Below are 60,948 nucleotides of genomic sequence, written 5' to 3'. Positions count from 1 at the left end.
TTTGTTCCCAGAGCTGTTGCCACCTCTTATGGTGATGAAGTCACTGTGCCATCAGACAACCCCAATTGCCATCAGACATCCCCAAACTCCGCGTGTGTAAATGGAACCTTGGCAATTCCCCATTCCACAAGTGTCTTCTCTTGTCCCATCAGTCTCCGAGTGGAATCACCATTGCCCTGGGTAGTAAGGACTTAGACCCTTAGGAGTTAGGTTGGAACTCTTTGTTCTACTTATTCTATCACCAGACTTGAAAAAACAGTGAAGAGGTAGGTATGGTGGCACATGCCTGTGATCCCAGAACTTGGAAGACAGATGCAGGAAGACTGGGAGTTCAAGGTAAGTCCAGATTATCTCAAAACTAAAATGATTTTCATCTCCAAAGCATTCCCCCCCCACTCCTTGCCTTCTGTTTCCATAACTGTCAGTTGAGTTCACGTCTTCATTACTATCATATAGCCTTTCACAAGTATGCCACAGCTAATCTCCTGACTGTTAATCTATTTTCCACATAATCTTCCCCCATAAGCTGTTGCCAAATTAATCTTCTTAATGCATGCCTCTGATTACATCACATCTCTTTACAAAGGCTTTTTCTCGCTCCCCTGTGGCCCATCAAATACAGCCCAATGTTCTTTGCTTGGCATTCAGACAGGATCAGGACCTTGTTTGTTGCTATGGTTCTTCAAACTCCAACGGAAGGACTGGTGAGGTGGCTCAGCGGGCACTTGCCACCAAGCTTGATAAGGTTACGTTTGATCCTTGAGATCCACACGACAGAAGGAGAGTACAGACTCCCATAGTTGCCCTGACCTCCACACACGCACTGCAGCTGATGCATACACACGGGCAGTATGAAATGTGATAACAATAGAACCCCACAGAACTCCAGCAGACACTCTGACTGGCTATCCCAGGACATACCTTTCTGATTTATTTTTTTCATCCACACTGAAATTTCCAGGAAAACAAAACAAAATAAAACACCGCTGAAGTGTTGAGAAGCAGTGATCCCTGAGAGAAAATGCCAGAGAAGAGACAGGGGTAAAGACAGACCAAGTGAAGTAGGGCTTGGAGCCATGTCTCGGCAGTTAGGAGCATGGAAGGGTCTCACCCAGGACCCAAGTCTGATCCTCAACACCCACCTCAGGGGTTCACACATACCTGTAGCTCTGGTTCCAGGGAATTCTGAGACCTTCTTCTGGTCTCTGTGAGCACAAACATTCATGTGCAAGCACCTCCACTCACATATACAAAATAAAAAATGTAAGTAATTTTTAAAAAATGACTCTAGTGACATCAGGACCAAAAAAGTGAGAGGGAAGAGGAAAGATGATGTTTTATTTAGTTTGGGGGAGGGGTGGTCAGAGAGTAAAGCCATTAGCTTACTGTTAAAAATACATTATAGATGAATCTAGATTTGGAAATGCCGATGTTACACATTTGTGTCTAGACAGCAGCTGGAGACAGGGCCTGGCAGAAACCAGGCTTCAGATTCACATTCAGTGTCCTGGATGTGGCCTGGATGCTAGCATTTGGAGGTCACCTGCGCGTGCATGCTCACAGTAACAGGACGTTCAGCAATCCAACCTTCAGTGATACAATCAAGAGATGTCTGAAGGAATGTTTTCCCGGGCAGAGGTTAGCTGCCTGTGAGTGTGCAGCATCTCTCCTAAGCAGTTGTGCTGTTTGTGAGATTTGTTCTTACACCTTATCTTGGGCATGTTCAGCTTTGCATCTCCATGTTCCCTGGCACAGGACCTAACCCCAGAATATGCACTGCACAAGCTCACTGAGCAATACCATGGATGAGTGAGGGGTGATGCCTCCAGGCCTAGGACTGGACATGTCTGCCCATCACAGGCAGCCTGATGAGGTAGGTGCCATTTTCCAGTGTTGTCTGGCCAAAGCCACACTGCTTCTGAGTCCCAATATTCCTCATTTGCCTTGTGGTAGTCCCCTCATATTCCTGCCTGCTCACCTGCACTCATCCCCCATTGAGTGCAAGGATCCATTTCTTTATCTTTGGTTACACACGTTCTTTTAACAGGGTTCAACAGCATGGGTCTTCCCAAAGACAGACAGACAGACAGACAGACAGACAGACACACACACACACACACACACACACACACACGTGCGTGCACACACACATTTAATTACATTTGAAGACAAATTTGTCTAACTTACGAAGCTCAGAACACATTTGTAATCTGGAAGAGAACATGCCCCCCCCCATATTCTAAGTAACTTGTGTCTTTGAAGTCAGATGAGTTATTTCCATCTATTTTATGACCACATATCCTTATATCAGTTCTCCAAGTGGGAGCCCAAGACCAACAATATTCCTGTTCTCTGGGAACTTGTTTGAAATTAAAATTCTAAGACCCAATTTTGATACCCTGAATCTGGAACTTCTAATGGAGCTCTATGATCCTTGTTTTATAAACTCTCCAGGGAATGTTCATATCTAGGTTTGTCAACCATGGTTGAACCCGTGCTCCAGAGTAAATCTGGACCATGAAATTGGAAGTCTGGATTCTTTGCAAACGATGCCATCTGCTCATTGGGTACTTTGACCTAATCTCTTAACCTCTTTGTAGCAGAGATTTCCCCCCCCCCCAGAAGATAACATTTTGAACCCATTAGGTAGTGGCTCATGCTTGTAATTCTGACATTTAGAAGGTGGAGGCAGGATGATAAGGAGCTCAAGGTTTCAGGTCACATAGAGGCCCGTCTACATTGTGTGAGACCATATCAGAAGAAAGCCAAACTGTTGTTAAATTATTCTCCATGTCTGTGAATAGTGCTAAGGATAATAGTGCTGGCTTTCCATAGTGTTAGCAGGCCGATGTTTCAGGGTCGACGAGAGACTTTGTAAAGGCTGGACTGACTGGTAGCCATTCACAGTTACTTTTAGTTTCTTCCAATCTTTCTCATTTTAAAACTTATTATTTATTTATTTAGCGTGAGCATATCATGGAGTACTTGTGGATGTTGGAAGACAAGGTTTAGAAGTCTGTTCTCTCTTTCCACTGTGTGGGCTCCAGGGATTCCAACTCAAGTCTTTAGGCTTGGGCCACAAGAGTCTTTATCTGCTGAGCCATCTCTCTAGCCTCCCCCACCTCTCAAAAACAAATGCTTCTGGTTAGGTATTGAAGAAGCAAATACAGAACCTCCTTGCCTAAGTGAGTCAGGTGCCAGCCTGCTGAGTTGAGACAGACAAAGCAAATGATTCACGGCCACGTGATGCTGTCCGACCTGCACTCAAGAACTGCCTGCAGATAATAGCAGCTTATGGAAGCTGGTGAGCAAGTGTGTCAACCCAGATATCACCAGGAGAGAGACTTGCCCAAGAAGAGGCACTAATGTCTTGTTACTGTTGAATCCCGTAGAGTGGCTGCTTGCTGAGGTCACAGACGGAAGAGTTTGAACTACACGATACCTGTCATAATCAGTGCTGATTCCCCTGAGAAGGTAGCCACGCCACTAACTGCTGTGTCATCAGTACAGTTCCTTCGGAACACGATTTACCTTCTGTTCTTTCAATGCACGTTCGTGCCAGTACAGGCGAATGCTTGCATAAAAGCAAAATTAATTTACCTCCTTATTTGATTCACAAATAGCCACACTTGGCTTCCTCCCCAACTTAATTTAGTTCAGAGAACTGCTTTGGAGTCATCATGGTGAGTACTATTTCTGTCTTTCCTATTGGCACAGGCTCAGTCAGACCACAGCTTTGCCAACTCTTGACCTCCATAGGCTGCGGGCTGCGGGCTGAGGGCCGAGGCCAGCTCCTGGAATTGGTAAGCTGCTTTTCTTGCATCATGCCACTGCCTGAAGTCCTTAGCTGACTTCTTCCCATCTGGAGACCTCAAGAGCAGGAGATGCAATGACTGCATCTGCCCTTGGAGAAGCACAGAGAGGCTTTTGCACCTGCCGCTGAAGCTCCATATGTAGACTCTTGGCCTAGTTTTTTTCTTTTTTCTTTTTGGTGTTTCTGATATGCACATTCGTACGTGCATTTGCATGTATATACCCCCCCTCTGTGTGTGTGTGTTTACTTCTGCTTATCTGTGTGCGGAGGACCAAATTTGATGTCAAGTGATTTTATTGCCCACTTTATTTACCGAGGCAGAGTCTCTTGCTGAATCTGGGAGCTTCCCAATCTTGGCCATTTCTGCTAACAGGCTTGCCCTTGGAATCCTATGCCTCTGCCTCCCCAAGTCCTGGGATCACAGGCTGCTGCCGTGCCTGCCTGACTCTTGTGTGGGTTCAGGATCTGAACTCTGGTTACACATTTGCACAGTGAGTGTTTTAGTCATTAAAGTCATCTCCTCAGCCCAGTGGCACAACTTCTTTTTGCCTGAGACAGGATCTCGTGTAGCCCAGACTGGCTACATGTAATCACCATTTACTCAAGGGTGACTTTGAACTCCGGATCCTCTGCCTCCAGAGTACTGTGATTGTAGACATATGTTACCATAGCCAGTTTCCATGGCATACTAGAAGTTTAATTAATTAATTAATTTGTATTATTCGTGTGTGTTCACATGTGTATGGAGATCAGAGGACAACATACGAGACTTGGTTCTCTCCCCATACCATGTATGTCCTGGGGCTCTAACTTGGGTGATTGGGCTTGGCAGCTGAGCTGTCTTGCCTGCTCATAATGACACATTTTAATAAGGTCATCGAATGAGCTGCGGAACATTTATGGATGGACTTGATTTGTTTTGTAGAGGGGGTTGAGCAATCGTGGTGTACAAGCTTAGCTGGGAATCTTGTGTAATGGCAGTTTGACTATTTGGTGGCACCTTCTGAAGAACTCTCCACTTTCTTACCTGAGGGCCAGAGCTGAATCTGTCCCATATTCCCCCCCCCCCGACTGAAGGAAGGGCTGCTAGGCAATGGAACAATGCCTTGCCTGAAAAGGCCATGTTGACTAGAGGAAAACACACGGACTTTTGACCTTTGGAAAATCTTGGTTTAACTCCAAGTTTGTCTTGTAGTAGCTCTTTACCTGGGGTGTCTTACACAACCTACAAGACAGAGTCCTCGGTTAAACAGCAGAGGGCGAGAACATCTGATGAGATAGAAGAAAGCTGTGTGAATGCAGTAACGGAGACACACAGCCCAGATGATGGTCCTCCATGGCTTATAAACGTCAGTCCAGGCCTGGAGAGGCAACCTGGGAGCCTGGACCAGCCACCCCCATTTCCACTTAAGCACTTTACCCTTTAGTTGTTTCTTGGTGAATCTTTTACAGAGAAAGTTGAAGCTCCTTGACGGTCTAGTGCCAGGTCTCAGGCTCTCCGTGCAGCAATTATCAGGACTTGATGTGAGGCCTATTTAATTGCTGCCCTGAATACAGGTCTTTTCAAAATAGTTATGTAAGTTCATTAGAGTCTGCATATTTCTTTTTTTTACTTGACTACTGCTTACTTCCTGAAGCATATAGGAATATAAGAAATGATTTTGACACTCAAATGATATACCCATTTACTTTGGTATACAGCAGATGATTTGTGGAACTAAGGTAACAAATTAGATCAGGGAGAGAAAGGAGTTTTGGGGTGTCTATTAATGCTATGCCATACAATGATTTTTTCCCCTAACTACCAGCCATGTAAAAGAATTTTGAATAATTTGTACCTGTGAAGGATGGTTGGAGCTGGGTCTTTCTGTTTGCTAGCAGTCAAAAAAGAACTCATTAAATCATGTTTCCAGTGGGCATAAGTGTAGCTTCTGGCGAATTGGCCGAGGGTGGTAGTTGCATCAACATGTAAACTTTGACCCAAGCCCTGAGCTTTGATGAGTTCAGAAACATTTGGGCAGGCTAGGCAAATGTCTGTAAATAGGGAGCTGGACTGTGGTGTGGGGATCAGCAAGCCATTTGATTAAATGAACAGAGAGGAGACCAGCATTTGGATTATGGTTCAATGGTTCCAACCGTTTTTTTTTTTTTTTTTTTTTTTTGTTTTGTTTTGTTTTTGTTTTTGATAGGATAAAATGATTTTCCAGTGTCAACAGCTTTCTGCAGGCCTGGGGGAAGTGGTTCACTTAGCAAAATGCTCACCCCACGTAAGTGTTAAGAGCTAAGTCAGATCTCTAGCACCCACTAAAAAGCTGGGAGGGGGGCAGAGACAGGAGGCTCTGTAGGGCTTATAGGCCAGCTGGCCTTGTAGGATCAGTGAGCCCTAGGTTAAGCAGAAGGCTTTGTCTAAAAAAGTAAGATGCAGGACTGTCTTAGTCAGGGTTTCTATTGCAATGATAAAACGCCAGGACCAAGGCAACTGGGGAGGAGGGGATTTATGTCACTTACACTTTCACATCACAAGCTATCACTGAAGAAAACCAGGGCAGGGACTGAAGCCATGGAGGGCTTACTGCTTACTGGCTTGCCCCTCAGGGCTTGCTCAGTCTGCTTTCTTACATGCCCCAGGACCACCTGCCCCTCTACAACAGGCTGGGTCTGACCAAGTCAATCACTAATTAAGGAAATGCACTATAGCTGCCTGCAGGCCAATCTTAAGAAGGCATTTCCTCACCTGAGAGTCCTTCTTTCCAAACAATTCTAGCTCGCATCAAACTGACATAAAACTAGCCAGGACAAGAGTGAGGAAGACACCTGCTGTTATACCCTCTGACCTCCACATATATGCGTGCATGTGTGTGTGTGTGTGTGTGTGTGTGTGTGTGTGTGTGTGTAAGGGTACTTGTTCCACAAATCTGATGACCTCAATTTTATCCCTGAAACATGATGGAAGCAGAAAATGGATTCTTGAAAGTTGTCCTCTGACCTGTGCTATAGCATTTGCTTGCCCACACAATACACACAGATAATAAATAGAAATAAACGTATGGCAAGAACTTAAAGTCATCAGTGACTTGAAATGAATTTGTATTTTATAAATCGCACACGCTTGTGTGCAAGTGTGTATATGTGTGCATGGACACCTGTGTGTTGGAAAAGCAGCGACCCATTTCTAGGTTAGTAGCATCTTCAGATCCCTTTATCTCTTGGGACTGGAGTTACAGACAGTTATGAGCCTCCTTGTGGGTGTTGGAAATGAAGCCAAGACCTAGAAAGAGCAGCCAGTGAGTGAGTGCTCTTAACTGTTGAACCATCTCTCCAGCCCTCTTCTTGTCCCTTTCAATGCTTGGGCCAAGCACCAAAAGGCCCATTGCCACACCTATGTGTCTACCCCATTGATGCTCAGCAAGATCTAGATGCTATCTTGGTCCTGATGGGAGATTTTTTGGTAGGTTCTCCTTCTGAAGCCTCTATTTAGAAGAGCATGTTGTGGGTAAGGAGTTCAAGCAATGAATCAAAGCTTGTCCTGAGGGCGGAAACACAGTACCAGATCCTAACTGCAAGAGGAGCTTTATTGCAACCTGTCCTTAAGCAACTGAAACCTATTGAGTGTGTGTCAGGAACTGGGCTCACAGGCTTGTAACCTGAGGCATGCCATTAAATACATGGCTGGTGACTCAGACTGAAGTTGTCCAGTGCTCTTGGGAAACAGAGATGTCAATGTAGGGTCGAAACATTGCTGAAGATCTTATGAAGGAGTTGTTAATGGGGCTTCTTCAAGCAGACGTAGTCAAAGACCCAGAAAGGAATAAATAAAGAAGAAAGGAGTGGCAACATGGAAAATTTCCGGGTTCTTTTCCTTTTGATAGCCTGGTTGCACCACAAGCATGCACACATACCAATTCCTTCCTCCTTCCCTCTCACAACTCTTAGGGGTCAAGCCTGAAACTTCACCTCTCTTTTTTGACTTGCCTACTACCCTTGGTTAGAGAGTGGGAAGGTACTCTTCTACAAGCAAGCATATCAAGTTAGATATGGCATGTCCCTGCTTGCTAGGATAGGTCAACATGGGCTCCTGAGCCCTTCAGACCATCCATGCTAATATTCTTAGATTCAAAGCTCACCTTTAGCTCGCTGGGAACACATAGCTTTTCTGGTAACCTGCTCTGGCTCCCTCTGGAAGGTTTTGTCCAGTGCTATGTTACCCTGTGAGCAGACTCGGAGATTAAGGTACATTAGCATGGAGGCATCCAAGCTGTGCTTCATCAGGAGGACCTTTATCTGTCTGTTAATGTTCCTACAAATCACTTTTCACCCGTTAGTCTTTGTTGACTTGACACAAACTAAAGTCACTTGGGAAGAGGGATCCTCAACCGGAGATTTGTCTTCACCAGAGTGGCCTGTGTGGGCATTTTCTTGTTGGTGTGGGATGAGCCTGGCTCATTGTGGGCAGTGTCATTCCTGGGCAGATAATCTTAGATTGTAATAGAAAACTAACTGAGCCACAGAGAGCAAGCCAGTAAGCAGCATTCCTCCATGTCTCTGCTTCAGCTCCTGCTTCAGGGTTCCCACCTTGAGCTCCTGCCTCGAGAATGGACTGGAACTCATAAGCTGAAATAAACATTTTCCTCCCAAGTTGCTTTTTGATGGTGTTCTAGCCCAGCAACAGAAGAACAGAGACAGCACACAGTCTTTCCATCGTGACTTCCTCTGAGCTCTAGGGCTTCTGGGTCATGAAGAAAGCCTAGTGAGAAGCTCTCGGAAGCCCCTCCTGTCGATCAGAGCACAGCTCTCACAGGGGACCATCTCACTGGGAGCCACTGTCACTGTGCATACTTGTGTCTCTTTCTCTGCCATTTCTCTCATCCACTGGCAGAATCGTCGTGCTGTTTTCCTATCTCTTTCCTAATCTCTTTAACTAGCCACCTGCCAAGAGATGTTTTAGTTTCATTTCTGTTGCTAGGATAACATGCCCAATAAAACACAACTTGTAGAGTAAGGGTTCATTTCCACTCACAATTACTGGTAACAGTCTGTCATTGTGGGGAAGCCACAGATGTAGGAACTTGAGAGAGCTGGTCATATTGTATCTCCAGTCAAGAGCAGGGGGAAACAATTGCATGCATGCTAATTACTCCACTAACTCCACTCTTCATGGTGAGAGGGCTGGTCACATTGTATGCACAGTCAAGAGCAAGGGGAAGTGACTGAGCGCATGCTAATTACTAGGCTTACTCTCTACTCTTTCATAGTTCTAGCCTGAGTAGGAATGAGCTTCTTGGCAGGTCCTGCCATTTTCAACCTTCCTCAGTGAGAAAGGAAGAAAGTCCAAGTCACTGGCCTCAGTGAGAGCAGATTATAGCACAGCCATAGCGCTTTTACCCTCCGGACACTCACTCAGGTCTTCCTTGGGAAATCTCAAGTCCATCAACAGTAAAGCTTTACATAGTAGCACATGTGATCTCCCGTTGCTGTCCATCTTGGCGGAGAGAACAAATGTCATCGTTGCACCACAACTATTGTTGAAAATCCTAAATGGGACACAAACAGGAAGTTATTTTATTTCAATTTCCCATTATTTCCTGTTTCCATTTGTGAAGTAGTTATAGCTGCTGGGACCTGGTAGAGCACTCTCTGCTAAGGAGCAAGAATTATGCTGGAGAAGTTTTTGGGGAAACGTTGATATCAGTCATAGATCATGTAGACAGTGTGGGCTATATCTGCTCAGTGGAGGATCTGTCACATGCCATGAGATGAGTCACAGCCACCATGTGGTGAATGTTCTAGCTATGCAATGAATCTTTAGATAGAAAATGTACTGAGTCCATTCTCGAAGTCTACCTTTTGATGGCTTTCTCTCAATCCTATATGCATGCATACATACATACATACATACATACATACATACATACATACATACATATTGGTTTTGTGATGAGTGCTTTGCTTCATGACTGTTCTGCAGCTGGATTGAAGTGTATGAACACTGCACAGGGATGTCCCACACTCCAGGTGTGGTCACACTAGAAACTATGCCTTCCAGAATTCACTTCTTATTAGAGTTGCAAGAAATTAGAGGCACTGAATGGAGGTGACAGTTATTTTCCCCCAGAGCGCTGTGCAGGTACATGTGGCTGTGAATAGATGAGGGGTGCCCCGGGGTGTCCCGGGCTGTCCTTGCTCCCTTTTCACTTCACAGCTCTTCTTTCTGATTGCTGGTCCAGAATGTGGGCCAGCGCCTGGCCGTGAACACAAAGTGCCTGACATTTCCCATCCACAAACACAAGCTTTTCTATCGCTGTCTCTTTCTGTCTGAAATGTCTCATGCACATGAACACGGCTCGTGACATTAGCTCAGGGGATATCAGTGGAACCTTTGTGATGTCGACCTAGGATGCTGTAGGCCATCCTCTTGAAGGTTAAGTTCAACCCCATTTCCAGACCCAGTTCTCTGCTGCTTCCTTGCCCAACTGGGTTCGGACACTCCTGCCTCACGCTCCCGTGGCTGTACTCAAAACTGCCCAAAGCCATTCCTTCTCCACTGCGGCGCGGGTGCACTGTAGCTTCTGGACTGTGAGGCAAAACAAATCCTTTCTTCCTTAAGTGGCTCTGTCAGGTATTTTCTCACAGTGGTGGGAAAAGTCACGAACACCTTGCTTTTCTTCCACGGTTAATGACTTATGATTCTCCTATATCCCAGCAAGCTCTGCTCAGACCCTGGCTGGTGCTTCAGGAGGGTCCAAGGTTTCCTCAGGCTTCCCTTCCAGATTTCTGTTTCCTCAGCATCTCCCTCTAAGGGGCCAGCTCTAATCTCTTACCACATTTCTTGGAGTAGAACTCCACTTTCCCAATGTTGAGGAAACATTTCTCACCTAAAGGGGAGTAAGGTTGTTTGGAGACAAATATGAGTGTCTGTGACATAAAACCAGGTTGCCTCAATAGATATATTCTACCATGGAAGTCATTACATGAGATTTTAGTACTTGTAGAACAAAGAAAGTCATCCACTCACTTGCCAAACATATTGCTGGAGAACACAGGTATGGGGGTTACAACTAAGGGTAAATTCTACTATAGGTGTCAGTGGCTATCTGTCCCATAATATTCTTAGCTTGTGGGTTGATGGAAGCAAGTGGTTTGCTAAGAATACATTTTAAATGTCTCTTAAAGATTTACTTTATATGTGTAGGTGTTTTGCTTTCATATATGTAAATACCGCATGCATGTCTGGCACCTGAAGAGCCCAGAAGAGGGCATTGGATCCTCTGGAACTGGAGTTATGGACAGCTGGGAGCTGTTGTAGGATTCTGGGAAGCAAACCATATTCTGGAAGAGCAGTTAGTGCTCTTTCCAAGGAGCCATCTCTCCAGCCCCCTAGGAATACAAGTTAATGGAGAGAATACATTTAGTGGCTCAGTAGCTAAGAGAGCTCGCTGCTCTTCCAGAATCCACATCAGATGGCTCACAATGACCTGTAACCCCAGCTGCAGAAGATCCAGTACCATCTGGCCTCTGTCATTATCCACACTCATTTTCACATATACCCACACACAAATACACACACATGCACATAATTCTGAAAAGGAAATAAATCTCTACAAAGGAATATTTTCTTAAACTTTTACCTGGTAGTCACAAGGATGTCAGACACAGCATTAGGCAATGAATGAATCTTAAGGTACTAAAAACAGGGTAAGATACTGTGGTTATAATGTGCAGCATTTCTAATTGTCCACATTCAGGAATTCCTAACCAATTACTCAGCATTTTAGAGCCTTCAACATAGGAGTGGTCTTATGTTTTTCTGGGAATTTATGTTCACCCTGAATGAAAGAAACCCAAACAATCCATACTGATGCTCCCATGTAGGTAAAATAGGCGTTTACTTGTCTTCTTTCAACCGAGAACAGAGATGAAATGAGAGACTATTAAATTTACCCAGAAAACATGCAAAGATGTCGTCTTCTTGCAAAGATGTCGTCTTATGCTCTAAGTAATCATTTCCAGCTCACTATCTATTGAGCACCTCTCTCTAATTTTCCTAAAATGTCTGTGAATGCAGGGGGAACATATCCATCCCAATTCCTGATAGGGCAGCCCTCTCCTACTCCACCTGTCTTTGTGTCCTTCACCCCCTGCTAGAGAGGTTTCTAACTCTGGGTCAGCGAGCTGGGACCTAATGCCGACTCCCAAGACTCCTGAGATTTGCCTGTTTGGGGGAGGTGGTCATGCCCTCTCCACCTCGGTTCTTGACCCCATCTCTGATGGCTGCCACATCCTGTCTGAATCTCCATACTATACTCTGGGGACACTTGTAGCATTCTGAATTGGATGCTAAGTCATGGTGGGAAGGGTTTTTAGATCAAACAGAACATTGCTGTCCAGAGTGGTAGGAATGGCCCATGCCATGGGAAAATGAGGATTTGGAATCGATACGCCTATGGGAGAAGGATTCCAGGAGTGGGGAGGCCCCCAGTGTTCCCCAGAGAGGAGAAGGAAAGCAGGGTGCATGGACATGCTGGATAGAGGCACCAGTGCATCTTGTCAGCGTGACTAGGGGTGACACAGCCTATAATCCCAGTAACTAGGGAGGCAGAGATTCTGCAATTTGAAGGCCAGCTTTGATAGCATAATGAAATCTTGTCACTTCGCCTACCCTCCTGCCAAAAAGGAAAGGAAGGTAGAAAGGCAGGGGGAGAAGGAAGGAGAGAATCTTGGATAGTTGCATAGGCCTTCAACAGCGCAAGGGTCTTACACCATGCTAGACAAGGTGGCATGGGCCACCAGACCTAAGTATTCGACACACTGATAGATTGTCAGGCTAAGTAAGCATGGTGGCAATGGGCCAATACTTGAGAGGCTGAGGCTTGGCGCTCCCTTGAGCTCAGGAGTCCGTGACTACCCTTGGACAACACAGCAAGCTTGAAAACTGCCCCTCCCAAACTAAAATGTCAATTGTGGAATTTTTGAGAATATAAATACTCACCAAAAATTCTCTCACACCTGCTGTGCACATGAAAATTTTCTCAAGATTGTTGTGGGAACTTGTCTACTGATACAGGTAAGCTCTCAGCTAATTTTGGTCTTATTCTGTGTAGTTTAAGGATGTATAAGAACAATTGTTGTGTGTTAAGTGTTGTGTGGAGGTAGAGACTAGAGAGGAAGTTCTTGACTCAAAGCGCACACAATTCCATAAAACAGACACTGCATTGTCCCAAGCACAAACACATGGACAGACTTCTGCAGCCGTCGGCTTTGTCTGTGAGAGGCCCCTTAATGCAAGACTATTTCATTTTGTTTTACATACAAATATATTAATAAATAAAGAGGAATTCTTTGGTCATAGGCATCTTCCAATTTGAGTTATGGAAATATGTGTTTACAAGAACTGTATTTTGCCTCGGATGGTTTTATGACTTTGTTGACACAACATTTAATATTTACTTTAGTGCAAGGAAAGGGGGCGGCAGGAATACGCAGAAAAATCAATAAGATTCAGAGGAGAAAAGGATGTTAATGTTTAACACTCCCAGTGGTTAGTGTTGCCTTCAATCCCCTGACTGCCTTTGGAGCCTGTAGCTTCCGGCCCACCAGGGAAGGTTCTTTCTAAGGACTGCCTGCCTGGAGACCTGGGCTTGGGATTGCAATGTAGTCTCACAGCCTCTGGCTGGTCTTCCCCAGAGTGTGCGGGTCTGCTTCTTCTTGTCTCACAGCCCTGTCCACTGCCTCCCCACCAACACCCAACCTGTGTGAGGTGAGCCGTGACCTGGCTGGTCCCTCTCCTGGCTTCTGCAGCCTTCCAATCGTCACTAACACGTCACCTCTCTAAAAAGCCCTCCTACAGCTTCTGAGGGGCAGGCAATGAGAGAGAAATAAATCTCTCTGATAACCTCTATCTCCTTTCCCTCCCCTCCCTCCTCCTTCCCTACTCTTCTTCCTTCCTGTTCTTCCTCCTGCTCCCCGGGGGCCTTAGACTGCTAGAAATCACTCCAGTGCTTGATGACACCCTCCCCCGCCCAACCTCCATCTTGTCTTTGATGGTTCCTTTATCAGAGCTGACCTCCATTTTCAGAGTAAGTTCTTTATGACCCCGGTTTTCACACCACTATGAGCAGGGAGGACAAGAACCGGACTTCACTTTTTAAATTACAAATAAGTGATGCTACAGAGTGAGACTTCAGCCAATGTTTGCTTGGTTGGATGCAGTTTTGCTGAAAAAGTCAACATCTGTTCTCAAAATTGCTGCCACCACAATCCCCCTACCCCACCATCTCACCCCCCCCCCCCCCCCCCCCCCCGGCCAACTAGGCTGTGTGTCACTTGTCTGTCAGTGTCATTTTCTTCAATAGCAACATTTAAAAGATAACCGAATGACCGTGATTGACCTTCAGGAAGCATTTTGTATTTCAGCACCAAGAAGGGTGCAGCAGGTCTTAAGACTCCCATAATTGGAACTTCATTTCACAGGCAATTATTTGTTTTTGAAATATTTTTCCTTTGTATAGCGCATGCATGTGTGCATGGGTGTGTGTGTGTGTTCGTGGGTGTGTATCAAGTGTGGGAGTGCAGGAGCGGACAAGGCACTGCCTGGGTGGATGTCAAAGGACAACTCTCCGAACTCAGGTTTGTCTTTCCACTGAGGAAGGAAGTTTGAATTCAGATTGTCAGTCTGGTGTGACAAGAGTCTTTCTTCTATGGCTCTGGCCTATCGCTGGCACCGTAAAAGTGCCTCACATTGTCTGAGAGGCCCATACTGAAGAGAAACACTCCCCTATGCCAGTTTGCATTGCTCACAAACCTAGCAAATTTCTTGGGTTTTTTGGCTTCTAGATTACAGTGTGACTTTGCCTTTTTCCTGCATGCACAGTGCCATCCTGTGGCCACAGTGTACATAGCACCTATATTTGCTATTGATACTGAAGCACAGATAACTGTTTTTGATAAATCTTTCATTTCTCCCATGCTGGTGAGTGAACACAGCCCTTCCACTGAGGGCTGCCCTTCATGGGAGTTATTTCTATATAATGTAAAAATCCGCATAGCTTATTGCTAAGCCAGCTGCAGGTTTATCTAGCAAGACATATTTGGAAGCATTTATAATTTTTGCATTTTGCGCATTTTCCAACCTCTCTCAACTTAGTGTTGTCTCTTTAATCCAAGGTAAACTCGGACAATAAAAGAAGTGGTCATTGGAGGGATGAGGTATGGCAGAACTCAGAAAGGTCCAACTCCAGGGCAGGGGCGGGGGGTTGTAAAAGCTAAGACACTTACGTTATAGTAGGTATCAGCGTCTTTTCTTATAGCTGAAAGTAAATCTTTGAGCAGAAGAAACTTAGGAAGGCTCATGGTTTGAAACCCATGATGATGGAGAGGGCATGGAAGTGAAGGCAACTCCTAGCTACAGTGGCAGGGGCTGCTTGTGGAGATGAGACAGGAAACTTCGTCAGTTTTGCACCCGAAGATCCAGCCCCCAGTGGCTGATTTTGCTTCACAGGACTCAACTTCCCAAAGGTTTCACAAGGCCCCCAAGACTGTGAGCTACAGATGGGGTGTTGAAGCACGTGAGGACAGCTTACATTCAAATATCACACAATAAAAAATGAGACATGAGAAGCAAACACACTTGACATCCTTTGACCATGTCTAACTGCTTTTTTCTTGTCCCTTGAGACAGGGGTCCCGTTGGTACTGATCTTGGCTGATATTAGGGTCATCTCAGAGCAAAGAAAGGCTGAGAGGTAAAAGTCACAGCAGAGTCATTCACAGTTCATCAGGACAGCAGCTACGTGTACAGGAGGAAGCGGACCCCAGCCAAGACTGTGGTAGCCTAATGGCCATGCTGTGCACAGAACTGGCATGTTTATGTCACGGAGTGTGAAGTTTTTGTTTATTTAAGTTCACAACAGCTCTATCTGTTACTGTAGTTGTACATAGAACTTCACACATTACATATCCAAATAGCACCTTGGCTCTCTACCCAGGGTGTGTGTCTAATTTTATAATGAAACACAGATTGCCTGACACTAGAGGATCCTCCTGACAGAGCAGGGTGTCACAGACTTCAGTGAGGGGTCAGGACTTCCCAGTCTTCCTCTCTATCCTTTTCTGTTTCTTTGATAATTATGAGGCCATGATACAAGGCTCTTCAAGCCTAAATCTGCCCTGTGCTCCTACCTTGTTACTTTCAGTGACAATTTCTGGTGGTGACTACAGAGTACCCGGGGTCACAGTCGCATGCATGCCCTCTTGTGCAGATCTGAACCTGGAGTAGGTGCACATGCCTATTGCGGTAAATAAGGGTCAGGATAAACAAATAGGCCGAATAGATGTTTATTCAGGGAGAAATAACTTACAACCTAGACAGATGAACACCAGGAAATTCAACCCGATCCTCTCCTGTCCGAGTCACGCCAGAAAGAGAGCGCCTTCCTGGCCCCCTCCGACCTCCTTCCTCAGGTCACCTCCGCCCATAGCTCCACCCCCCAATGGGCGTGGTCAGTGCTACAGAAGGACTACCTCACTACAATTCCCCTTTTAGTCTAAAGAAAAGATTTAGGCTTAATACAAAACTATATACAAAACAGTGAATAACAAGTGTGCTCTAAGAAAAGGAAAATCGAGAACAAAATGACCTACATATCTAGTCCTAGGGTGAGGGCATAATGGAGTTTACAATAGAGTTGTCCTAAGCTGGAAAACGTAAGTCTAGTACCTAATATATCTAACTAGGAAGAGAGAATAATAGTTGTGATAGTTTAATCTTCAACCTCATCAAGACCTGAGAAGGAAAATAACAATACTAGAGTAGACAGGAAATGCGGATGGACAACTTCCAAAACGGTGCAGCAAGGACAGAAACAGCAAGCCACCTGAACAGTCACCCTAGGTCTCACAGCGACGTTGGTACACCCAGATTTGGCTAAGGCCAAGAGAACTTGACAGACCACAACAACAGCAGGGAAATAGAATGGCTGTCTTACCCTGACTTGGCAAGGTCAAGCAGTCTTCTATATTTGTCTCCTGCAAGCACATAGGACTGCATGTCCAAATCAGTGGTCAAGGTGGGGGCAATTCTATGCCCAACAGGCCATTAGCTGAGGCGAGATTGAACTCCAGCAGGAGCAACAACAGTGTCCAACATATTTTCGGGAAAATGCACGGTGCTGTCAGGAGCAACAGTGTCTCATGTCAAAGGAGTACTAATATTAAAACATTTAAATGCCATGTTCTGCATGTCTATGAAGTGATTGAAGATTAAGCATCTATATCTGACTAATCTCATGGGTACAGGAAATGTGAGTGAAGATAATCTATAATACTCGGGAACTTAGCTAAAAAGACTGATTAAAACTTTCCTGAGTAAAGCAGGAACAAATACTTAAACAATATAACTATTTACATATACCTACATGTAAATCCCTAAAATAGAGGTAGAGTATAAGTGTCAAGACAAGAGGTAGAACTATAAAGGGCAGCAAGATAAATATCCCAAATTGTATCAATATACAAAATGTCTTGAACACAAGAAAAGTATACATACATAGAATATGGTAAAAAATAATGTGCATAAATATTATAAGTGGAAACATTTAACACAATATAACAAAATATAAACTTAATTTTACATAGCTTACCACATAGGAATACATAACAATGTAAGCTGTAAAATACTATCTCATTCATACTCAAATTCTCAAGGAAATAGGCTAATCTACTTATATCCCATCTAAACCATACCTTTACCCACCATTCCCTATTCCTATCTAAAAGATAAACCCGAGTGTAAGCATCACCCAATCCCAAATAACTAAAACCAACCCAAAGACGATGACTATTATCCCAAATTTCCAAGGGTAGGGAAAGGGGGCGTAGTCATATTAAGATTACTTCCTGCTGAAATGGGACGATGATTGCTCCAATGGATCCTGTAGGAAGAAAATTTTTAGCAACCAAATTTCTCAACAGAACTGGCTGTGACATATGTAGTTAGTCACTGTGTGGCAGAAAATTCTTGACTGTAGTTCTATTTGAAACTGGCCAGGGTGTAATAAAAAGGTGCACCATTACAGCTAGCTAATCATGAGTTGTCTCGAGCAAAACAGTCTCAAACCGGTTTTAGGGTGATGTTTGTAGTTCCGATGCATCAGGTTGAGTCAAGTGGAAATGATGATGTGGGGCCCCATCTTCTTTCCGGAAAGTTCAAAGACTGTTGTTAGGAATCGTTATTATTCCTTGTGGAAAAGTTACACATCAATATTAAAGTAAAATTTTCAAGTTTTAAGGTATGCATTAGGGAAAGACAACAATAAGCATTAAAAGTATGTGAGAAAATTAGGATTTCAGAGAGAAAATTGCATAAGATATGAGTCCCCAGATTTTGTTTCTTCTGCCTTACACCAATTGGCTTCTTGATTTAAGGCAGAAACCATGAATTTAATCTTAACAACATGCTTGAATTTAGAGAAGGAAAGCCAAATCCAACTCCAAAGCCAGCATTGGTTTACAAAATTTGGGACTTCAGGAATACTAGATAGTAGAGAGAAATAAATTTTTATATAGAAATAGTTTACTACAATTAAATATTTTTTATTTATTTATTTATTTTTTTTTTTTACCATATATCAGATTCTGCTTCCTTAAGTGATTGTTTCTGAAGAGCTCTCTTCTCTTCTGTAGGCACCTACATGTTCAGTGTCTTTTGGCTGTTTGATGATAGGTTTTCTCTGTTTTCCTGTAAAAACAAGAACAGAACACTTCCCCTACCTTTGAGAGGCCTCCGCACACCTCATAGGACCTAGTTTGTTGGATGACTTGTCATTTCTCTTCATTAAGATGTTTCTCTTGTTCAACTCGGATCTTGATTAACTTAGATGGTATCCATAGTTTTTCTTCTCCTGTAGATACAAATGCAAAACCCCTACCCCAACGTAACACATATCCTGCTTTCCATTCTGAGGTCAGTACATCCTTGAAATACACTGGCTGATTTAGTTTAGAAGTTTTTTCTATTGTCCAGTGTCTTTCTGTAGCTGTTTTTCCTTTTTCATCAGCATTAAGAAAGTTTAATGTTAATAAAGCATTATGTAATCTGTGTTTGGGTGTTTTGGTTCCTCCTGCCTGTTTATGGAGCATTTCTTTTAAAGTACGATTGGATCTCTCAACCACTGCTTGTCCTGTAGGATTGTGTGGTATACCAGTTATGTGCTTTATCTTGTAATACTCAAAAAACTCTTTTAATTTGCTGGAGACATATGCTGGAGCATTATCAGTTTTTATTTGTGCAGGTATGCCCATAATGGCCATTACCTCTAAAAGGTGTGTTATAACAGAATCAGCCTTTTCAGAGCTCAGAGCAGTAGCCCACTGAAACCCTGAAAATGTATCTATAGTGTGATGTACATATTTTAATTTTCCAAATTCTGCAAAATGAAACACATCCATTTGCCATATTTCATTCCTATTTATACCTTTAGGGTTACTGCCTGGTGGTAAAGGAGTTTGGTTATAGAATGAGCAAGTAGGACATTTCCTTACTATTTCCTTGGCTTGTTCCCAAGTGATAGAAAAATCCTTTTTTAAACCTTTACTGTTCACGTGGTGTTTCTTATGAAACTCTGAGGCTTCTAGCACACTTCCTATCAATAAACGATCAATTTTATCATTGCCTTGTGCTAGAGGACCTGGCAGACCCGTATGGGATCTGATGTGTGTTATATATATAGGATGAGTCCTCTTTCTGATAGTATCTTGTAACTGTATAAACAATGAAGTTAATTCTGTATTGTCAGGAATAAATTCTGCAGTCTCAATGTGTAAAACGACTCTCTCTGCGTATTGAGAGTCAGTAACTATATTGAGGGGTTCTTTAAAATCCATAAGTACCATGAGAATGGCATACAATTCTGCCTTTTGTACAGAATTGTAAGGGCTTTGAACCACTTTACTAATATTTCCTGATTTATATCCTGCCTTACCTGATTTATTTGCATCAGTGTAGAATGTATGAACTCCAGAAATAGGTGTTTTTCTTACAATGCGTGGAAGAATCCAAATCGTTTTCTTTATGAATTTGATTCTCTCAGTTTTGGGATAGTTGTTGCTAATTGTTCCCAAAAAGTTACTGCAAGCTCTCTGCCAATATTCGTTATCTTTCCATAAGGAAGAAATTTCCTCATTAGTTAAAGGTACTATAATTTCTGCTGGGTCCCTTCCTATTAGCTGACGAAGTCTTAATTTACCTTTTATAATCAAGTCAGAGATCTTTTCTATATATGTTTTCAGTTTTTTATTCTGTTTTTGTGGTAGGAATATCCATTCTAATATGATATCTTCTCTCTGCATCAAAATCCCTGAAGGATATTCTTTAGATGGTAATATAACCAGAATACAGTCTAGGTTTGGATCCACACGGTCCACATGTGCTTCTAGTATCCTCTTTTCTACCCATTCTAATTCCTTCTCAGCTTCAGCTGATAGTATTCGTGGACTATTCAAGTCCTTATCTCCTTTTAGGGCCATTTTCAAGTTTTTCAAATCATGCCCTTCTACTCCAATTATGGTTTGCAGTTGAGAAATCTCTCCTAGTAATTTTTGAAGATCATTAAGAGTCTGGTAGCGATCTCTTCTGATCTGTACTTTTTGTGGTCTAATTTTCTGTAGACCTATTTTATATCCTAAGTAGTTGATAGACTCTCCTTTTTGTATTTTTTCAGGTGCAATTTGTAATCCCCAGCGAGGTAAAACTTCCTTTACTTTCTCAAACATTTTTTCTAATATTTCTCCTTTAGAGTCAGCTAACAATATATCATCCATGTAATGATAGATTATGGATTGTGGAAACTGTTTACGAATTATTTCTAACGGTTTTTGTACGAAATATTGGCACAGGGTGGGGCTATTTAGCATTCCCTGTGGCAAAACCTTCCATTGATATCTCTTCACCGGTTGAGAATTGTTATAATTAGGTACCGTGAAGGCAAATTTCTCTTTGTCTTGTTCTTGTAAAGGTATAGTGAAGAAGCAATCCTTTAAATCAATAACTATAATAGGCCATTCTTTGGGTATCAAAGAAGGCAAGGGCATTCCAGGCTGTAGAGAGCCCATTGGCTGGATAACTTTATTGATGGCTCTCAGGTCTGTAAGCATTCTCCATTTACCAGATTTCTTTTTGATCACAAATACAGGAGAATTCCAAGGGCTGGTTGATTCCTCAATATGTCCAGCATTTAGCTGTTCCTGAACCAGGCTTTCTAAAGCTTCTAACTTCTCAGAGGTCATAGGCCATTGTCCTACCCAGACAGGTTCCTCTGTTAGCCATTTTAAAGGTAGGGCTTTTGGTTCCTCTGTTTGTTCAGCATTTGTATTTTGTTTTTGTACTGCCTGGATATTTGGTCTCTGTCTTGTATAGTACTTAACAGTATTCTTTCCACAATCATGAGGTCGTCTATGGTTCCTATCTAATACAGGAGGAATGTTAATCTGTGTATTCCATTGCTGTAATAGATCACGACCCCATAAATTTATCACTACATCAGCCACATATGGTCTCAACCTCCCTCTCTGTCCTTCTGGTCCTATACAGTCAATCCATCTCGTGCTTTGTTTTACCTGAGCCAGGGTTCCAATCCCTAAGAATTGAACATTTACCTCATGCAGGGGCCATCTTTGAGGCCAAGATTTATTAGATATGATAGTTACATCAGCTCCAGTGTCCACCAGACCCTCAAACAGTCTATTATTCATCTTAACTATCAATCTAGGCCTATGACTATTTATAGCAGTTTGCCAAAATATACGTTTTTCATTTCCTTCTGTCATGTTTGATTCAACTTCCGTCACTAGTTCGTCATCCAGAGCAGTATGAGTTTTTATAATAGGCACAGAATTTTCTAATTGTCCTGTGGGAGATTGTCTTCCACTGTGACTGGGAATGTTCGAACCACCTGTGATGTGGGGGCCTTCGAGAGGCCCCCCAAGGAGTTTCCCGATGGTAAAGGGTTTCCTTGCTTGTCTCTGGTCGATCTACACTCATTTGTCCAGTGTCTGCCTTTGCCACACCTTCTACATAACCCAGAAGGCTGAGGCCTTCTGTTTGATTCATTCCTGGGGGTGTTACTTCTAGGGAAGCTTTGCCTACAATTTGTTTTTAGATGTCCTATCTTACCACAGTTATAACATCTGACATTATGATATCTTTTCAAACCTTTGGGGATGGCTTCTCCTACCCAAGCTTCTAAGTCACCATAGTAAGGAACTCTGTTATCTTGATATCTTCTCTGACCTTTAGATATGGCTTCTCCTATCCATGCTTCAGTCTTATTGTCATTATATTCAATGTTGCCTGTATATAGGACCCATTCATCCAAGGGTGCTGATCGCATTTTTAAAGGCCAAAGTACCTGTTTGCATTGAGGATTCGCATTCGTATAAGCTAAAGATTCTATGAGTATTCGCCTAGCATCTATGTCTGCTATCTCTAATTGTACTGCCCTAGATAATCTTTCTAAAAAGATACTAAAACGTTCTCTAGGTCCTTGCTTTATCTTGGTATAAGGTAAATGACCGAAAAGTGTTTGTTGGACGATTTAAGTCTCGCAAGGAACGAGAAGCAGAACTTGGAGCCAGGGCAAAGGAGTTCACCAATGTCTACATCAAGAACTTCGGAGAAGACATGGATGACGAGCGCCTTAAGGATCTCTTTGGCAAGTTTGGGCCTGCCTTAAGTGTGAAAGTAATGACTGATGAGAGTGGAAAATCCAAAGGGTTTGGATTTGTAAGCTTTGAGAGGCACGAAGATGCACAGAAAGCTGTGGATGAGATGAATGGAAAGGAACTCAATGGAAAACAGATTTATGTTGGTCGGGCACAGAAAAAGGTGGAACGGCAGACAGAACTTAAGCGCAAATTTGAACAGATGAAGCAAGACAGGATCACCAGATACCAGGGTGTTAACCTTTATGTGAAAAATCTTGATGATGGTATTGATGATGAACGTCTCCGGAAAGAGTTTTCTCCATTTGGTACAATCACCAGTGCAAAGGTTATGATGGAGGGTGGTCGCAGCAAAGGCTTTGGTTTTGTATGTTTTTCATCTCCTGAAGAAGCCACAAAAGCAGTTACAGAAATGAATGGCAGAATTGTGGCCACGAAGCCACTGTATGTAGCTTTAGCTCAGCGCAAAGAAGAGCGCCAGGCTCACCTCACTAACCAGTATATGCAGAGAATGGCAAGTGTGCGAGCTGTGGTGAGTCCACCTGGTTAAACCCTGCCCGTTGGGGAAGGTGGGGGAGGGGGGGCGGCTTCTGCCGCCTGGGGGCAAAACCCAGGTAAATCCCACTTCTGACACCAGATATTGCGGTAAATAAGGGTCAGGATAAACAAATAGGCCAAATAGATGTTTATTCAGGGAGAAATAACTTACAACCTAGACAGATGAACACCAGGAAATTCAACCCGATCCTCTCCTGTCCGAGTCACGCCAGAAAGAGAGTGCCTTCCTGGCCCCCTCCGACCTCCTTCCTCAGGTCACCTCCGCCCATCGCTCCACCCCCCAATGGGCGTGGTCAGTGCTACAGAAGGACTACCTCACTACACATGCCCATCTCATTTCCTCCACTTTGCTGGTGGATTGGGGGCGGGGTTGTGGTCTGGGGAACAGTGCAAGTTCATGCTCAGCTTACCCTCCTATGGGTTTGTTTCAGAACCATGGTAGCTTATTTTGCCAAGTGCGGCGGCATCATAGAAGATGAGAGGCTGCCAGGCTTGGGAGTTTGATTGGTGTGTGGGTGAGCACAAGGAGAGATTGATTTCATAGTGTAATCATCGCTCTATGCTGAAGGCCTGGTGGAAGAGTCAGATGTTCTCAAGAGAAATGCTCATGGCCTCCCTTCAATACCCATACTGTCAACCCTTTCCCTAGTGTAACTAGTATCTCCAGGGGACTGCAGAAGTCCACCTGAATCTGACTTCCAAAGAAAGTGCTGAAAAAGTCTCCAATATTGACTTATCAAAGGAATAGACTCAGGGACAAAGAACACTACCAGATCCAGAATGGGCAGTCATTTTACAACCTCAAATATAATTTTTCTGGCAATGTATTCATTTATTTATAGTTTTCCCCGACCCACGGGGCAGTCAATGACGAACCAGTGAACACCTAGGAGGGAATGGAGAACAAGGGGATACAAAGGAGGACAGAAAGACAGTTTTCTGATCAAGCTGACCAATTTTATTTTCTCAGGGGAGGCTTATATAGGACCGTAGGCAGGGTTTGCACATAGGCAGGATGAAAGGGTCAGTAGAAGGAATGCCCTGAACTAATCTTTAACTGGCTGTAAAATTGTAGCAGGAGAGATAGCCCTGAGCTAGTTAACTATTCTTTAACTGGCTGTAAAGCTACAACAGGAAGAGTATCCTGAGCTATTCTTTAACTGGCTGTAAAACCAAAAGCCTGTACCTTGGAATGCTCTGCTGAACATTCTGCTTATTTCTTAAAAGGCAGCAATTTTCTATCTCAGAGGCCTGAGGTAGTGAGGATGGTGATGATCCACAACAATAGTTTTTTGTTTTGTTTGTTTTTCAAGACAGGGTTGCTCTGTGTAACAACCATGGCTGTCCTGGAACTCTCTTTGTGGACCAGGCTGGATTCCAACTCACAGAGATCTGACTCCCAAGTGCTGGGATGGAATGTGTGTGCCATTAAGACTTAATGACTATTGTTAAAAAAACAACACTGCTCTAGATGTGATAGGTCAAGGATAGGTCAAACAAATGTTTACAAGAGAACAGAAAACAAGTATTTTTGCAAATTGCTGTAAATGAACAGATCAAAGCTAAAAGCACAAACAAATGGTATTGAAGAAAAGGATTGTTACAGGTGCAGATGCAACAATAATTTCAGGCACTAGGTATGAGAGCAGCTAAATGCTCAACATATTGAATTGGAATTATTTTGTATTTGTCATTAAAAATAAATCTGGAAAATGGAGACTGGTAACAGATCTGAGAGCTATAGATAAGGTGATTCGGCCAATGAACTCTTTACAGCATAGAATTCCCTAACGGATGAAAACTGATCAGATGTTGGTAGGAAATGTGGTAAAAGCCCCAGAGTTTCATAAGAAACACCATGATAACAGCAAAGATTTAAGAAAGATTTTTCTATCACTTGGTAACAAGCCAAGGAAATTATAAGGAAATTTGTTCTTTATATGACCAAAGTCTAACACCTGCAGAAAGTAACCCAGAAGCTACTCAATGAAATTTGGTAAACAGATGTGTTTCATTTTTCAGAGTTTGGAAAGTTAAAGTATGTGCACCATACCATAGATACATATTCAGGATTTCAATGGGCAACTGCTTTAAGTTCTGAAAAGACTGATTCTGTAATTACACATTTATTAGAAGTTATGGTCATTATGGGGGTACCTGTGCAAACTAAGACTGAAACTTACTGACACTCAGCGTGTGTCTCTAGTAAAACAAAACAGTTTTTTTTGCATATTACAACATAGAGCATATTACAGATATACTACATAATCCTACAGGATAAGCAGTTATAGAAAGATCTAATGGCACTTTCAAATATATGCTTAATAAACAGAAAGTGTAATAAAGATCCCCCAGAAATAGATCACACCATTCTTTATTAACTTAAAATTTTTTAAATGCTAATGAAGAAGCAACAACAGCTGTGAAGAGACAGTGGATAGAAGAAAAAAGCTGCTGAGTTAATTAAATCAGCCTGTATATTTTAAAGATGTGCTGGTCCACAATAGAAGCTGGGATGTATGTTACATTGGAGTAGAGGTTTTGCTTTTGTTTCCATAGGAGAAGAAAACCTATGTATACCATCAAGATGGATAAAGATTAGATTCGAACAGGAGAGATATCCTGAATAAGGAGAGGCAATAGTTCATCATCAGGCAGCTTGGTCATTCAGTTCAAATTAACTTGCAAAGATTAGCAAATGCTTTTCATGAAAAGATAAAATTAAAAACTAATAATATTTTTGAATGATAATTTACCAAATGCATAATTGCCTTATTGGCATGAAAGGGAAAATAAGTTTTCATAAACCATGTGTTTTAATTCCACGTTAGAATGTTAAACTGTAAATTGCTACATGATCCATGCCATTTTGGACATTGGCTTTTGAATTTTCTCCTCGAATAAAAAGGATATTTATGTTGTTTTGTATTAAAAACCTAGTTAAGAGATTTAAAATGTTTTAAATAAATTCAAAGGGTTACTGCAGATCAAGCTTGTTTTCTAAATATCTAAGAATTGGATTGATTTAGAGCTGAGATAAAGTGTTTGAGCAGGGCAGTAATAGCCCATGCCTTTAATCACAGTGGAGACAGATGGACCTCTGTAAGTTAGTTGTTTTCTAAATTCTAGAGTTACATTAACAACGTGGTGGTGGTGGTGCACACCTTTAATCCCACAACCCAGAGATGAAATTCAGATATAGCTCCTAATTGATAAGTTGGCATACTAAAAAAATCACATACCATGATTACAGATTATTATAAAAAAAACCCTTTACAGGGTTACTAGAAAGATAGGCTAAAATTCAAATGAATGCCTTTTTGTGATCTAAATATAAATACACTTTAACCTTGAAAAAATATATATGTGTGTGTGAAAATAAAGATATATTTATCCACACATACCAAAGTTTATTTACTCTCAAAACAAAATAAAACAATTTTTTTTTCAGTTAAAAGATAGTACTTTTTCTGTTGCCAATGAACACTTGGACTTAACAAAGATATAATCTGCCAAAAAAGCAACTCCTCAAAGTTAGGGTTGGGGCAGGTTTTTTTTTTTTTTTTTCCCTTTTTGTGTTTCCAGGAAAATAAGAGCATCCAATTAAGGAATCCAATTAAGGAATCCAGAGGCCATTGGACAAGAGAGACAGTGGAGAAGAAAGACAGATCATCAAGAAGAAATGTCCCAAGAGAAAGAAAAATAAATTGGCCTAATCGTACTGTCCACATGCAACAGGGTAGAATTTCATAAATCTTCCTAAATACTTGTTTCTGCTGCTGTCTACAGACTTGAAAGGCAAATGGTCTTTTTTTGTGGTCCCAATTCAATTAAAAATTAAAGCTGGCTTTGGAGTTGGAGTATAGCTCTCTCCTTCTGCAAACCCACACATGTTTGTTAAAGGAAAATCCAAAATATCTGTCTCTGAGCCACCTAGTATAGGACAGCAGAAAGTAAAAAATAAGTGATCATACCACTGCGAGCTGGCCTTGAGGGCATGAGCATGGGGGAGCAGACTGTACCCTTTTCATCCGCCATGTGGTGGCATGGGTTTGAGAGAGATGCTCTCCCCCTTTCACCCCTCAACACCTGCATCAGGTGAGTTGGGGGTGCTTACCCACCCCTCACCAGCTACCGTATTCAGGAGGATGGGCCCTGCGCCTCACCTGGGCAGCATAGCAGAGTTGATGCTGTAGAGAGGGGCACAGGTGAGCCAGCCCTGGAGGTGTGAGAGGGGCAATGGATGGTACTGTGTGGTGGTGGGGGGGTGAGGGAAAGATGCCTACCCCCTTGCTCCTGCTGCCTCCAGCAGGGGAGCCGAAGGACCAGAACGGCAAACTACAGGAGCATCGAGCACCAGAAAACTGTTTGGTCATTTTAATGATGCACAAAGCAGGTTGTAAGGGAAACAAGAAAACCAGAGAGACAGAGAGATAATGCACAATGTTAAAACAAACAAAAAAACCAGTTTTAAATATTTAGACAATTCTAAATATTTGTGCCTGCTAACAACTCAGATGTGAAACTTCAGAATACAGGAAGCCAAGGCAGAATTAGAGGTAGCAATAAACAAAATTGTAAGATGTAAGAGATTTTGATAGTTTTCTTCCAGCCACATACAGGGTAGGAAGAAAATATGAAGAACCCATGAACACGGGAGATATCTTCTTCAATTTCTTTCTTCAAAGATTTGAAGTTTTTGTTGTACAAGTCTTTTACTTGTTAAGTTACCCCACGATATATTATATTAATAGTGGCTATTGTGAAGAGTGTTGTTTCCCTGATTTCTCTCTCAGCCTGTTTTATCATTTGTCTATAGGAGTGCTACTGATTTTTTTGTTTTTTTGGTAGTTATTCTTGAATGCAGCCACTTCACTGAAGGTGTTTTTCAGCTGGTAGAGTTCCTTGGTAGCACTTCTGGGGTCACTTATGTGAACTATCACATCATCTGCAAGTAACGGTACTTAGACTTCTTCCTCTCCAATTTATATCACGCGGTCTCCTTCAACTGTCTTATTGCTCCAGCTAGAACTTCAATTACTATATAGAACAGATATGAAGAGAGTAGACAGCCTTGTCTTGTTTCTGATTTTAGTGGAATGGCTTTGAGTTTCTCTCTATTTAATTTGATGTTGGCTATAGGCTTGCTGTAAATTGTCTTTATTATGTTTAGGATGTCCTTTCCATCTCCTATTTCTCCAAGACTTTAGTTATGAAAGGGTGTTGCCCTGGTGGCCCTTGTGTGTCAGCCCAAGTAGTCACACAGTTAAACTAACTTTGGCCCAAGGTGGCATCTGCAAGGTGAGTCTTTACACAGTGAACTGCCATCTGGTTTACTAAGTGACCAGAGAGAAGCCTCAGGAACGGGATTCCAGTAAGAGGTAGGCTAGGATATTAACTACATGTCTAGTTTACCATATTTCCAATTAATGCTGGGTTTATTGGGATAAAGTTCTATCCCAAGTAAAGAGCATCTGCATATATATATATATATATATATATATATATATATATATATATATTAGATTGCTGATATACAGTAAGGAAATCCACAACTAACCATTGGGCCAAGCTCCTGGAGTAAATCCAAGTGAAGGAGGAGAGATAATATGAACAAAGGAGTCAAGTCCATGATGGGGAAACTCACAGAATCTGCTGATCTGAGAGAGTGAGAGATCGCTGATTCCAGATTGACAAGTGGGGATCCTGCATAAGACAGAACTAAACTCTTTAATATAGGTGACATTGGCGTGACTGGGACAATATATGAGGCCACTGGCAGTGGGTCCAAGATCTAACACTAATGCACAAAATGACTTAGTGGAGCCCATTCTATATGGAGAGATACCTTGCTCAGCCTAGACACAGGGGTATGGGGGGGGGGAGCGAAGCCTTGGTCCTGTCTCAACTATATGATGGCACAGACTTAGCAGACTTCCCAGGGGAGGCCTTACCCTCTCCTAGGAACAGATGGAAGGAGGGAGGAAGGGGGGGGGGAGGAGAGGAAGGAGTGGGATTGGAATGTAAACGATAAGTTAATAATGAAAAAGAGTATTCAGTTTTGACCTGAAATTCCATCTCAACTACCCTTCTTAGGAAGATTAGCAAAGCAGATGATATATTAAATAAGGAAGCCCAGAAAACATCTTCCAAGGCAAACTCTCTTCCCCACACAGCAGCATCCCTTGTAAAAGACAACAGATCAGCAGGGAGATGGGCCACTACAAAGGAAGGCAGTCCTTTTATTGAAACATTTTACATGAATGCACACACAAATACAATCCTGCCAAGGAACAAATATAAAAACTGACACAAACCCACCCTGCTAGGAACCAGGAAGACCATACATGTGACTACGCCCTGTGTAAACGAGAAGCAGGACCCCAAACCTAGCCACAGAGGAAGTTCAAGATCCATATGTTTTTTGAGCACATGGGCCATATTTGTAGCTCCACACAATAGTGTGATCCCTGTTGCACACATCGTGAAATAACATCAACTACAAGCAAAACAAAACGAAATAATCCCCACCAAGCTTGCTCTGCAGAAAGTAAACAATCTTAGATTGTAGAAGTAAGCTGGCCTCCACCCCACACTGCAGACCATGTGTAAAAATACTTCACACACCGGTGGGGTGCATGGTAATAAATGTTTTCACAATGCGATGCGCGTAAACATCATTTAAAAACATCTACAAAAGTATAAGTGTAGAATTTCCATTTTCTTAGCAAAATATCTAGAAGTGATTGTTTTCAACAGGTTTTTCTTTTTTTGTGGGAAGCATGCATATAAATTTTTACTGATATACACAAAGAGTTTGAAATATTATTGTTCTTTTTTTTTGCTTTGAAACATTGTTTTAGAAACTAGAAACAATTTTTATTTATATAATACTTTTCACTGATGAGCCGCACTATCCAAATGGCTTCCTTAAAGAAACAAGGCAAGGAAGGTGAGCAGAATTGATTCAATTATTCATGGTTTTATGATAAAATATCTACCTCATGTATACCGATTACTTTTACATATGAAAGTGGTAAAAATCCTAATTCAGAATTATGGAAACACAGGGTCTTTTTGGTATTTGAACAACTGTAATAAAAGATTGATTTGTGGAACTCACTTGACCCACAGATCCTGGCTTGGCACCTATGAGAGGCACTGAGGATGAATGGCAGTGAACGGCCAGCCCAGACCCTGGCTGGTATCTTTAACTACTGGGAATTGATGAGTGCAGTGACTCTGGAGTCAATTAGAAGGCATCAGTTGGAATTAGCGGTGGTTGTGAGCCAGGGGACATGGTCATCAGAAACTAAATTAGGGTTCTCTGGAACAGCAGTAATGTGCTCTTAACCACTGAACCATCTGCCCAGCCCCTAAGTGCTCCAACTTGTAGCTAAGAAACAAAGATATGCTGAGTTGTTTATAGACTATTATCACATTACAGAAAAATTAACTATAAATTTTATCTTATCCTGGATTATTATTATTATTATTATTATTATTATTATTATTATTATTATTGAGACAGAGTCTCTCTATGTAGCTCTGGCTGTCCTGGAGTTCTTTATATAGAACAGGCTGGCCTGAAACTCACAGAGATCTCCTGCCTTGTAAGAGCTGAGACTAAAAGCACATGCCACCACACTTGGCTATCCTGGATTATTTAACCGAATTTGAAATGCTTAATATCTTCATGACCTCTGAGAAAAAAGAGAAGCATGAAGTCATTTTTTAAGCTCACAGGACATGTGCACACACATGTCATGTGCTGAGAAGTACACAATATGTATTCTTACCACGTCAGGTTTCTAAAACTCCATCAATTTACACAATTTTTAAAAAGGGATCTAAGCCATTTCCATTTTCTTTCCTCCAGACTCAGCAGCGGAGGCCAGAGTGGAGAGGCTCCTCTGGGTAGACCAGCTGTTTGGTACTTATAACCCGTGAGGTTCTGTAATATATGGGGTGGAACTGTCTCTGCTGGCTGTCAATGCATTGTGCAGAGACCTATCCCTCTGACCAGAAAGAGAAACTGTGCTCTGACTTGATAAGTTTCTGGAAGCCAATGTATCTTGCCTAGCGTGTGAGTATTGCTTGCAACAGTGTGCTAAAAAGGCACTTAGGAAACAGTGTCTTCCTTCCATCCCCTGAATATTACAGAACATTTCTGAAATACTGAAGGCACTGTGGCCCTTGGCCCACCAGTGACTTCAGTATGTAAGTCTTTGTATGTCTCCTATAAGGTTAGGGGCATGGAAACACTGGGTCACACTGCAGCCAGCTTCTGTTTAGGAGTAAGAATGTTGCACTGTGCTATGCTTGGTGACCCTGGTGGAAGATGTGGTTACAGTAGAATTGGGGTGCCCAGATTCCTCTAAATCTAAACTGGGCAGAGGGCCGAGACCTCCTACACTAGAAACCACAGTCTTCCTCGCCTTGATAGAAGTTTCACTGGGAATCTGGTAACTGGACTGCAGAGTGGAAGCAGGAGCCAGTACTCTTTCTGTCACGGTGACATTCTGGCCTGCTGCCACACTGGGCATTACCAGAGTGGGCTGCACACCTGAGCTGGGAGCAAGGATGCTCTCTCTCTCCCTCACCATAACATACTGCGAATCTTTCAGATGCTGGGTGACCTCGAGTGGCTTAGGGACGGCCCCGTTAGGCTGCACCACTCGTTCAGTAACAATGACATTTTCTTCATTGCCAAAGTGCTGATCCACCAAGGTGGATGCTGGAGCGTACAACCTCTCGGTCACAATAAGGCTCTGTGGCTGTCTAGGGCCCAGGATCACCGTGCTGGGTGGCACAGCGGAGCCCGTGGCATAGGAAGTTTCTGTCACTATAATTTTACCAGAAGCCACGGGGTCAGGATGTGGTGGCACTACCTTTTGACTCTGCCTGGAAGACACAGAGCTTTCAGTGACAATTTCCTGTGTGACTTTCTCTGAGTGTGCTTCATGCTGAGGTCTTGGGACTTGGAAGCCACTGTCAGAGGAGTATGTGCTCTCTGAGCTGACCATCATTTGCTCATAGTGTGAGCCCGAAGCTGGGTTCACTTTCGATTCTCGGACAGGCCTTTGCAGATGTTCAACATCTGCATCCAAACTGATCTTTCGCCCGAGGCAAACTTCGGCTAGTGTCTTGAATTTAAGCCCCAGGTCATCTAAGAACAGGTCATCAAGTTCTTCCTCGATAAAGCTGCAGCAGCCAATGGATCCTTGGAGAGAGGCTGTCTCTTCCTGGGAGTACATGAGAAGGCAGTCTTTGGCCATGTGAAGGTCATCTTCCTCTGCATAGGAGGCCGCTTTCTAACACAGAAATAAAAATGGAGCTGGATCATTACCAACACAAATTCATTTAAAAACAAGGCGTGGCATTCCTGCTTAGAATGCAAACACTGAGAAAAAGTTGAGTCTATTTGCAAGAAAGCACAAGAGAAACAGTGAGACATCCTACATTAAAGCTGGCCCGTCTTCTCACAAAAACATGAATATCAGGAAAGATGAAAAATGCTGGGAGCACATCAGATTAAAAGTGTACAGTGTCATGGCAACTAAATTAGACACCACATAGAAAAGTTAACTGCTTTAGAAGACAATTGCCATTATCGTGGAATTTATCAGTGGCTAAACTGAAATGTAAATTGTATCAATTTTAAGTTTCTTAACTTGCTTGCTGTACTGTGGTAACAGAGAAAAGTACACGTAATTGTAGGCATGCATGTGTGTTTATGTGAATGTGAGGCAGAATGGAAAAACAAATAGAAAATAATAGCAAATATAACTGGCTAAAATCCATGAAACAATGAATGGATAGGCTTGAAAATGTCTACTCTCTTTGAGACATGGTTTTATGTATCCTAGGCTGGCCTCAAACTCAATGTGCAGCTCAGGATAACCTTGAGCTCTGGGGTCCTCCTACCTCTCCTCCTATAGACTACAGTCGAGATGTGTGTCTTCATGTCCAGTCATGGATTCTTCTGACAATAAATTCTAGTTCCCTTTCTTTTTTTTTTTTTTGCTGGAGTTTGAAGCCAGAGCGTTAAGCTCTCCCATTGAGCTAAATTCTTAACCTCAGACTTTCATGATACCCAGAATTCCATGGTGCCAGTTAGACCCAGTCATCTGACAATGCTGCTGTGTTACTTTTGCCAACTTCCTCTCTACTCTCCCCAGCTGTAATTGTGGGCTTGTCTATTTCTCCAGCAGTTTGGGCTTTGAGGCTTTCAAGTCCTGCTGTAAGGCAATGACTTACTTAGGAGCCTTAGGCTTCTGCATGAATCGACTAGTTTCCATTTTGCAATAAGTAGTTTTGGTTCTAGTAATGAAATGTATTCTGGGATGAATTTTGTCTAGGTGAAATACTTATTTCCAGTACTGTTTCAGTTGTTAATGTCTGGCCATGATATCTGACCACCTTTTGTGTAACTACCTTCATTGTTTCTTTGTGAACTTCCTTCAGAATAACAAGTTTTATCAGATAAATAGCAAGAATGCGGAACTAAAGACAGAGCTCAGTGCTTAAGAGCACTTGTTGCTCTTCCAGGGGACCCAAGTTTGATTCCCACCACCCATATGACAGCACACAACCATATGTTCCTCCAGGTCCAGGGCTCTGACACCCTTTCCTGGCCTCCACCAGACATTGCCTGCATGTGCTATGTAGATAGACATGCAGGCAAAACATCCGCACACATAAAATCAAGAAATAAAATTAAAACAAAGAAAAACAAAAACAAAACAAAAACCAACCAGCCAAGAGTGTAAGTGGACTTATAGCCTGAGTGTTTTAGGCTACGTTCTCTGTCCCCTTCCTGGGTCACCCCCACCCCCAAGCCTGCTTCTGTAAAGGGGTCGTGTTTTCTGACCCAGGGTCACTTTTCATAGTCACATGACTTGCTTTGCTGAAAGAAACGCAAGTGTCAAAAGGGAGAGAGTCCGAAAGAGCCGGTGATGATTAATCCTCACTATGGACTGGATCGAGAATCACCCCTAGGTGATTGACAGCTGCCTCTAGGTATGCCTATGGGGCAGTTTTCAAAGAGGTTTGAATGAGGATGGAAGTCTCAGCTCACCCACCCTAAATGTGGGAGGTGCCATCCATGGGCTGGGTCCCAAACCAAATAAAGAGGAAAAAAAGAAGAAGCTGAGCTGAATAGCGGTGTGCCTTGCTCTGCGTCTTGATTGTGAACACAATTCGACTGGTTATCTCACCAGTCCATTGCTGTTCCCCATAGTGGTCTGTAACTAACTTCTCAAACCATGAATTCAACTAAACTCACTTCCCTCACGCTGTGTTTGTCAGCTGTTGTATCACAGCGTTGAGATAAGAGCTCCCAGGGCCAATGTCTGCTTCTGCCGCTGTACCACAGGACGGCAGCTGCCCTGGCTCAGTCTGCTTTCTTAGTGTGCATCTTAGAAAGAAGGTGACACAGAGTAGAGTGGGAACAAGTGGATGGGTAAAGCCCCAAAGAAAAAGGCCGAGGTAAAAACTAAGCAGATTGTGGGCTATCACCACTAACGTACCTTGGCTAACACCGCCTGTTCCAATGTGTCCCATCTCTCTTCCCTATTGCCTACAAACACAACTTAAAAAGCCTCATAGAGCTTCTCCACTAATTATATCTCCCACAGAAGCCCACTTAGAAGTCTAGAATATCACATTTTGATATAAACATTTCCCTCTCCCTCTTCACCAGCGCTTACCTCTGTGAAGTAACTTCTCAAGAATTCCTCATTCATTGCAACAGCAGCTCCTCGGGCCCCACCCTTGTCCCTGGAAGCCCCAGAGACTCTTGCAATCCTTAGTGTTTCATTGGCTGCGATGGCGCCTGCTGTCCCTACGAGGTGAGTGGCCTCCGTAGTAAGGAGGCTTCTGTGTTCTTCCCATCTTCCATCAACATCGGACAGCTCATGCTGTCCTTTGGTAAAGGAGGCTGAGCTACTGCCTTTCGCTGTGCTTTCCTTGAGGACTGCACCTCCTGCCCCATTCCTCACTGCCGAATTCCCTGCATGATCTGTCACCAGGAGCGATGGCACCACCTAGGGATAAACACAGCTCAGAGATGAATCTGAAGGACAAAGGGTCAGTGTACTGGGCAGAAAGATGTGAGCTATGAGGATATAAGGAGGGATAAGCTGTTTCCTTCTAGGCATATCAGAAAACACTTAGGGTAGGATACATCTATTAGAGTCTTGTGAAGGATTTCTTCTGCTTCAGAGCTGACTACAACCCATGGAGGACACAAAGCCCAGATTTCCTTATGTGGTCTTGGTTCACTCTCTTTACCAGAACCAATGCCATCCACTTCCCCTTTGAGATCTTCTGTGACAGTTACAAAACCCTGAAATTTCAGCTGGACACATGGCCATTCAAAGTAAAGACTCTGTGTCAAATCCTCCATCACTACCAGATTAAGAGTTTGTTGCCCTCTGATGAAAGAGAACCAGGAAGAAATGGTACATGCAACTCATAGAAATGTGCTACAGAACAGTTCTTTGTGATGTCTCAACTGCTTGTTCCAGTGTGAGGACAGGAAATAGTGTCTGGAATGGAGCCTATCTGGGGAGCATCAGGAAGGGCGGCTGGGTGGGGGCCTGTGTTGAAGGATCTCCACGTTGATGGATCCAGGACTGCCCACGTTTCCTCACTTATTTTTATTTGTTCAGACAAAAATCTCACTGTGTAGTCTAGACTGGTTTTGAACATGTGACCCTCTTGCATTACTCTCCCAAGTACTGGAATTGTAGGGCAGTGTTGCAGCTTGAATATGAAATGAGCCCCATAAGCTCATTTGTTCGATCACTTGGTCCTTAGCTGGTGGGATGCTTTGGAATGTAGTGGAACCATCAGGAGGAGGAGCTTCACTGTTAGGAGGTGGAGCTTCACTAAAGGAAGTGGGTCCCTGGGGGTGGAGCACTTCCTGTCTGACCACAGATGCAATGTGACCAGCCCCTTCACACTTCTGCTACCAAGACTTCCTTGCCACGCTTGACTCTCTCTCTCTCTACTGTAAGCGGGATTACTTCCTTAATTTGCTTTGTCGGGTATTGTTGCTGTAGTAACAAGGAAAGTAATCGTGGTGGTGTGAAAGAAAATGGCCCCAAAAGGGAGGTATAGCTTTGTGGGAGTGGGCGTGGCCTTAATGGAGAAAGTGTATTGCTGTGGAGGCAGACTTTAAGGTCTCATATATACTCAAGCCACGCCCAGTGTCTCAGACCACTTCCTGTTGCCTAGGGTTGAGATGTAGGAATCTGAGCTCCTTCTACAGCGCCATGTCTGCCTGCATGCTGCTATGTCCCACTAAGATGATAATGGGCTAAACCTCTGAGCTGTAAGCCCGCTCATTAAATGTTTTCCTTTACAACAGTTGCCATGGTCATGGTGTCTCTTCACAGCACTAGAAACCCTAACTGAGAAGTAATCAACATGGAGCATCATCAGGCTCTTCTTTGCCGAATTCAGCTTCCTGACACTTGCTGTTGAAACACACACACACACTACAGGAATGGTACTTGTGGCAGATGAAGAGGAGAGACCCAGGGCGAAGACACAGTGGAAAGACAGGGGAGCTGACTAATAAGCGATGGGAAAGGGATTTGGGCACACATCATAAGTACCTTGGGGGCTGGGGTTTACCTGTCAACTGACTATACTGAGAATGGAAGTGGCTGAGATCTGGGTATGAAAGGACCATTTAGCAGCAGGGTGGGAAGTTCCTAGTCTAAATTCCCACAAGCTCTTGCTCTCCCAGCCTCTTGCTCTACACAGTTCGGATCACCTGCTGGCTTCGGGTCTGCATTCCCGTTAGCACAGGATATACCACAGTATAGTACATTAAAACCTCTCAAGTCTGCTCTGGCAAACAAGAGAGAATATGCTGTCACTTGAACTTGCTGTTTAACAAAGGCATGTGCGTGAGATCTTATGATTGCAGCTGGATAAACACGTGCATGGGATTTAGTGACTATCATTCTGTCCTCACCGTCACACTACAGTTCCAGCCCAGGCTCCTGAGACTGTGAAAGGTACAGGGCTTTTCCTCACCAGCAAGCAGGCAGTCAGTTTTGCAGTGGACATCAGCTGGGTCCCTCTAATCAATGCCACGGTGACACTATCGGATCCCATAGATGGAGGGTTCAGTTTTCTAGACATTGTTACTTCCTAGGTGCCAAGGACTTTTGGAGCTGAATGCTAGCTCTTAGTGTACATATTTCACAATTCAATAACTGTGTCAGTATCTCATGACCAAAGATATTGCAAATACCCTCTAAGTAAGATACCTCAAAACCATAAAATAAAGTTGGGCATGGTGGTTCACAGCTGTAATCCCCACACTTAGGAGTCCAAGACAGGGGAATTGCTTTGAGTTCCAGGCTAGTCTGGGCTACAGAGTGATACTGTTCAAACTCTCCACAGCCCCCAATAAAATCAGACCAGAAAGCAGGCCTCAACACTGATGAACTGACCTTGTCCTCGGGCGGTGCCCCTTCATTATTCCAAGGGTGCAGCATCTCTATGGTCCCAGGAATGGGGGTGAAGCCTTTGGCGCCCTCTCCACAGTGGCACATGAGCAGCAAGAGCGGCACAACTGTACAGACAGAGCCCAGAGGTGTATTTTCCAATCCAACACACCGCTTACAATGCACAATGCACCCCTCGGAGCCCAGCCTTCACTTATTTAAGCTTCAAACCTGTCCAACCCTGCTTTGGGTTGAATTACAGCATAGCCTGAAGGCAGCCAGAGCCCTCTGACTCAAGTGGCTTATTCATCACAGACAGCCTGTCTCTGGCTAGTGAGTCAGATGTTGTGATTGAATGAGATCATATGTAAATCAGAAAAACCAAGGTAAAGATGGAATGTTTTAAAACTACTGTCCAGAAACTATTTTTTTTTTTTGTAAGTCTATGATCTAAAAGATATGTATGAGAGTTTCCAAAAGCAGCCAAGAATGGCAGCACATGCCTGTGATCCCCACTGCACTTAGATGCTTCGGAGGCTGAAGCAGGATTGCTGTGAGTTTGAGGCCAGCTTGGGCTATAGAATGAAACCTTGTCTCTAAAGCCCCACCCAAAACAAACACATATACACAAAACCTGGGGGTGGTAGATAACAACACACCAAAAGACAACATATTCTAGAATGCCAAAGCTATCGCCCTTTACCTCAGAGGGGACTTTGCACAACACCAGACTGTCTGATGTTCCAGTTCACCTTTTAATACCTAAGTACCATTTTCTTTTCTTTGGTTTGTATTTTTTAAATTGTTTTTTTTCAAACAGGGTATTATATAGCCCAGGCTGGCCTTAAACTCAATATGTAACTGAGAAAGATCCTGAAGTCCTGACCCTTCCATTTCTGCTTCCCGAGTTCTGGGGTCGCAAGTGTGCTGTGCCACCAATGTTCAGTTTTATGTAATTTGGAGGTTGAGCCCAGGCATGCTATGTAAGCACCCTACCACTGAGTTCCACATTCCGCAACTATAGTAATCAAGTGTCCTGAACTGAGTGACAGGTTAGGCTTCAGGGAAGCTGGGATGCGAAGCCAGGGCATGGGATCCCTGGGTAAAAGACACATACTCAACTCCATAGTAAATTAAAACAAGGCATTCACCAGCAAATGGAACTGATGGGCTGGAGGTCCACTGTAGACGGTTGACGTCTGTGCATTTAACCAGCTATCAGTGTCTTTAATTGGTCCCTCCTCTTTCCATGGGGACAGTCCATGTTGTCTGGGAAGTGGGGCTCTGCCCACGTGCAAGCAGACTGGGACTTCATGAGACCCCCAGATCTTTGCGTGGACTGGAGGGCAGGCAGGACTGGCCGGGCACAGCTTGTTATTGTCAGGACACACAGAGTGCTTTGAAAAGGCTGGCTGCAGCTGGTGCTGGCAGAGGCAAACCAAGCAGCCAGGAGTGGAGGCGGAAGAGCCCCAATGACCAATAACTTGAATGTGCAAAGTGTGGTGGGATTGGAACACACCACCTCTGTAAAAATAACACTATAGCCACATGGCACATGCACCTGCCTATTAACACTACTTCTGGCAATGGGAACATAGCTCAGCAACCCCCTATCTCTCCAGTTATCTTGCTGTTCACCCTCCAAAGTGTTCTCAGGAGCTTAAAGCAGGAGTGTAGGGAAGCCACTGGCTACAAGGTTAAGAAGTCACCCTGGACTGAAGACTCTCAAGGCAGGCTATGAAGACTTACGCAGCAAGAGCAGGAGGGCCAGAATCATGAGAGCGATTGCAGCGGGTCCCAGGCCAACGTAGTTGTCATACTGGGCTTCTGCACAGCCACTGCCCCCAATGCACTCACACACCGTGAGCTGAAGGACCTGCTTCTCAGGGCAGCTGAAGCCCTGGCTGTCTGAAATGAGGAAGGGGACCTCGCTTCTTCCGAGCTTCCGCTTGCTTTGCTGCAGCAGTACACTGGTGCCTGTGTGAGGGGAGGTACAAGGGAATGAAACTGAGCGACTGTTGGGGTTAGGCCAGTGTTCTCCACTCACCATCAGGAAATAATGTGACTGAACAAGGATGAGATGAGGTATTGTGTACAGAGAGCCTGGCACACAGTACATGCTCAATAAACGCGATTTCAAATGGAATTATTATGAGTGCACGTTACAAATGTATCATTGCTGTACACAGGAAGGTTCCAGTCTCCCCAGGTTATGAGAGAAAAGTACCTGAGGGGATACTTGGAGCAACTCGGCCTCCTTTAAGGCATGCAGACCATCTTCTGTACTTTCCACACAGGTCTGCAAGAGGAGCTGAGACACTATTGTAGGTTCAGAGGCTCATCTTATAAGCACCTCCAAAATTATATTGGGGATTACATTGGAAACACAATTTGAGAGAAGAAACATGGCCTACATTATTAATGTGACTATTATTTCTAATACAGGGTCTCACTGTATTGCGCTGGCTAGACTGAGTGCCTTATGTAGATTACTAAGATGGCCTTGAACTCACAGACATCTACTTGTTCCAAATTAAAGGTGTGTGTCAGCATGCCTGGCCAGAAGGTATACCAGGAATTATTCTGGAAGAAAATGGCTATGTTATAAAAATCTTAGTTAGTTATCTGTCACACTTACTATTTAATTTAGATATAGTTCAAGAATCTACTTACTTTGTTGGCGTATTATTTTCCAGTTCTCTGCCGTTCCAGGTGGCTGGTCAATGATGGAGAAACTGAATGGCCCACTGTTCTGGGGTCCATCCAAATCCTCTGCAGTGACATTCACATATGGTGCATCATCACAGATGCGCTGTACTGGCTCCACCAGTGTAGGACAATTGTCATTGATGTCTTCAACAGTGATAATGACTGTGCCGGTGATGGTTTTCTGAGGATGATCTTGAAAATAAGCAGGAGAGAGTTCAGACTTCTGAGTCTGTCACTGACCATCAACACAGTTTCAGTACAGAAGCCAATCAGGTAATGGGAGGGGGGCGCTAACCACCAAGGGCACCTCCCATCCTGGCTGGGTCTCAGATTTGAAGCAGTCCTAAGTCACTAAGTAAGCGAGACTCTGAAGGCTTGAGCACTGAAGAGATGAGCCCTTTACACACAGAACTCACATTCTGATGTTGGAAGATGACATCTGAATGCATTCAGTCACATAAAATATTGTGTTAATGACTTACCACTGGATATGGCTAGAACCTTTACAGTGTAGGTGCCATTCTGGACATATCTAGATTCAAAATCAGGAATCTTCACAAGCTTAATCTCTGAAGTGTCAGAATCCACGGAGACCCAGTTGTCTATATCTTCCACTTTTACGTATCTGTTACAAACACCAAATCCATGTTCAGTTCTGCATACATTGAGACTAACATCTGCGCCTCCTTCAGACTTGGCTGTCTCCCATTGTGTATGTCCTTGTTAGACAGACTGGATTTGAATGTCACAAGGCAGTGGATAGGCTTATGACATATAGTATATTGGGATGTTGTCAATATTTAAAAATAACTTTGGATACCAGTGGTTGCCTTAGATTGAAGCACCTAAACATTTTGAGATATTGTACATTGTTAGGAATTGTGACAAGTGAGGGGAATCAGTGTGAAAAGCCAGCAGTAAGGAGACATAGGGAATATGCTCGTATTGTTGTCAGGGTTACATACAGCGAGTACTATTGAGTTTAACACAGACACGGCAAGCACGTGAGTCTCTAGGTTCAAACAGTCAAATCAATAATTCATTTTCTAGTAAGTAGCTGTTCAAGCACACAAGAATGGATGACTAATTTATAGTAATATTTGTATACACTATTGTTGGGAATTATCTACTTACTTTAACAGCATTTTTATGCCTATTATTGTTACTTGTAAATGATTATAGGGGGAGGTATGGTCCAGAACTTGGGAGATGAAGGCAGAAGGATCAGGAGTTCAAGATTATCCTCGTCTACATAGTGAGTTCAAGGCTAGCCTGGGTTAATGACACCCTGTCTAAACAAACAACACCTAAAACTGTAAAAACAAAACTATAAAAAATAAAATGTAAAAAACAAACGGCAGTACACTTGGATTTTAAGAAGTACTTCTGAATGTCCTGCAGGAATCTGAAAGCAGCCCTTAAATAAGGTCGTCTAATCTACACATCACAAGGGGATATGTTGTGTGACGTGATTTAAGTTTTGCAACTCACCTATTGTGGAGCTCAGCATTGGGGCAGCATAGCAGCTCATGTGTTATCGAATATTCATAAATTACTGAAAATAATCAGTTCGATCCCCACTAAGGCAAAATAAATGCCATGATTCTTTTGCTGTCCTCATTAAATTTTAAAGGGTTTAGTATTTTAATAGTAATTGTTTGTAAGTGTGCTCATTTGTGTGTGGCTATGTGCAGGTGCCCTCAGTGGCCAAAAGAGGGTGTCAGAATCTCTGGAGCTGGAGTTACAGGTGATTGATTCTGAAGTACCAGAGGCTCCAGGACCAAACTGGGAACTCCACGAATGCCGCAGGTGCTCTGTTGTACCGAGCCATCTATCCAGATTTCACCGTCCAAATGAAGAAGGTGGCAACTACCAAGGAGCTAAATGACTTAACTTGACCGTGCTTCCCAGAGCGGGCAAAAACTCACAGGTATGAGCGGATGTCAAGGTCACTCCTGTCCTAACAATCTAAGACTGCATGCAAAAGAAGGAAGACACTTTTGGAAAAGAAGCTTATTTTATCAGTCTTCAAAGGACACACACCATTTCCATATCAGTCGCAGGCCCTGAGTAAAAGCAGCAAAATTAAAAAAAAAAAAAAAAAATGTCAGGAGGCCATTTCCAATAGGTTGGTATTAGAACATACAAGCTTCTCAGTGGATGTAGAGAAAAATCACACAGAATCACAGAATCCCCACTATTCTGGGGACTCAGTTAGGGGTTGCTGTGTCACATAGAGTCATGGAGTTTAAATGCAGACCCCTGTAGAAGTGTGAGTAAAAGATGGTCACAAAGACATTTAGTGGAAAGTGCTTATGGGTATCAATTTGGGGGGAGTTATCTACTTGACAGCTGATAGATCCCAATAGATAGTTGGCAGCCTCCCTGCTACAGCAGGCTCTGCTTTTAGATGTTCCATGAAGCACCAGCAAGCAGTCAAGGACACAGGCCAGCACCACAGCATCTTGGGCATCGAGCAGAAGATCCTCAAAGCCATGTGTCTGAGCAGTGGGAGGAAGTCCTTAAACTCCACGCACACGACTTCATAAACAGCAGCTTTGCAGAGGAGCCCTCCCATGCAGTGACCCTAAAGCTAAGAGATTCATTTCAAAAATCCTAGATCAATGTAAGCTGATACTATAGAGTCTGGACACAATGAAGTCCTTTTGGCACAGTGACAACATGCACTCAGTTCTTCACAGATGTATCTTACTAATGACCATTGTGACCCACACACGCCCAAGCTCACTGGAAAGACAGTTCAGTGGTCAAGAGCTATCTTGGAGAGGTCCTGGCTTCCGCTCCCAGGCTCACAAGTGCCTGTAACTTTAGGTTCAGGGAACTCCGACCCTCCTCTGATCTCTGAGGTGCATAGATATACATCCATGCACACACAGAAAAGTTCACCCCTCCCTGAACTAAATATAGTGGCTTAAACAAAGATTAATTCTCAAAATTTATTTGTGCATAAAACAACTTCTACCATATTGAAATGTGTGAAACTACCTGCCCCCCCGCCACTCCCCAAGCTGAGGACCTAACCTAGGGCCTTGCATTTGCTAGGCAAGCACTCTACCGCTGAGCTAAAACCCCAACCCCCGGCAACGAGTGAAATTATTTTTAAAAATCAGTGTGCAAAGTGCAATTCATGGCAAGATTCTTTCTTCATTCACCTATTTGAGACAGGGTCTCACTGTGTAGCTCAGGTTGGCCAGGACCTCAGAATCCCCCTGCCTCAGTACTTGGTTATAATCTTGTGCTAGCATCTTTAGAATGTAGTTAATCTTACCTGCTACCTCCTCACCCCATAGTGTGCTGAGAAATGAGAGAATTTTAGAGTTATTTTCTGAGATGCTTTCAGTTTTCTTTAGTAGAACTGTCAGAAGGTGACCAGTCTGGCCTCCACCTCCACACACAGGTAGAGGGAAGGATGGAACCTCCTCCCTCCTTCCGCTACAGGCTCAGTTTGGGGAGAACTGATTCACAGGCCTTTGACAAATTGTAATTCTGGGTTGTGAAGGAATGGGTTGCTTAGATTTTGTAATGAGAAACTGACATTAAAAACAAACAAACAAACAAACAAAAAACAGGCATGTAAGGTAATTACAACCTGTAAATACACATGTAACCATATCTTACTTTACTTTAGCTGCTGCCTTTCCAGTGTCTTCATCAAAAACTTGAAATTTTCCAATGGACCGGCTGAGGCTTGATCTATCCATTGCCTCACTAGCTCGGATGGAGACTACGCTGCTCTTGAAATGGATGCCTTCAACCACGTTCTTGACCTTGACAGTGATGGGGATGGGTGTAGGCTTGAACTTGTTCTGAACAGACTTGTGGAAAGCTGCTTTATTGGTGACAAGGATGCTGAAGTTGAGATTCTTCATTGTTTCATAGTCTACTTCCTGGAGGGACAAAGTGAAAGTCACTGCAGAGGGACCAGAACATGAGTATATACACAGAGCTCCAAAATGCAGCCCTTACAATACTTGAAGGTGAAATCATGATAGACTTTTTTGTTCGAAAGACACGTTATGGAGCCTTGGCCTGATGGGAGATGTCATTCTGTAAATATGTTTCTCTTATTGGTTAATGAATGAAGCACTGTTGGCCAATAGGAAAGAAAGATAGGCGGGACTAGGAGACAAGGAGGATTCCGGAAGGAGTAGGGAGGAGATTCAAGATGGAAGAGTGAGAGAGAAGAATGCCAGCCCCTCTCCGGTAAGATGAGACCACGTGGAAATACTTAGATTGATAGAAATGGGTTAATATTTAAGACAGAGCTAGCCAATAAGAAATACTAGTAACAGGCCAACAGAATTATATCTAATACGGAACCTCTGTGTGTTATTTGGGGCTGGTGTGGTGGTGGGACCAGACAGAGGCAGGGAAAAATCTACTCCTAACCCTGGCCCATCAAGGTCACGCCGTGTAATAAGCTGTCTGGAAGTGCGTGCCATGCGAGGCCATGTGGCTGGGATATGAGTTCCTGATCAGCTCCGAACTGTAGTGTGACTGCTTATTTCCATATGACTTAGGCCAGGAAGGATGTCCTTAACCCTCAGCAAGGCTCGTACCAGTTGATTTCATAAAGGCAGTACGGGGCTCAAAATACGTTAGCTTCTCCTATAGCTACAGTCCTACCCGGGTGGCGAACACTCACAACTTACCTTGACAAGGGTCACAACCCCTTCATTAGTCTGCGTGTCGGTCTCGATGAGGAAATAACCTCCTTCATTTCCTGATGCAAACGTAAAATTTGCTAGCCAGTTATCTGAACCTACTTCGTCTGCATCAGTCACTTTGATACGCATGACTTCTACATTGACTTGGTTTTCTTCCACTACCCCTTCGTACTGCAAAACATAAACACATTGGGCTTTTTGTTTGTTTGCTTGTTTTATGAATGCACTAAAAACATTTTTAGTTGGGACTCAAGAAATAGTAAATCTACGATAAAAAATAAGTTACCACTTTATTTTCTACTACAGGGATGTTGTCGTTGACATCCAAGATCTGGATCCGAACTTGAGCTTGCTGTACCGGTTTATCTGTTATCCGCCCATCAGCATCTCTTGCTTCCACTGTCAAGGAATAGCTGCTGTATTCCTGCAGAACAACAAAAATGAAGAAGAGCCATCTGAGGGAGAGATAATACCCCTGGAAGCTGCCTCTCTAGTTTTGGTTCACTCTACCAGTAGGAAATGGACCACGGTCTGTGGACTTCTACTACTGGTGTGGGGTGCTGTTTAGATGCAGCCAAAGCTTTTACAGAAGGGCAAGAAAAACCTACGGGCGTTTTTGATAACCCATCACCGGAGATAGTCTTAGGTGATGGCTTCCTCACACAAAGGAGGACAGTTCAAGATATAGTTGTTTTGCCCTGCAGGTGTCCTGGGACGGAAGAGGTCACTTTTGTTCCTGTACTTTTTCATCTACCTTTAATGCTAAGTCAGGAAGCCTTGGTCAGAGGATGTAAAACTAGAAAGGCTTGGTCCAGACTCCTAGGAAGCATGTCCTACAGAGGCTCTGAGATGTCAAATGTCACTCAATAGTACCAAAAAAAAAAAAAAAAAAAAAACAACAACAAAAAAACAAAACAAAAAACTAAAACCAAAGCCAAACGAAAAACAATGTAGCCTTTCCTGGAGGTGGAAGCAACAGAAGACCCTGGTCATCCTCAGCTAGAGGAGAAAATGTAAAAATCACAGCACAGCACAAAGCAGAACAACAGAGAAGCCAGATCTTTTCTTATACGTGGTCCCCCGTGTATGGCTCCACTCAGTGTGTCTGGGGCTTAAGGGACTCAGCAGCCACTTTAGTGCAGGAGGGTCCCATGAGGGACAGAACCACTCAGTGGATGCAGGAGAGTTGTGTTTCTGAAGCTAGCTGCCTGGTTGGCAGGACAGATGCTTAATCCCTTTGAGCCTCAGTTTCCTTGTGTGTAAGACCAGAATAAAAGCCAGATTTGCCTCACAGGGTTTCAATGTGGATTAAACAAGATAACCCTGGTAACCACCTGATAAGTGACAGCTGTGGTTTTTCAGCTGGATGTCCACACTTCAGAGACAGCAGCTTACACACAGGAATACTTCTCTGCCCTAGTCTCACGTGAACATGCAGAACCAGAAGTTAGGAGTCATTGGTCATGTTCTTACATCTCAAAGAGATCTCCACAGGGATGCTGACCAAGGTCCTTCCCATTTGAGCAGCTGATTCCCAAACAAGACACAATGCACCTACATAAGATTTCCATCTGGCAACACGGCAGTGTCCTTGGGACTGCTAACACTTTACTCTGCTGTATTATTAAAATCTTTGTGCATGTGACACTTAAAGATTATGGATCTCCCCTTGGATTAAAAAATTAGGACTAGGGAGATGGCTCAGTAGTTAAGAGTACTGGACACTTTCTCAGGGGACCCAGATGTGGTTCCCAGCATCCTCATAGCGGCTCATACACAGCTGTCTGAAAACTTCTGTTCCAGGGGATCTGATGTCCTCTTCTGACCTCCACAGGCACCAGGCATGCATGGGATACACAGACATGCACATGCAAGCAAAATTCATATGCATAAAGCTAAAACTTTTTAAAGTTAGAAATAAAAATGAAAGATGTTTGAGAGAAAATTTCCAAAATTTCTTTTGAGATTTGAACCAAGAATTTTCTCCATTATGAGCTTTAAAATTTTCCTCTTTGTTTTTGAGACCAAGTCTCACTATGCAGCCCTGGCTGGCTTGCAAATCTCTTATGGAAACTAGGCTGGCCTCAAACTTACTGAGATCCACCTGCCTGTGCCTCCTGAGAGCTAGGATTAAAGGCCTGTGCTATCATGCTAAGCATTGTTTTTGAAACCGAGTTTCACTATGTCACTCATAATAACTGGGAGCTCCCTGTATAGAACAGGCTGGCCTGGAACATGTGGAGCCTTTTCTGCCTCTTTCTTCTGAGGCCTGGGAGTGTAGATGTGTTCAATGTCTATCACATGGTAAAATTTTATAGCCTTTATGCCGTTTTCGCCAATCTGGTGCTTATTTTTACCCATTTCAATATGAGCTCAATACACCTCAATTAGAACTGGTCATATTCCAAGAGCTCAATAGCTACACCTGACTAACAACCATATTGGGCAGCACATCTCCACATGATAATTCTTAGTTATTCCATGAATGGGGAGTGCAGAACAAATGAAAATCAGAAAAACAAAAGGAGTGGAGAAACTACAAAAGGAAAGGGTATAAAAAAAGAGGGTGGTATATAGCGTGAACTTACCTCTCTGTCCAAAGTGAAACTGGTTGTATAAATCTCGCCTGTATCTTTATTTAGGTAGAACATGGGAGAATTTGCAGGCTCCTGAGACACAATTCTGTAGGAGATTTTAGAATTCAGGGTGTTGGGTTCATCTGCATCTGTTGCGATGACTTTCATCACAAGTGTATCTGGCATTAGGAATGAAGGTGTGGAGGTTAGGGTACTTAAAAAATCCTTCAGCCTTTCGCTACAAGGAGCTCAGGTTCTTATCAGAATTACACGGTGCCACTATCAGAAATTTAACTGGCTGGCAACAGAAAGATGGCTCAGGGCAGAAGGCATCTATTTGTTGTCAAGCCTGGCAAACTGAGATGGATCCCTGGGACCATATGATGGGAGGAGAGACTGGTCTCTCACTCCACTCATGTGCCATGACACTTGTGCACACGCATGTGTGTCCACACTCAGAACAATAGGAAAGTTTTGAACAGTTGCTGTATGAGGGCCTCACATTTAATCTAATAGCCAAGATGGAGAACCACACATGATGCTAGACGCTTGCTTATTTAGATGCAAACAAATTTTAGGATTAGTACAGCTGTTCTTTTTATTATGATCAAACAGAAATCTCCCTTGTGGGTCCTAAGGAGAGCATGGCATTGAACAATGCCATCACCAAGTCTTACAGTGAGAATAATACAGATCAGAGGCCCAAAGCCAGGCAGATGCTTGTTTTTGCTCATGAAGTTTTACTAGAACACAAGCCTGCCCACGTCACACAGTGTCTACAGCCAGCTTCCCCTTACAAGGCAGGCTTGAATAGTTGCTATGGAGACCTTACCTGTTGTATCAATCTAATCAATCATCTTTTCTGAAAGATCATGCTTTTTAAGGTTCTTTAAATTTACAATAATAAAAGAAGTCCAAACCTGGAGTGACCTGTGATTAATACTCAACTTTTATTAAAAGGTAGAACTTTGTGTTTTTATATGTGGGGGATAAATGGCCTTGGTTGTAACCCCCCCCCCCACACACACACACAGAAAAAGGAAATATATTTGGGTTTGGTCTGGACAGATGGCTTAGTGATTAAGAGCACTGGCTACTCTTACAGAGAACTCAGGTTTGGCTCCTGGTATCCACATTAGGTGGTTTACAACTGCTGGTAACTGGAGCTTCAGAGGATCTGGCACCCTCTTCTGGCCTGTACAGACACCTGCACACAGGTGGTACACACACACACACACACACACACACACACACACACACACACACACTTAAAAAGAAGAAAACCAATGCGCCCTTACGTGCAGCACTCAATTCTTCAATAGAGCCAACAAAGACTTCCTGTTTGAACACTGGCTCATTGTCATTGATGTCAAGAACTTTAATGCGTAGCTCTAAAGGTTTCTCCAGCTGGTTTCCTCTGGAGTCCATCGCATAGCCTGTCAGCTGAATCATGCCAGAAACAATAACAAATTTTAAGCTAAACTCAATCAACTGCTATAGTATAAACATAAAAACAAATCATAATGATTATCAAAGAAGAACTACAAATAAAGGTAAACTTGTTCCTTCTTACCAGAAAAAAAGGTGTTTCTTCTCTGTCAAGAATACTGGTAATGTTCAGGTCTCCTGTGTTTTTATCAAAGACAAATATACCAAAAGGTGGCTGTGTAATTCCTTTCCCGGTATATTTGTAGGTGATTTTTATGCCTTTTTCTTCTGCAAGGTCAGAATGTATCTAACATAAAAAGGACAGAGAGATGTCTCAAGTTAAAACATTTGCAATTTATAAGGCATTTAAATGACAATGTCATTGTATAAATAAGAAGCAGGTGGCCTGGGGCATGTGGTAGAGTCAGGGAACCATGTTCCAATCCCGTGTTAACACACTAACGTGCATGACACTGGTCAGTGGCTCACCTCCCTGGATTTCAGTTCTATCTGTGAAATGGTGCCAGGGACAGTGCTCACGTTTTATGGCTATTATGGAATTAAGATACAGGTGGGGCACATCTTGGAGGGAAGATGTTTCCCTTTAGTGTACTAGGGCAAAAACCAGTGACTTATGAATGCTAGTGAAGGGTTCCTACTGAGTTACCTCACTGGAAGTAAGTTTTATGAGATGGGCTTTCATGTAGCCCACGCTATCCTCCAACTTGATGGGCAGGTGAAGATGACCTTGAACTCCTGACCCTCCTGCTCTTATTGTGTCGTGATGCCTGACTCAAGGGGAGTATTATAATGAGAAAAATAAAAAGATCCCAACTAAGCAAGTGACCCCTGACTCTAGGCTATGGGACAGGAAGTCACAAGCAGTCCCCCCCCACAAAAAAAAGGAGGGGGAGCCTGAGCTCATTACCATCTGTGTAAACATCACTCCCCACCCCATTGTCTCTTAAGAAAACTGGGAACCAGGTAGCTTCTCTGACCTTTGGGTCATAAATCCCCCAGATCCCAGGATTAGGGAACTAGATAAGGTCTTCCAGACCCCAGGATGTGTTAATCAACCCTGACTGAGCAGACCACAGTTAAGGTGCCTTTGCTAAATACCCTTTGTCTCTCAATTATCTTGTATGGAAACTTTGTAACCTTGGCACTTAAGGCACCTTTGCTAAATAACCTTTGTCTCTCAATTCCCTTGTATGGAAACTTTGTAACCTTGTGCACTAAGAAATCTCTGTAACCATGGAAACTCTGGAATTTGTGGCCTTCAACCTCATGGTCTTCCCCTTTAAAAGCTTCCCTTTATGTCTGGTTGGCATCTTATTCCCCCTCATCCCCCCACCATGGAGTGAGATCCAATCTGGCCAGCTTGAGCAATAAAGAGAAACCGCTTTTGCAATTGGAATTGTCAGGCTCCTCAGTTTGGTCTAGGGCTCTTTGAACATGGCACAACAAGTATATTTTAAATTTGGTACATATAGTAAAAACTCCAGAATCAAAATGGAAGTTATGAAGAGGGCATCTTCCCAGACAGGGTTGAAAACAGTTCAACAACTTTCTTTGGTTGGAATAAACACTTTGGCAAATCAGTACTGTTTCTAACCTATGGGATCCCTCCAGGCCTCCTCTTTATTCTCCTTAAGTCATCTGATTCCTACCATGTAGGGGGCATTCTTCCTCTCTGTCCTTCACATACACACACACACACACACACACACACACACACACACACACACACACCACAGTCCTCTGTAGCTGGTACCTTGGCAATTGGGTTCTTTCTGGAAAGGTCCTCTCCCTCCCGGAGAGCCACGGGAGCAGTGATCCAGGCTCGCTTTTGTCGCACCAGGTGAGTGTGCTTAGGGTGCGGTTTGTCTCCTCTTCTTGCGTTGGAAACCTGTTAACAAGGTTACCTGCAGTTATTACATCCCAAAGCTTCAGGAAGACATTCGGCAATTCACTTAAAAATGGTGCACATTTTAATGCATTAGTTACAATAAACCTAATCGATTAAAAAACAAAATAGCACAAAACTTAACGTATGTTTTCTATTTTTAAACAAGCTTCATTTTTACAAAGGAAATGTATATAATCTAGCAAACTCTACAGGTCCATGAGAGCCTCCAAGCTGGTAAAGTGACAAGGTTTGCTTTCCATAGTAAAAAAGGTTTCCAAAGCGAGGTCCACAAAGGACCAACAAATAAGCTAGTCCCTTACAGATCAGAAACAATGCTATGTTCAGAGCCTCCTTTTCTTTCTGGCTGAGAACTGAGGTTCACTTTCTGTGGTGACTTTGTGTTTATTAGGACTTTCTCTTCAGAAGTGATAGATATAAATATGTCCCCACCAGGCAAGGCTATACATGTTGTAATCTTAGCACCTGAGAAGTACAGGCAGGATTCTAAGTTTGAGCCTAGCATAGGCTATGGGTTAGCTCCTGCTTAAGAGGCCCACCCCTACCAGTTGGTAAGTAATTAAGTCTGCCCTTGTTTTTAAAACTTGACTTGGGAAATTTATTTCACATACTTTCAATTAGCTTTCATGGGGAGACTTTATTTATTTTTAAACATGCATTTAGTTTTTACGTGTGTGCATGTGCGTGTGTGTGTGTGTGTGTGCGTGTGCATGTGTGTGTGTGTGTGTGTGTGTGTGTGTGGTGCATTCGTGCCATGTGGAGGTCAGAGGACAATTTGCAGGGTTCAGTCCTCTCTTTCCTCCATGTTCTTGGGGATCGAACTCAGATCCCCATGCTTGGCAATAGGTGAGTTTACCTGCTGAGCCACCTTGTTGGCCTCCAAATATTTTTTATCCAAGAAAAATTTCAGTGTAGTTGACTTTGTACCTTATAACCAGAATAATTCTGCACCAGGTTCACGTCATTAGTCCACCCATTTTGTTGTTCAAATAACTATGTATTTTATTGGAAAATGTTTACACTGTCACTCATTTTTACTATTTGAATTTTTTCATAGTAAAATTTGAATTATAGCTTAAAACAATTTCGATGAAAGATTTTTATGCAATGTTTTAATCATGTTTTTCCTTCCTTCTTCCCCTCCCAGATCCTCCTTACCCACCTTTATGGGCTCTCTCTTTCTCTCTCTCCCCATAAGAAATAGAAAAGAACATTAAAACAGTGTAAAACTGTAGCAATCTTATTCATTCATTCCTTGTTAATGTCTCCGGGAAAGCCTTCCAAGATCTCCAGGGCCCTTTTATCTTACAATTTAGACAAAGCTGGTCTCCAACTGATGGAGAGACCCACCTGCCTCTGCCTCATGAGTGCTAGGACCCAAGAGATAAGCTCCTCCATGCCTGGCAAGGGCTTTTTTGTTTTGTTTTCTTTTAAAGAAAATGCTAAACCAAGCATTCTTTGAAGTGGGTTCATCTGTGTTTGTTTGAGTGAGAAGGTCCAGGTGTAAGCAGTGTTGATTTCCAATCTAGTAAAACATAGCCAACCTGTTCACCAGAAAACTAAGGCACTGGGTTCCAAAAAATGGAATTAATCCCCCTTAGTTCCTCACCTCTAAGTGAAGTCCATTTCCAAAGTCCAAGCAGACCTGTGAAATAAAATTATAGACATTAAAAATAAGAGTAACTATCACTATCATCCTTTGGGAGTGGAAACAAACTATAATGTTCTCCCTTGTCTTAGAAAAGAAATGTTCAGAGGGCCAAATTTATCTTCTCTTTGGTCCACAAAGTCTCCTTCAGAGAACAAATACACACACACACACACACACACACACACACACACACACACACCAGTATGTATATATACACCACATATACACATATACTATATATAGTATGTGTATGTATTTATATGCATATGTATATTCATATAAGGGAAGGCAGGCATGTGCCACAGGGTTCATGTTGAGATCAGAGAACAAATTAGGAGGCTCTGTCTTTCCAACACATATGTTTTGGGGATTAATCTCGGGTCCTTGGGCTTGGCAGCAATTGTCTTTACCTGCTGAGCCATCTTGCTGGCCCCGAGAACAAGTATTTTAGTGAACAAAACAGGTCCAGGAAAGTGTGACTCAGGAGTAAAGGCAAGAGCTGTGCAAGCCTGCCTGCCCAGGTCTATAGTGGTGCACATCTGTAAAGTGGTGCACATCTGTAAAGTCGGCACTCCTACAGAGGCAGGAGGATCACCCAGAAGCTGGGAGCCAGCCTGTCACAGTAGAACAGTAAGAGAAACCACCTCAACCAGGTGAGAGCTAACTCTCTGAGGTAGTCTCTGACACTCACATGCAAAATAAATAGATTTAAAAAAAAAAAACCAAAATCAAAAAACAACAACAAAAAAATCCCACGTTTAATGGATACAGAGCTCTCCGGTGCCAGCCCCTCAGAGCGGAGACTGGAAAAACCACAAGTTGGAGTCTGTTCTCGGGGGTGGGGGGTGGGGGGGTGGGGGGGTGGGGTGGGTGGGGGGGCGGGTGCGGGGATCAGTTTAAATATCCTGTGGGTGTGGTCTTGAGTATCTCTGGGGGAGGGGCCATCTTTTGGCGGGGCTTCAGAAGAGTAGTAGAGTTTGGAGGGAGACTGGAAAAACCAGTCTGTTCTCTGTGGGGGACAGTTTAAATACCCTGTGGGAGTGGTCTCTGGGGGAGGGAGATGGGGAAGGGTGCTTGGGTGGAACCTCCACCATGGCGTCCCAGACTCTTTGGGTGTATAGATGCCAGGGGCTGGGCGAAGCAAGCTTCCACGGTAACAGTAGCCACTGTGGCTTTGTCTCCCCTCCACCGTATCCCTTCCTACAACTGGCATCTCAAACTCGAAAACCCAGGAGTCACACTGACTTCTGGACAGACAGACTCACTGTTACACAGTGAGGTTATGTGTTATCTGAGATCATTTCTTCAGCTGTCCCCTCCTCTTTCCCCAGGCGACAGATGTCCTGAGGACTTGTCACATTTAGCCACCCACTGTGTACTTTGCTTTCAACTCTAGCTCTCTCTCATTCATCTTCTCGTGAATCTTGGTCATTCGGCTAAACATCTTCCATTTTCTAAGGCCAGTTAAACATGTTTGCACTCTGCACTGGCTAAACAAACCTATTTGGGTCTTCCCCAGAAGACTCACCTTTGCTTCTGCTAACCCTGATTTCTTCTGTGTTGGATCCTTCAAACTCTAAACTGGAAACAGCTTGCATCAATTTCCTTTACTTCCCCATTTTCCATTGGGGTCTGAATTAACTGTAAGGTGTATTCAGCTTGAATCTCTGTAGCCATGTTTGCCTTCCCTCACATGTCACAGCAGACACAGATCCATGGGATCCATACAATGTGGGAACCAAGGCTTTCTCTGAAAATCCATGCTCTCTAACAGCCTTCATGCTCCCTTGAGGGCTTCCTGTGGTGTCTGTTTTTTGTGTGGACTCTTAACCCTCATTTTACCCTCTTACCTCATTTAAAATAAACTCAAGATCTATTGGCATGTGCCTCTAAAGTGAGCCTCTAGGCAGACAGGAAGCTATGGTGGTTTGTATGCGATGTCTGTCCTAAGTGTCCAGCATTGGGACACTAGGTCCCTGGTGGATGGCAGTTTGGGCAGGATTAAGGGGTGTGGCCTTGGTGGAGGGAGTATGTTGCTGGGGCATAGACTGAGGTTTCCAGACACATGGTATTTTGAGTTAGTTCTCTGATGTTTGAGATATAAGCTATGAGCTCTGGCTCTAGTCCCCTACCCCTACCTCCATTCTGCCATCATAGATTCTAGCCTCTGGGTCTCAAGTGAATGTTCTCCTAGGAGTTGCCTTGGTCATGATGCCTTTGCTTGTAGAAAAGTAACTAATACAGCAGCCTTAGCCAAATTTCTACTTTCTGTCTTATAACTAGATACATTACTTCTTACTTTTTTATAGATTACTTCATCTAGTGAGAAGTGGCTAGAGATGTCTAGCCGACATGTGCTCCCCAAATTTTTAAAATTTCAACGACATGGTGGCAATGTTGAGATACTACTACTATCTGTATGTTTCTCTGGTAGGAATTTTTGTACAGAAAAGACTAGTGCCTGGATCCAGCACTCACTGTCACATCAGCAGGGGACATTCTCAAATTTACGCTTCCTCTACCAGCCTCCCATCCACTTACAATTCTAAAAAAAACATTTTTATTTGTGTATGTATTTATTTTGGGTACCTGAGTCTCTCTTTCTCTGGTACCTGGAGGCCAGAAGAAAGTGTCAGAGTCCCTTGGAGTTGGAGTCACAGGTAGGGCTGGGAACTGAACTGAGGTTCTCTGCAAGAGCAGCAAGAACTCTTAACCTCTTGAGTCATGCCTTCAGTTTCACATTTTCCTTGTCTAAAATCTTATTGGCCCTCGCTAAAAGGTGTAATTCCTCGTTACTTTAGTGTTATCATTCTAACCAAATAGCACATATTTGACTTGCTAAAAGGAAGTGATTTTTTACTAGATGTGGGCATCCCCAGTGACTCAATGAAACCTGTTTTCTACGTGTTTGCTTAGAAATGCAGATTAGACAGTAACAATAGACACCCTCAAGTATGGAAAAGGCATCTTATTCGAGGGCAGCCATGACTCATTTTTTTTTTTTTTCCTATAAGGAACTTGATGACAGATAAATGTCATGTGCAGTGCTTGGATGAGAAAAATAAGCTTCTCTGACCTTAGCAAAAATAATGTTTTTAGATGAACCAGAAAAATCCTTCAAAAGCTCACTCACTCTATAAAAGTTTAAGTGTTTCTATGGTTGGATCTTGTGCCTCATGTAAAACTTGGCCTTCCTGGTAACAAGCAATAACCGAAACCAACCAGCCAAAACAAAAACTGTAGTGGAAAGGGAGGCCAGCTAGCACTGACCAATGGTAACAGTGTACACTATGTTCTCAAGGTCAGCAACTTTAGAAAGGGTTTCCTGCTCCGAGGCTATTGTGATGAATGCCATCAGGACACTCTGGAGGACAGGGTGTCAGAGTGTCACTAGCTGACAGTTCCTCCTGGCTGACAATCTGAAATCTTGCTCCCCAGCAGGCGACCTTGAACTTCCTTCTGTGAACCCACAGTGAGGTGCCCCTTGAACGCCAACATCTCAAAATAGTATCTTCTGCTGAATATAGACGTACAGGAAGTAATTTCAAATTCTGTATCAACTTTGAGGCACAGGGATGGTGTGATATTTCCATGCTAGCAGAGAAGTCTGAGAGAGAGGGTGAGCGGTGCTCAGTGGGAGAGTTGACTGTTCTTTAAATGCAGACCCTCTCTGCATTGGTTAATGTTGTCAGCTTGACAAGATCTAAACCTCTGGGAGGGATAATCTACCTTCGTCTCAAGGCAGTGTTTCAGATGCTGGGGTCCTAGATTGAGTAACAGGAGAATGGATATGAGCACCAGCATTCACCTCTCTGCCTGCAAATGCAATGTGGCCAGTCCCTGGCCTCAAATTCCGTTCAGTGGCCTCATGCTCCGGCCACCAATGTTCTCACACTCCATTACTGCCAGCAGGACTTCCCCACTGTGACTGGCTGTCCTCCTGTGAGTCACACACAGTAAACCCTTCCATCCTTCCAGGTTACACTGTGTGTGTGTGTGTGTGTGTGTGTGTGTGTGTGTGTTTGCCTGCGAGCACTTGTCACAGCAATGTAAAAAGCAATTCCTGCTAACTTCCAAGGCCATTCTACCCACCCCCCAGTCTAAGCACGAAGAACATTCCAAAATTTTTTGTGTCTCCTGTGGGCTGTATAGAAGGCATGAGACTGAGGATGTTTGGCTCTGCTCAAATCCTCTCATAAAATGAGTTCAACTTTGGACGAAACAAGTAAAGATGAGATAAAATGAAGGCATTGGATGCTGCTTATTTATTTCTCCAAGTCACATGTCCTGATTTCGTGTGGGTATTAGCCAGAGCTGGCGGTCTGGCCCCTGGATAGCTTTGAAGGTTTGGCAGAGCTTCTGTGGCTATAGTATCTCACATGGCTGACAGGGGTTGGGACTTGGTGCTGTCCAGAGTGCCATGATTTTGAAGTCCTTTGCTCATACATCTGATGTGGACCAGATTTATACTGGAACTTAATGTGCCATTCTGTCTTCTTGTTATTTCTTATGGAGTGTGGTTAGTCTGTGTAGTTCTCATTTTATAGGTAAAGTGTTACAACTTAGTTAAAAGAGCCCAACGTTGAGACCAATGGGACGGCTCGGTGGGTAAAGGCATTTGTTGTGCAAGCATCCTGGCTTGTGTTCATTACCTGGAACCCAGGTAAAGGTAGGAGAGAACTTACTCCATAAAGCTGGTCACCGACTTTCACATGTGTGCTCCCATAATAATAATCATAATGAAGAAATAAAAATCCCACTAGGCACAGTGGCACACACCTTTCATTCTAGTACTCTGGAGGTTGAGGAAGGTGGATGGATCTCTGTGAGTCTGAGGCTACCTAGTCTACACACAGTGAGTTCCAGGCCAGCCAAGGATATATAGTGAGAACCTGTATCAGCACGTCAGCCAATAAGTAAATGAATAAACAATTCAATTTAAAACTTTAACTTGTCAATGATCCAGATATGTGCATGGCACCCAACAGTTGCTTCAAGCCTACTACAACTGTAGTCTTCTCAGTTGCTAATTTTGAAAAAAAATCCTCAATAGCAGAGGAAAGGGGACTCTGAACTCTACTTTCTAGATAGGTGATTAGCAAAGTAGATGACTGTTATAATCTCCTGCCTGCTCTGCAAACACGGGGGCTAATTAATCTCAATGCAATGACTGTGACTCAGCCATTGAAGTTGGTTCCAAAGGGAAGGTATCTGCTTGGTGCCATGTTTCTGACTCAGAATTTGAAATATGAATTGAGCCATATTGCGCTACACCCAACCTGCCTCATCCCATCCTGTAAGGAATTTTATATCCAGTGGACTTTTGTGTCCTTATAGCCGGTTCCTAGTCAAACCAACAGAAACCTCAAAATAATAAAAATAAACCTTCATTCATTGTGGATTTTATTAGCATCCCTAAATTATTCTCTAAGAAACATTGCAATGGCTAACAAAGTTAGGTTTTTATAATGTTGAATCTTTTCTACCCTCATTTTCCACCATACAGAGAGGTGAACAGTGTTTTTTACACTTCAGAACTAGTCCGAAAGCTATTGGCCCCATCCTAGATTTCCTGTTTAATAGGTCTGGGGCTTGGCCCAGGAATGTGTATTTTGATTCATTTTCCAGGTAACACTAAGGCCATTGCCTAAAGCTCACAGGCCAGCAAGGGAAAGGACAACGATGACAGCCTGAGCCCGGGCAATTCATAACCTAGATAATGAACCCTTTGATGCAGAGAGCTGTGTGCAGACATGACTTCTAAATGATGGAACACAAGCATTGTGAGTTAGTTATACAGGAAGACTTCACCTCGGAAGTGCCAATTCATAACCTAGATAATGAACCCTTTGATGCAGAGAGCTGTGTGCAGACATGACTTCTAAATGATGGAACGCAAGCATTGTGAGTTAGTTATACAGGAAGACTTCACCTCGGAAGTGCCAATCTTATGCCGTAGGATTGCTTTAGAAATTGGATGTGCGAGTGTGTGTGTGTGTGGTGTGCCAGTGACCGTGGACGCCAGAAGGTGTCAGCTGTCCCATGTGGTGCTGGCAACCTAACTCAGACGCTCTCCAACTGCTGAGCCCTCCCTCCAGGCCCAAGACAGCTCTAAACAGCGTTTCCCTCTGGTTTATTTCTCTCCTTAAAGTTTACAAGTTTCACCAATCCTGGGCATTTGTCTTTTTTTTTTTTTTTTTTTTTAATTACCATTTCTCTAACAGCCACAAATGCCTTTGGAATCAGGCAAAACTGAAGTTAAAGTGTGCAGTGTACTCCACTTTACGGGACAAATAAAAACTGTGGGCTCTTCCTTCCTCCCTCCCTCCCTCCTTTTTTTTTTTTTTTTTTGTATAGTTATCTCTGAAAATTACACTTAAAAAAAAAAAAAAAAAAATAGAACCAGGGAAAATGGACCCCACTCAACACTGAGGCTTAAGGATGCAGCCTTCCCTCCCACCACTAGATGGCACTGGTCTTCCAGGAAGGTGGACTCCAGGAACCACCAGAAACAGACCCAACAATTTCTCCTGAAACGGGGACCAGCCATATGGAAGGGCTTGGAGAGCTGCACAAACACGTTTGCAGGATTCTAGCCATGAAACCTGATAAATTTTGCTTTACATTTTCTGGCAGCTCCATGCACTGGCACGTGAGGGTGCTATACGAATATCAAGCCCTCTTCTCCACCCCCCCATCGTAAGCTTCATAAAGGTGGGTGAGTAGTGTGAGTGCACACAGAAGATTGTTTTGCACACGCACAATTCATGAATGTGAAGTGTGTGGGAGTCAAGTATTTCCTACTCAATCTATCTGGGCACTCAAAATTTACGACGCCCCCCCCCCCCCAGTTAGCACGGACAGTAATGGGTCTCATGTGGCATTTTATACGTACATGATTGCTCTCTGGTCTCCCTTCTTCCTCCACGCTCCCTTGTTTGTGCTCCCCCTTCCCTCCAAACAGCCCTAGCTTCTACCTTTACGATGCATGCCCCATAACTCTCTTATTTCCCTTCCTACTTTGCTTAGGCCTCTCTATTCCCTCTTTTAGCCCTCTTACAAAACAAAACACAACACAAAACTTTCGTGTTCCACATAAATATCATTTAAATAAAGAGAGATTCTATGTGTGAGAGGAAACATGCATTTTGCCTGAAGTTGGCCTACTTTGTTTAACATAATGATCGTCACTTTTATTTGCAAATTCTTTAGTGAAATTCAAATTGATTTTGCTAGTTTTTCGAACGCAGGAAGAAGCAGATTCATTTTGAAGAGCCATTTCTGTAGCCAAGGGGTTTAGTGAGTTTCTAGACATATGCAGCGATGCAGCGAGGATGTCACTCTAATGATCCTCAGAGTTTAGTTAGCAGAGAATAAGGAAGCCATTCTTCCTCACTACAGGGACGGGTCCACAGACCCCCATGGATGCCTGAGACCCCAGGTAATCCCGACCTCTGGATTTAGAAGATTATTTCTGACACAATCATATAGACAGAAAGTTATGTTAGGCATAGTAAGAGATGAGCAACAGCTATAATAATGGTTACAATCATGTACAACAATGAAAGTTATTTAAATGTTTTACGTTGTTTATACCTGGAACTCTTCATCTGCTAGTTTCCTACCATGATTGACCATGGCTAACTGGAACTTCTGGAACTAAAAGCTGTGGGGGAAAGTGCACAGTCTTAACCATCTGCAAACAAGGTTCTGTGGAACTCACAGCCAGCCGCAGAAGGTACTTCCTGCTGGGAGGGGGGTGGCAATGTGTGTGGCTTGGAGAGGGTGCAGACTGGTCTGTACAGACAGAAGACAAATCAAAGGCCAGGGATGCGAAGACACAGGGAAGTGCCGTGTCTAGCACCCACTGTGAGATGGTGGCAAGCCAAAAATCAGCACCAGCTTCGAATGGGGGTTTGCCACTGGGCTTCTGAACGATTTTCTGGTACTACGGTATAAAGAAAATAAGGCAGGAGACAGTTTGAAGATGAAAGGAAGAAGTCAGGAGAATTGGAAGGACGGTCAGTCCTAGGGTAATGGGAATGGGAGATGGGTGGAGGTCATCCTTGCTAATACCCTTGGCCTGGGGACACATGGGAAGGAGGCAGAGGAGGACTAAAGCTTCAGGGTGAGTGTCTGGGAGGCTGAGACTTTCTGGACTATGCTGAGTTAAGATGCTGAGCAAACTGATTAGGGAAACAACAAACGGGGGTGGGGGGTGGGAGATGCCCAAGTGGTGATATCCACCTGGTCTCCCAACCTCCTTACTCATGATCCCAGGGCCCACTCAGCTGCTGCCACCTCCTCCAGCTTCTCGTGCCACATGATGTCCTCCAGTGAGGCACCCACTGACTGTTTGCTCCGAAATACGGGATTATGGGCAGAATACTCTGGAGCCAGGAAAAACAATAAACCATC

The 60,948-nt window shown here is 43.4% G+C and overlaps 2 protein-coding genes across 2 annotated transcripts; one reads left to right on the top strand and one right to left on the bottom strand.

Moving 5' to 3' along the window:
• Positions 1 to 282: 282 nt before the first annotated feature.
• Positions 283 to 23,075, top strand: LOC127234972 (polyadenylate-binding protein 1-like). The gene is made up of 2 exons (XM_051202053.1): positions 283 to 336; positions 22,368 to 23,075. The coding sequence occupies exons 1-2, from the start codon at positions 283 to 285 to the stop codon at positions 23,073 to 23,075; spliced, it is 762 nt and encodes a 253-aa protein (XP_051058010.1).
• An 8,281-nt stretch (positions 23,076 to 31,356) lies between these two features.
• On the bottom strand, positions 31,357 to 53,962 carry Dsg2 (desmoglein 2). Its single transcript, XM_051202052.1, has 15 exons — positions 53,903 to 53,962; positions 52,489 to 52,524; positions 50,727 to 50,861; positions 49,098 to 49,259; positions 48,823 to 48,967; positions 47,537 to 47,703; positions 45,235 to 45,372; positions 44,934 to 45,119; positions 43,900 to 44,168; positions 40,743 to 40,885; positions 40,225 to 40,452; positions 39,301 to 39,528; positions 37,558 to 37,679; positions 34,795 to 35,130; positions 31,357 to 32,397 (listed from the first exon to the last, which is right to left on the bottom strand). Exons 1-15 carry the CDS (start codon positions 53,960 to 53,962, stop codon positions 31,375 to 31,377), a joined length of 3,378 nt encoding a protein of 1,125 aa, XP_051058009.1. The 3' UTR covers positions 31,357 to 31,374.
• Positions 53,963 to 60,948: the final 6,986 nt, after the last annotated feature.

This window comes from Phodopus roborovskii, unplaced genomic scaffold, assembly GCF_943737965.1.
Source record: "Phodopus roborovskii unplaced genomic scaffold, PHOROB, whole genome shotgun sequence".
Classification (NCBI taxonomy): Eukaryota; Metazoa; Chordata; class Mammalia; order Rodentia; family Cricetidae; genus Phodopus; species Phodopus roborovskii.
Note: the sequence above shows the minus strand (reverse complement) of the source record. Positions and strands in the feature narration are given on the sequence as shown.

Bases quoted from the DNA above. Each gene is read 5' to 3' on its own strand.
- Dsg2 (XM_051202052.1), bottom strand. From the start codon at position 53,962: ATGACCAAGATTCACGAGAAGATGAATGAGAGAGAGCTAGAGTTGAAA. The intron at 52,525-53,902 runs GTGGGTGGCTAA...TTTATTTCACAG, and splicing joins AGTTGAAAGCAAAGTACACA to GTCTGCTTGGACTTTGGAAA. The intron at 45,373-47,536 runs GTAAGTTCACGC...GTTGTTCTGCAG, and splicing joins GTTTCACTTTGGACAGAGAG to GAATACAGCAGCTATTCCTT.
- LOC127234972 (XM_051202053.1), top strand. From the start codon at position 283: ATGCCTGTGATCCCAGAACTTGGAAGACAGATGCAGGAAGACTGGGAG. The intron at 337-22,367 runs GTAAGTCCAGAT...TCTTGGTATAAG, and splicing joins AGGAAGACTGGGAGTTCAAG to GTAAATGACCGAAAAGTGTT.